This window comes from Pinus tabuliformis, chromosome 9, assembly GCF_031772625.1.
Source record: "Pinus tabuliformis cultivar Carrire ecotype Pingquan chromosome 9, CPIR1, whole genome shotgun sequence".
NCBI classification, from domain to species: domain Eukaryota; kingdom Viridiplantae; phylum Streptophyta; class Pinopsida; order Pinales; family Pinaceae; genus Pinus; species Pinus tabuliformis.
In genome coordinates, this window is record NC_142307.1 from 970,116,119 (window position 1) to 970,188,207 (window position 72,089).

Below are 72,089 nucleotides of genomic sequence, written 5' to 3' on the forward strand. Positions count from 1 at the left end.
CAATAATAATGTAAGGGCACAATAATAACAATAGTGGGCTTCTATGGGGCATAATAGTAACAATATGGGCACTACATGGGTACATCAATATAATAAGTGGGTTATACTAATAACAATAAGGGGTTACACTAGTAGTATAGGGGCCTAACACACGTCAAGCAATGGTGCACACATTGCCAATAACTTCCATCCATTCATTCGAACAACTCATCAGTAAGATTTGACAAGCGTTTCATAGGTACAATTTTCAAGATGTGTTTAGAAGGATAAATGAGCTTAGAGTGAAAGCTGAAGAATCTTTAGAGGATTTTGTTGTTGGATTTGTTCATCTTTGTTTTTAATTTCTTGAAATGGACGACGATTGGGTGTATCTAAGTGAAAAGTTTCAACGATTAGTTTTCATTTCTCCGGAACATCTTCAATTCGAATCCAATCCTGATTCTCATGAGTATCATGATGATTTGCAGATTATAAAGTGTCCAAATTTTACCCGTAACCTTGTTTTGCCTATCCCTCTGAATCATGAACAACCTCAAGCCTCCGAGGAGGAAATTACTACTTGCAAGTTTTCTCTTCCTCCTTCGTCTTTGTTACCAAACGAATTCTTGGTCACAAATAGTTTAGATGATGACAAATTATTGTAGGGAGATGAACCAACTTGTATCACCTCTGAATATCTCGTACATCTTGTTAAATCTGAGCCTGAAGGTCAAGTTGATATAACATCTTGGCCTATGGATGAAACCAAGATCAAGTCCATTTAACACATGTCTCCATCTATTCTCGGATTTCATTCACATGTCGGAAATGACTCGGGTCTTGTCTTAGGTAGAGTTGACTATCCTATCAGATCCATGATCTATGATACATATGCAAATCCTTTTGTGTAAGATGTGAATCTTCGTCTGATTGGTGCCCCTTCGTCTGACCCTTTTCATTGATGGCAATAATGTACATGGGGGCATTTCCTCATGGTCACAGTATGAGGATCTTGAATCGCTTGTTCCCGATCTCTTCCACACGCAGTACTTAGTAAATGAAAGAGAAGGCCTCACATCTTAGCCAACTCAAGATGGTTCTCTCATTAATAACTCTCCACTCTTAATCCAAGAAGAGTCTTATGTGCCAGATACCCATCCCGATTAAACTGGTGGTTTCAGTGATTGCCATTATGTCGAAGACATATTCGCCCCTACCTTTGATGATGGCATTTGTATCTGCCGACTGATCTTACGAAGCCACCGGAACTTGACGATCCACCTTTCGAATATTTGGGGACTCATTAGGAAGTTGAGGCACTTCAACTTCCGCTCATGGTTATGTTAGGTACTAATGTCCCTGATCCCCTGAACCAAGTTAAATTAGGGTTTCTGAAATTAGGGTTTCTACACATTACGCTCCTCTAAACATCATCTTGTCAGATGTGAGCTCATCTTGGAGATCCTCTGATTCGAGTGATGTCTCTCTGAGAAAATATTTCCATCACCTTTAGTTGATATGCATACCCCTCTATACCCTAATTTGTTTGCTAAGGGGAGTGCATCAACCATTGCCTCAAATATTTTTGACTGTCACCCAGCTGGCAAGGTTTGTGAACGTATACATTTAGATGATGTATTACAATCCCCTATATGGGAAGGTACCAATCGCCTAACCTCTCCTTTGCCTGAGACTCTTCCAGTTGATTCAATTCATTCTTGGGAATCTAAAGAATCTAATATGTTCAACTGCCCATCTATCAATATTCAAACATTTGATCTAATCGACAATATTTTCACTGATAGTCACCTTGTCACAGATAATGATGACCATATGCATTCATCTGTCAATCTCGCAAAACTACCAATATTTGGTGGCTTGCCGTTTGAAGGTTTAGAGACTTTTCAGGAGAGTGAGGCACTTCAACTTCTGCTGATGGTTATGTTAGGTCCTCACGCCTCGGACGAAGTCCATGGACAACTTCAAACTAGGGTTTCTGAAATTGGGGTTTCTGTGCTTGAATCCTTAGGTACCTCAATTACACCCGACAGAAGCCCCTCTTTTCAGAGTCATCAAGTTTATCATCCTATATATCATGATAGGGTTGCTGATTGGATTGAAGGGTCTTATTTGGCGGATTTCTCTGCTAGCAGGAAACATCTTGCCTCACTCACATTGAATTTAGGGTTCAGCATGAATGGATGTATGTTCTAGCTGGATGATTATAAAGTTCACGCTTTTGATTTGGTTTACCAGGATTTGGTTGTGGTTTTCCTTGAATGGTATTTTTTGGCATGGTTCCCTGTAAGTAGATGTGACTTTCTTCCTATTGTGCATGCTTCACAAGTAAGCATTTTATTTTTTGCACAACTCTTTTCAAAAATTCTAATTGCTGTCATGTTTGTTTTTGCAGGTCAAGAACTGTTGTGGTGGCTACATTAGAAGTTTGATTTCACATGAGCCGATCTCCTCTCTGGTTAAATTAGGGTTTAGGGTTTACACTAGTTAGATTTTAGTTTTTGCTAATTAATTTTCTGATTAGAATTTGATTTATGGTTTAAATTTGTTATGTTTCGTTTTCCTTACTGTAGGTAGTTTAGTTTCCTGCATTTTTATTTTGCATTCATGTCCTTGCATTTGTTTATTATTGCATGTCATTCACAAAATCTCTACATATGCATTGCATTGGTATTTTAATTGCAATTAGATGATCTCTTCTGCGCATAGGATTAAATTACATCATAAGCCATGTCTGCTACATTACATCATGCATCTCCTTTCTTGTCTGGCATGCACTCACCTTTGACCTAACCTGGCATATTCCTTTATGTTGCATGCCACTACGTGAGCCTTTATGAACCTAAAGTTTTCAAACCTTTGGTATTGTGAATATGTTTCTCACACCCTTTTGCACATTCTCAAACCTTAAAGTGATTACTTCGACCTCTTCGCACATTTTTAAACCCTAGAATTAAAACCCTAGCCCTAATGATTGTGTGAAGTTGTGATGGTTATGCCAATCAGTAGCTTCTCTTAGAACTAGTCATCAAAGTTGCATCTTGGATATCTCACCTACGAGTCTAATTCATTAACAAGGAAGATAATAATAGATCGCTCATGGGGAACCCTAATCAGTTTGAATGACCTATACCCATAACTTGAACCTTGTGCTCAACATGGTCTCGATCGTTTCAATGACTTGTGTTCTTTTTTCACTTGTAACTATAAATGAGATGTGGAAGATTGGCATGAAGGAAAACCTAAATCAAGATATTTATTAGTTTCTGTCAAACAATAAACAACCTCTCTTTCTCATAAAATTGTCGGGATACCTCATCCACCCTGGTGTAATGAACGCCCAGTAACAAGCGCAAATTCACACATAAAAGAAAATGAAGTTAAATAAAGGGTAAAGGATCAAGAAAGGCTTCCTATGTAGAGAGGTAATTCATCGAGTCCGCCGGGGTATTGACCAAGCTTGTTGGCAGTGGAGAAATGTTTGTGATTTCTCCTCGTGACCCTGTAAAGGTCAAGGTAACAGGTACCCATTGTAACTGTTCAATATTACCTTGCATCATTATCCGAGCTTAGACTACTACAGGGATGTTGACAGAGATACTTGATTCTATATGTGGTTCTCCAATTTTTGTAGCCTCTACAACAACATCGAAATTTTTGGGCATATCCAAAATTTTGGGTACCCCCCTTTTCTCTCCCCACACTACTCGGGTTTTGATAAGTCCTTTAGTTGGTCACTCTCCTTGCGACCCTTCCTACAAGTCTAATTTATTAACAAGGAAGATAAGAACAGATTGCTCGTGGGCAACCCTAATCAGTTTGAATGACCTATACCCATAACTTGAACCTTGTGCTTAGCGTGGTCTCGGTCATTTCAATGGCTTGTGTTCTTTGTTCAATTGTAACTATAAATGAGATGTGGAAGATTGGCATGAAGGCAAACGTAAATCAGGATATTTATTAGTTTCTATCAAACAAGAAACAACCTCTCTTGCTTGTAAAATTGTCGGGATACCTCATCCACCCTGGCACAATGAACACCCAGTAATAAGTGCAAATGCACACATAAAAGAAAATGAAGTTAAATAAAGGGTAAAGGATCGAGAAAGGCTTCCTACGCAGAGAGGTAATGCAACAAGTCTACCAGGGTATTGACCAAGCTCGCTGGCAGTGGAGAAACGTTTGTGATTTATTGGATTGACTCCATTGGGGTACTATCCATGCCTGCTAGTAGTGGAGCAACACCAGAAAATTATTTTTAAAATTTTTGAATATAATAAGCCCTCTACCTTGTTCTTTGCATTATCATTGATTACTGGCATGTGTGAACTTCTAATTGGATGTTTATTGGTTAGCAAGGCCTAGCTGAGACACAAAGGGAAGGAATATATGTAAAGGTCAAGGTAACAGGTACCCATAGTAACTATTCAATATTCCCTTGCATCATTATCCAGGCTTAGACTACTACAGGGATGTTGACAGAGATACTGGATTCTATCAGTGGTTTGCCAATTGTTGTAGCCTCTACAACACCACTGAAATTTTTGGGCATATCCAAAATTTTGGGTGCCCCCCTTTTCTTGCTCCACGCTACTTGGGTTTCGATAAGTCTTTCAGTTGGTCACTCTCCTCACGAACCAAGTATCAATTTCAAAACTTTCAAAAACGTTGGATGCCAACCTTACAGTGAAATACGCGGGACCGGTGGAAAGACTCTCCCAAAATGAGTGGTGGATGACTTCAAAACAAAATATTGGAAAACGTTGAGCCATTTTATTACTACAGGAACGCCAAGAATACCGTTTCATTGTTTTACGTCACATTTACCTGAACGCCCATGAAGAGGACAACACCAGCTACACCTATCTCGATTTCTCCACCATAAAGTAGGACCCATTATGAAACTGTGAACGTAGCATTAGGGTTGAGATAGTTATGTAAACACATCTTGCCATGTTAACACAATGTTTATTTGGAATATGGTGATTATAATACAACATACGAGGCCCTAAGTCAAAGTCAACTACACAACAGAGCGTTCCTTAATGTATATGCTGGAGGGTTACACGAAGAATGTGCATCACTGCAGTGGTAAGGTAACTAAAGGGGTACAATACCAATCGATAGATGTATTGTGAAAAACGCCCATATATCATGTTTCTGTGAAGAGTAAGCCAAGGATTTTCGCACAATAGAGATGTTAGTGCTATGCCATACCAAAGAAATTGCTCCACATGCATGCTGTTGCTGGATTGACTCCCAACACAAAAAATTGTCTAGTTGAACTATGACCCAGCCTCAAGTGAAATTATGCAATCTTCATAAGTCACAAAGTCACAACTTCCTCCACCAATCGCTAAGTTGCTGCAAGGAGATTCAACAACCAACCAGAAGACATGACCCAACCCTCAACACGACTATGCGATCTCTCCCAAGTCGCTGGGTCGCCACATCGCACCTCAAGTCAACCTTCGAGCAATGCGACCTCTCAGAGTTGTGACTTAGGCGAGCCACCAGAACGTGACCTCCATTATATTGCGACTATGCGACCTCCCTTTTGTTGGCGTTGGTGAAATGTGACCCAACCTTCTTTGCGACTATGTGACTCCTACAAGAGCCGCTAAGTCGCAAAATTGTTCTTTAGAAAAAAATGCAACCAGGCCTAGCCGTGATTGTGCGACTTCCATCCTAAACTCCTCTACAACCATGAAACGAAGAGTCACTCAGTCGTGAAATCACACTTGGGAGAATTAATCGCTAGTTAATTTGTCATCTTTTTGCAACTTGCAATCCCTGCGAATCACTCTCGTTGTTGAGGTTTCTAGAGGTCATGTTTCCCTTCCATAAACTTTCTGTCTCTCTTCCCACGACCTTCCTTGTGCCCATCATGCATTGTTTTCCAAAAAGTTACTTGTCTCACACTAAGGAATGGGGTTACATTTAGAAAGGTCCAAATCTCACATGAATGCGAGAAGGAAAGTTCATGGGAAGTGGAAAATCTTCTAAATTGGTTTAAATAAAAAGCTTCCCAAAATTGTTAAAACACATGGTACACACATGAGCCTTGTTTGAAAATACCACAAGCAACGAGGATGGATGAGAATGTTGGAGGTTTTACAAAATATGTGCACCTTTACACTAATATATAGAGAATATGCGAGTTTCCTTTCAGTGTTTGGACCCAACATTTCTTAGGCCCAAAAATGTAGGCCTTATCAAGTTGTCAAAATGAAGATGGAATGAATGCAAATCCTGGTGTCCGTAACAGGTGATCGTTGATGATAAACGAAGTAGGTGCCTGTTTTACGCATTGTTGCGAGCATGCACTAGCTATTATCCTCTAGGTATCAAACAATAATTCACACTTAAAGCAAGCCTCAAAAAGCTCAAGGATCTGCATTGAAAGAATGCTCTCAAAGCCTTATAAAGGATGTCTCCAAGACATTGAAAGGGGAAAGATAGTGCCTAATTCACTTAGGCCCTGCCAGTTTTCTTTACCTAACCCTAATATGGAGCTGAAATTGTAAATTTGATTTGTTGAAGCAAGGGAGAAGTTAGGGTTCAGGTTTTACATGATTGAACTCATGAATAATGACATGGGTGGTAGGATGCCATTGAAGGGATCATAACACAGAGAAGTGGGCTGCTCCTCTATGGATCCCCTAAAGAAAACTATATCAGTGCATCCCCTTGAATTCAAGATGTTTGTGCGAGTTAGAACAATGAAACCACATTCAACACTTATCTCATGAGAGAAAGCCCACAGATGGAAAGATATCTAAAGAATTCCAAGAGGACCCCCCAAGGGAAACATGCATTGATAATACTGTGGCACAACAATTGACCACACAGGGGTCTTAATTAATTATTTGTTAATGTCATTCTTTCAATTAGTTGGTTGTATTTCCAATATCATTCTTTGTTATAAATATGCCTGACCAATGTTATCTTCTTACATGCAGAAAAAGGGGACAAGAATGTTGATCTATGTGAAGAAGTCAAGACTTCTTATACATTATGTCAATGTCAATGACAGACAACAAAAAAAAGAAATAATGTTGGCCTAGAAAATGAAGCTAGGGTTTCAGCGGAAACCACACAACTAAGGTTTCAATGAAGAACACAACAACAAGAGGTGACTGGATGTAGACAACGCACAATGAAAGGAACTCCAACAATTCATGTCCCCATGGTTTCACAACAATGTCAGCAACGAGATCAACACTAGGGTTTCCTTTTAGCAAGCCATATTCTCCCTTCTAAGTGCCAAGAACCTTTCAATAAACTTGAAGGCACATCAACAGAATATTGATGAATGTGAGCGAAGCATAGTGGCAAGAAAACTGAGGACCAAGCATCCACATCATTGCGATATATGGGCGACAAGCATCGTAGGGTTTCTAATAACCCTCCACATCCTTCTCTCTCTCTTCTTCATCGTAATGTAGATATCGCCCACCATTACATCAACCACTATGTTAGGAATGATTTGGGCATGTAACAATCATTTTGGTTTGAGAAAGGAGTGGGCAATCCCAAGAGTCATGAGGGTAGCTAAAAGGGCATAAGAGAAGGTCAAGGGTCACGATAGGTGAACAATCACCTCATCTCTATAAATGTGCCCTCCTGCCTCATTTCTAAAAGGGGGGACTTTGGTGCTTGAGTAGAGGCTAGGACTAGATAGATGATTGATGCTTGAGAGCTAGAGCCACTCAACTATTGGCAGCTAGTAGAGTGGGTGTTACACAACATTTTGTCACTGTCCTTGTACTCCCCATTCCTTGATCCTGGAGGACCTCTACAGTGAACCTCGCATGCTTTTCCTTCATGAAGAAACTCCCATTGTGTCCCTCTTCATGAGCAGATCAATTCCCTTTTGCACCATTTCCCCTGAAACTCTTGTTTTTCCCAGTTTACAAGACTGGCGCTAATGACCTTTGTCTCCTTGCGCCGATGTGCAGAGATTAGCACTATCCCTTGTGCCAATCGGAGTGACTGAGCTGTGTTCCAGTCATGCCGGTCCTGTTATGGAAAGTTTTTTAAATTAGGAGCTGAAGCTTCCAGCTCTAGAAGCTTCGTAATGGAAGTCTGGTAAATGGTTTGGCCGGATGGGGTCAAGGATGTCAGTTTGGGCTCCTTTCCCCTGTAAGGATGGAACTACCTCAAGAGATAAGACCTTCTCCCATGAGAAGATGATCCATCTCCCATCCATTCATCCTATATAAACCTCCCTTTTTCCCAAGCACAAGCTAGTGTTAGTGTTGAAGTGTTGATATTGGTGTGCTAATGCTATTTTGGTTTGGAGTAGACAACAAGATATTACTAGTTGTAGCTATCTAGTTGTGTGAGGGAGAAGTGTGATTTGGTTTGGAGTGAAGCCTAAAGGGAAGAGCCTTAAAACTATTATTGATTAAGGCCATCATGGAATGCTAGCAGAAATGTGTGGGAACCTGGTCTTATCAGAGGAGGACTGCAACATCAAGAAAAATGGTTGTAATCTCTCTTTGATATTAATATATGCAACTATCGATTGATTTCTTACATGATTTGTCATCTTACATATTCATGGCTTAATGTTTCTTGAATTGTTAAGTAGGTTGAATTACAATTTGCCTATTATCACGTTTGTTGTCTGCTGTTGTTTACTTGTTTCAGGTGCTGAAGAAGGAAGCGAGGAATAGCTGGAGCGAGCAAGCAAGGACATCATCAAATAGGATAAGCGAACTAGGAGGGAATCTTCCATAGAATGTATCTGTTGTGGCTAGACCCATTATTTGGCTAGAGGAATTCATTTGCGTCTGCACTTATAATTTTACTTCACCACAAATTGGCGACTCCGCCGGGTAACCAATCCTTTTGTTTGTCTTAGATTTCATGATTTCGTGTGAACTTTTCTAGTTCCACTTTTTCCCTTTGGTTCTGTTTCTTTTCTCCTGCTTACTGGCTTGAGTTTGAAATTCATAGTTGCATATCTGGTCCCTGTTTCAATTTTTTTTTCTTAGCTCCCTCGATCAACGTGCTTAATCCACTGACAGTCGCATCGATCAATGCGAGTTGCTGAGAAATAGTTGCGCTGACCAGCCTCTGGCGCTTGTTGTCAGTTAGGCAGTGGCGCCGATGCTTGTAAGTGAAGAATAGGGCTTGACCCCAATCTTGGTTAGTGTGTTCTGCTCTTGTGATTTTGACCTCATAAGCCTTTTGGATCATCTTCTCCCTGACTAGAGAGCTTCATTTAGCTTGGTTTATGTGCTTGATTGGTTTAGCCCACCCTCTGATGTGTTAAGTCTGGCCCTGTGTGAAGTTCTTTTTTATTTTTTCTTTGAATCCCTCGATCGATGCTAATTGTCAGTTGGGTAGTCACGCTGATCAGGCCATCAGTGCTAGTTGTAGTACTGGTTAGTTTTGCCGGTTGTGCCGATCGGAGCTACTTTTGGCTCAAAAGTCACTCTGGTCTCAGGGGTAAGAAAAAATATGAATTTATTCTATTTGAGTGCCAGTGTGTCTTGACCCTCAGACTCTCTTCTTTCTCCCAGAAGTGACTAGGATGCTTTGTTTGCTTCATTTTAAATAGAATGAGTGAAAGAGTCTTGTTTGTTCTCTTATTCCGAGTGTCTCTTTTCTCTTTCCAAGCATAGATTACATTGCTTAGTTTTTCGATTGAAGCATTTATGTGTTTGGTTTGTTCGATTCAGGGAAGAAGTTTCTTTTAGTTTCATTTATCTTGCTTCGGGTTTTATCGATGGTTGTTTGTTCGGAATTGTGAAAATTTTCATTAAAGTGCTTTATGTGAAAGATTAGTTTTGCATTTTATGAAAAGAAGAACATCATTCTAGTTTACTTAAGCGAAATATTGCATTAGTAGCGTTATTGAGAAGCTAGAATTGCATCATCATAGGCATGGAAATTAAATGGAACTTATTTTTTTGTTAAGGGAAGATTAAGTGCATTTAGGACATGTATTAGTGAAAGCTTTCATTCTTTGATTGTTGCATTGATTGTGTGCTCTATATCCCTCAATTAGTGTTAACTTTCATCGAAGACAAAGATCTCTTTTCTCATATAGTTGCATGTAGGAGTTTTTTCAAATGACAGTGGTAGGGCCTTGTAATTGAAACCTAATTCAATATCAACCATTAAAATTTATTGAATTAACCTAAGGAAGCATTGAAAATTAATGCTCACAATTAGTGGTCTAGGTTAGAGATGTGTTTCGACATCTTTAAACCTAGCAGCTATCGTTAGCTTCGGCACTAGACAACGCTATTACGGATTTGTGCTCCCCGTACCATCGAGTATATAACGGGAGACCACACTAGGCTGCAATCCAGAGTAGTCATTATAATCTTTTTGACTCATTAAACTTAAAATATCATTCAAGCACTTATCCTTTTGGGCTCATTAAATATGAAAGCAACTAGAGTCACCTTTCGTCATTTTCTCGACTCTTAAAATATGAAAAGGCAAAGTTTTGTTTCAGTGTCTTAAAATTAACTTCCCATGAAATATTCCTGGTTAAAGTTATCTTCCTTAGTGAATCTTTAGGGTCGATTCCAATGGCAACATGCCCAGAGTCTACCAGTCAAGCGTGCCCCTCGAATGGGAATCCTAGTCCTTTTCCTTCTTTTGGAAATGTTGGTGCTCCTTATATGGCAACGTTGTCCCTCCCTGGGTTAACCATTGGTTTACCTGTTTGGTTATTTTCGACCTCGGTGGTCCTGAGTGTCCCAAATCTTGCCTCGTCATCTCCTTCATTTGAGTCACGTCACGATGATTCTAAGGTTGACCCCTTGCCTTCTTCCCCCATTTCTTCACCCTCCTCTTCTACTTCTCTTGGTGAAAGTTTGAAATCCAGTAACCAGGAGGCTAAGAAGAAGAAGAAGATGAAGAAGAAGAAGTCAAATAAGTGAGAGGCCAACCGTTCAGCTACTACTACAAATGCACCTCCCGTACACAAACCTTCTAATCCTCCTCGGAAGGTAAAATTCCCTTGCAAGCTATGTAAGGGTGACCATTTCCTTCGAGACTACCCTGGCATTCCCAAAGTCTTAGAGGTATGGTCTCAAAACCTGAATTGACCATCCCCGTCGACCTCTAGAGATCATGTCGATGTTACGCCTTCAGCTAATGATGGTAAGAAGAAGGGAAAGATTAGATTCCCCTGTAGGTTATGTGAAGGAGAGCATCTTCTTCACCTTTGTCCTCTTATGGATAAAGCTTCCAAAGTTTTGGAAAACCTTGCAGCTCCTCAACCCCAACTTCCTGTTGGTTATCAGAGGCTTTCTTCTGACCCTCTCCCGGTTGGTCAAGAGATTGACTTAGGTTCATCTCTTGCCCATCCTGCTCTTCCTGAGAAAGACTCTCTTGTGTCTGTTCCCAACCAACCATTGGTCGAAAAGAGTGTCGACTTGGTTCCGCCACCAGTTGCTCACTCTGTTCCGGAAGAGAGTGGTGATCATATTGCTCATGTTCTTCTCGTCTCCTCAGATTCTCATGAATCGAAGAGTGACCCTCCCATCCCAGTTGTTCAGGAGAGTCCTTCTCCTATTCCTATACAACATGGGGGCAATCATATGATACCCCCACCAAGTAGTTCTGTCGTCTCTTTCGATTGGGGTCCATTGACTACTTTCCGCCTCCCATCTTATGTGCCTTTCCAGATCACAGTACAAGCCTATAATATGGTAGTACCTGGCACTATATTAGATGAAGGTTCGTCTGTTAACATCATGTATTCTACTACTTGGCAAGCTTTGGGTTCCCCACAGCTTGTGCCTGTCACCCAGAATCTGTTGGCTTTCAACAGAGGAACCAGTTAGCCCTTAGGGGTCTTTCTGAAGTTCCCTATTACTTTGGAAGGGAAGACCGTCTATATAGACATGATGGTAGTCCAAGGTCTTTTAGATTTCAATCTTCTCCTTGGACGCGACTATGTTTATGTCATGGGAGCTCTTGTTTCTTCACTTTTCCGTGTGGTTTGTTTTCCACATGAAGGGAGAATTGTGATTATTGATCAACTGTCATTCATTGGTCACCAGGCGCCTCCTTTGCAACCATAATCCCCTATCGACTCTTATTTGCAAGTAGTACCCTCTCTGCCATAGGTTGATTATGTGGCTACCCGTTCCGCCTCCGCGTCTACTGATGATCACACAGATGGTATAGTACATTATGTACTGGGGGCATTGGAACTCGATTTGTCTATGGTACCAATTGACATGTATTCCTCCCAGAGCGTGGTTCTTCCATCTAGTGAAGACCTCTTGGGAGCCATGTTCTCGTATGGTTCATGAATAGGGTCGTGAGGATAGTTCTTGTTCTTGTGTCAACCTCATTAAATAATGAAACAAAGGGTATGAGCATAGTTCCTTGTCTTGTGTCAAGCTCGTTAAAAAATGAACCAAGGTGTCTGAGGATAATTTTTTTTTGTTTTGTTTTGTTTTTGTTTTTGTTTTTGTTTTGTTTTGTTTTGTTTTGTTTTTTGTATCAACCTCATTAAAAAATGAAACCAATTTCGAGGATAGTTCTTTTACTATGTCAACCTCGTTAAAAAATAAAACAACTCCCTTTTCCAAGTTGAGTCTTTGATTAAGATCTCATAAAATCCTAGTCGAGTCTTTCCAAGATCTCGAAGTGAATCTTCATTACATCCACCTAGTTGATTGAAATGAAGCTTAGGGGCATGTACCTCGATTGAGTCATTATGCTGGGGGCATGCAAACTTATAGCAAGCATAGTTTTTCGTTTCAAGCTTGTGTAAACATGAAACTGAATCCAAGCAAAGTTCTCCATGGTTCAAGCTTGTGTAAAAATGAACCCATGCCCGATTTACATCTCGTGATTTCCATTTTTATCAGCTAATTTCTTCTAGATGAGCCTTGGTTGTTTTATTCCATTGCCACCATCTTTTTGGCCGATCATATGCTTTCACTTGGTTGTTTTTCCTTTCCTGAGGAACCACAACGATGAGTGGTTTTATTAGCCAACGTCTTAACCGTTACATGTTTTGAGCAGTTCCACCATGCTAGAACCATTCACTACCATTTATACCACTCATTCGTCTAGGCCAAGTCATGTTTAAGCTCTTTTCTGACTCATAAAAAAAGAAAAGATTGCTGAGTACTTTTCCATTTTGACTCGTAAAAGAGAATAAAATGGGGTCCACTTTCAAGCTCTTTTCCGACCCTTTAAAAGCAAAAGATGGCTGAGCCCTTGTTGTTTTGAACTCGTTAACAGATGTGAAATTTTGTGCGCCCAGTACAAGTTTATCGCTTTTTCGGGCCGGGAGGCACTATTTACGAAAAAGGTACTCCTTGACTGAAATGGTCAAGTGGTTCTCTCAAGTATCGTTTTCTACCTTTTCGGGCTCGAGAGACACAAACGTATGAAAAGGGACCATGTGGAGTTTTCTTTTGCGTGTATTTTTCAAACTCTCTAAACTTGAAAAAGATATCGAGCTACACCTTTTTCGGACTCGTTAAAATATTAAATGACATCGGATTCATCACCATGACGAACATGAGCTTCTCCTAGGGCTCATTAAACTTACTAGGTCGGATTCGTCCGAAGGATGAACTTATAGGGAAAGCATATGCTATCCCCTTCAAGCTTGCGATTAAAAATAATTGGGGTACCTACCAAAAATGGCGGGGGAAATTTGGGAATCTATCAGTTGTGTCAGCAACTCACTCTTGAACATGACACTCTTTGCTTCGTGTCAGGTTGGGACATCCTCCTTTGTATCGTTGACATTCCTGGGTTTGGGTCGTTCATTTTTGCCTTCCATTTGATCTCTGCCACGTCATCATGACCACCGATCCCATGGATTCAAAAGCCGCCGAAATTCCAGTTGTGTCGCCGATATGTTCAAGAATTGTCCTTTTGCAGTTACAATTACCTCTGATTCTCTATATCATCCAAAACCATTTTGCATCATCTCGTTTCGCGTCGATGATGTGGGATTCATTAGGGCCCTCCTTCGACATGGTCACTTTCCGTCGACTTCAACTCATTATTCGGGAAGTGGATCGAGAGACTTCTTTCTGGTACCTTAGAGCTTGCATGCCCTAATGGCAAGTTCTTCACACTCGACGAAAAGTTCACATCATTGGATTTGGATCGAGTGATTTCACGGGTGCTCGACTTCAGTTCCTCTATTCACATTCCGTGGATTGTGCTGATAGTACCTTGAGGACCATTGTCATTATTGGTGGTTTCTCTCGCGCTTGTTAATAATTTACATCATTGACTGGTAATCAAGCAACTTTCTAGCGTGTTTGACGTCAACACATCTATTCACATGTTAGAATCTGTACTTTGATCGGGTCGTGTTGGAGCGCAAGACCATAAACTCAGATCACAAAAGTCAAGGTTGCAAAGTGGTGTGAGATGATTATGATGATATGCATGTCTCTTTCAAATGGCTAGCTGCAACCAGACCATGAGTTATCATATGTGATCCTTCTCATTATTGGATGGCTGTGACGATACCTTGGTTTCATTATGATCCTCTTTGACGGATGGCTGCACCCATACCTGGATCCATTTACGTGATCATTCTTTGGAAGGTTGCATCCATGCCATGATTCATGTATCATTTGACAAAGATCTCAGTTTATGTATATGTATCTGTACTTTCTTGCAGGTTTTCTGATGGAAGACTAGTTCCCCGCACTTGTTCATAAAGCATTTCATCCCTCACTCCAGCTCGGCCTTCGCGCTTTAGGGGGCATCTGTTACAAAACATTTTGTCACTGTCCTTGTACTCCCCATTCCTTGATCCTGGAGGACCTCTACAGTGAACCCCACATGATTTACCTTCATGAATAAACTCCCATTGTGTCCCTCTTCATGAGAAGATCAATTCCCTTTTGCACCATTTCCCCTGAAACTCTTGTTTTTCCCAGTTTACAAGACCGACGCCAATGAACTTTGTCTCCCCCACGCCGATGTGCAGAGATTAGCACTATCCTTCGCACCGACCAGAGTGATTGAGCTATGTTCCAGTCACGTCGGTCCTGTTATGGAAAGTTTTTTAATTTAGGAGCCGAAGATTCCAACTCTAGAAGCTTCGTAACAGAAGTTTGGTAAATGGTTTGGCCGGATGGGGTCGAGGATGTGAGTTTGGGCTCCTTTCCCCTATAAGGATGGAAATACCTCAAGAGATAAGACCTTCTCCCATGAGAAGAGGATCCATCTCCCATCCATTCATCCTATATAAACCTTCCCTTTTTCCAAGCTACTATCACTTAAGAATTCTAATGCCAAAATTTCTCATACTAGTTTGATGATAAAGGTCGGTGCTAGTCTAAGTTTGATTTTTGTTTTCCTTAGAGTCTGAGTCTTAGGAGTCTTGAGTCAAATATGCATTCTCATTCATCATTGGTCATTCTCATTCATCACCGGTCTCATAGCCATGTGTCAATTTTGTTTAAAAGTTACTATGTGCCACAAAGCCCTTTAGGTGATTTCGTAGCGCATGTAACCATTTTGAAGTGTTTTCGTAGCGCATAAATCCTTTTAGCAGTTTCGCAGTGCAACAAGTTTTAGGCAGTTTCACAGCGCGATATGTTTTAGGTGATTTCATAGCGCATAATTCAAAATTTACACTAACCGCGCTATGTAATCGGAGATTCGTGCATTCTGCAACGAATCTTTCCTAACTGTCAAACCTGTCAAGTTAAGTTATAGTTGCGTCATTCATTGTCAGTTTATGCACTCCACATATCATGTCCAACTGCTTATCTCCATCATTACAGCCGCTAGGTACATTAGCACACACGGATTGCAAGTTCCAAGAAAAGCCAGGTATTCACAGTCTTAATGATGATTGTATTAGTTGCATGAGGAATAAGTCTGCAAGTTTTCAATTTGAATACATTGTTATCAAGCGAGGCGGCCATTCAAACAAGGCAAAGATTGAAATTTGAGTAGCGACAGTGTTTCAAACCTTCATGGAGGGATCGGCAGAAAGGAAAGACCACAGATCAGGCAAATGTTTGAGAAATGAACCTGAAGGTTTAGACATAACCTTGAAGAACAGAGAAGTCGAGCATGCATTTAAACAAGCTGGATGTTGGAATTTTTGCAAGAAACTCCAGGGAGGTCATGCACAAGTTACTAAGGAATTTGCCCTGAATTTCACAGGACTAAACTCAAAGGTTGGTATGCTGGAATTGCAGGTCTCACCAGACATGATATCCACAGTTACGGAGATTCCAAGGGGGCAAGAAAGTTGGTTTAAGAATTTCAAATTTGATATGACCCCATGCAAAGAATTTCTAAAGCAGGAGTTCATTAACTCAGATTTAAACAAGTCTGTTCCTAGAAGTTATGTCAAAGAGTCATATGCCAATTTGCTTACTTGTATACAGAAGTACCTTACCTGTGAAGGGAGATATAATAAGGTGTATTCATACCATTTTAAACTTCTGTTGCATTTCACAGGAAAGACATCTATTGATCTACCTTTTTACTTATTCCGCAGCTTAAGCAAAATGTGTGACAAGGTGCAGCTAAGGAAAGAAGCCTGTGAGACTTCATTATTCCACCATGGCTTGGTTAAGTTGATTGTTCTGCATGAACTCCAGAGGGTTGGTAGGGACTGGCACACATTCATATTCATGTCTGGTTTCAAGAACAAGACCGGTCTCAGCCCTCAAGCTGCAAAAGATCTTTCAACAACAACTGGTCATCAGGCAGAAACAAGATCCAAGAGGTTTTCAAAGTTAAAGGCAAGGAAACAAGTAAGAGAATCCACCAGGCCACTGACTATCCAGGATACACCCCAGCAGTCCCTTAAAGAGAAAACTCAGGTCAAAGAAACTGCACATGAATCAAGCACAGGTGAAGGAGTTCAAAGAAGAAGGACTAGGAGCCAGGTGGCTAAAGAAAAAGGTAAGTCAGTGAGTATTGAAGAAAGCCCTGTTTCAAAGGGAGACTTAAATGACTTATTGCAAGCCATTGACATTGAAGAGTCTCCACTAGTTCAAGCAGATTTGATAGAGTCAGGAAAAGACAAGGCTAAGAGAGTCAAAGCCTCGAAAAAACTCAAGTTTGATGATCAGGTTGATCAATTCGTTTTTAAGCCCAGGAGACCCATAACGAGGAAGTTTAAACAAGTACAGGAGGTACTACCAAGAGCAGATGAAACAGGGGAGGTGACATGGCATCATGAAAGAAAGGATAAAGGCAAAGCAGTTGCCATTCAAGAAGAAGATAGTGTGGAAAACTTGAAAAGGAGATTGGAATCGACCAACTTTGAAATTGCTAGATTGAAGAAAGCTGCCAGGAAATTTGCAGTTAAGGAGGCTTATTTTAACCAAATGCAAGCTCAGTGGGAGGACCAAACATTTCAAATTCCTGAGGTGGTTGATTTTAGTGTTCAATTCCGTAGCTGGATTGTTCCTGCAATAAAGGAAGCTCAATTTATCATAAAGGTCAATACAAACCTCAGATCTGGGATCAAGGTCATGAAGAAACAAATTGAAGACTTAAAGATATAGTTAAGCCAGCTGAAAGAATCTCCTTAAAGAAATCTCACTTCAAGTAAGACTATGTTTCAAATTTTGATGGTTTTGCTTGGTATGATCTTTCTTGAAGAATCATACATTTCCATTCAGTTTTGAAAGGCCTTGGAGCAGTTGAAAGAATGTTTAAATAGCAAAAGGCTCAAAATGGAAAAATGTTGGTTAAAACTGTGCTTTTTGGAATAACACCGCAGTTTCGTAGCGCGCTATGAAACTGCTGAAGATGACGACTAACACTCAGTAGTTTCGTAGCGCGCTACGAAACTGCTGAAGCTACACAATCTAATCTCAGTCAACCGGTTTTGAAATACAAGCGGAAATTTTGAAAAGGGAATATCTTCAAGGGATCATCTGAAGCTATCAACTTTCAACAAGATCAAGACAGGTGGAGGAAACATGTATTCAAATCCAAATCTAAACTTTTTGTCATAAAGTGAGCACATTTACTACAGTCCAAGATATGTCAGACAGCTTGGAAGAGCTTTTGCCTTCACACATGAAAAAGGTTGACAGCACATCAAGGATGTGGCAATATGATATATTTTGGATAATCAAAGGTGAAGGGCATGGTTCTTTGGATTCAAATATTTTGAGGCAAACCAAAGACCGATAAACACGGGTAGTTCCCTATGTTTCAGGGGCAATGGAGAAGATGTGACATTGAAGACTAGCATGGAGCTTTGAACATCCACCACAACCAAACTAAAAAGGGACCAGATGTCAAAGAACGAGAATGATTGTAATCAAGGCTATTATTAGCATAATATGGAGTTAGACTCCTACTTGATTTAGATCTCTAGAAAGTCTAGTTGCAGTTTGTTACATTTAATAGGCAGTTAAAAGTTGAACAGGTGTCATTAGAAGTAGATTTCGAGTTCCCCTCATGTTTGAGGAGGAATCTCAGTCAGGTAGAAGAACTCTATATATAGGAGAAAGGGAAATGTAATAAGGGTTGGAAATTTATGTAAAAAAGCTCTGTTATTAAGCTTATGTAAAGACTCTGTTTCTTTTGGTAATACAGTACTGGCTTCTGCTGCTCAAGAATCATAGAGAGTTCAATGTATGAGTTCCTTTTGTTGTCTTTTCATGTTGTCTACAGTATTATGAGTATTTGATTACTTAGAAATCACTTGCAGTGTTCTAATTTCCTTCATATACTCGTAAACTGTCCTTTTTGTGTTTGGTGTACTCTACCTATATTGAAATCTGAATGCCTTGATTTTATTGCAAAGCCAATTCTACTGTTAATGCTAAATGACATATGACTCCATAAGCCCAATGGATGCTTGCTAATTTTGATTCCACCAGCTTCATTCCTATTTGTTTCACAAAGAGTTAGCCATCTTAATCATAATAAAAAAACTTTAATCCTTTGAGAGAGCCCTCTCAGGCTAAGGAGGCTAAGCCTTAGCTAAAATATTGGTTTGAAACAGTTACTTGAAGTCTTCCTGGTCTGTAGCATTCCAGGGCCTGATTTTGAGATAACACAAGCACAGGCTAGTGTTAGTGTTGAAGTGTTGATATTGGTGTGATAATACCATTTTGTTTGGAGTAGACACCAAGCTATTACTAGTTGTAGCTATCTAGTTGTGTGAGGGAGAAGTGTGATTTGGTTTGGAGTCAAGCCTAAAGGGAAGAGCCTTAAAACTATTGTTGATTGAGGCGATCATGGAATGCTAGCAGAAGTGTGTGGGAACCTGGTATTGTCAGAGGAGGATTGCAACAACAAGACAAATGGTTGTAATCTCTCTTTGATATTAATATATGCAACTATCGATTGATTTCCTACATGATTTTTCATCTTACATATTCATGGCTTAATGTTTCTTGACTTGTTAAGTAGGTTGAATTACAATTTGTTTATTATCACGTTTGTTGTCTGTTGTTGTTTACTTGTTTCAGGTGCTTGAAGAAGGAAACGAAGAATAGCTAGAGTGAGCAAGCAAGGACATCATCAAACAGGATAAGTGGACTAAGTGGTAGGCTCTCTTAATTGGTTCTAGCCCAAGGGAATCTTCCATAGAATGTACCTGTTGTGGCTAGACCCATTATTAGGATAGATGAATTCGTTTGTGTCCGCACTTATAATTTTACTTCACCACAGTGGGTTTGCAGTTGGGCTAGGGATTTGGCATTGGGCAATGATATGAGCAACCCATGTTCCACTATTGGGTTTTGACCAATTGCAATATATGTACTTGAAGTTGCAGTAACATTAATAATATGTTCTCTCTATTTGACATTGATTCCCATGCTTACTCATGGTGGTTGTATTAGCTGTCTGATACTTCACTATATTTGTATGTGCACTTTCATATACGCAATATGTTATGGACTGGTACATAGTGGTTGCATGTATGTTTTGCTTTCAAATATGTGTTTACTTGTTCCTTGCCATGTCGGTGACCTATTGTGAACTACTTTGCAATTAACTTCTAGCATGTTCCTATTTATTGTATGTATAATGGGGTTTTAGCTCACTAATCCCTCTCATGGCATATCTCTTATTATTGTTGTTGAGACTTGTTTGTACCTCTTTCTGCAATTTGTCAATCTTGGGCTGATTTTGTTTCACTGCCTGAGCATTTTATTCTTGTCCCAATATGACACCTTCTCTTTTGATAACCAAGAGCAAAAACATTCATGGTGGCGGCTGGGCCCACATAGAAGATGGGGATCCTATCCGAAATGGTGTGAGGTCTAATTGGGACTTCACACTGGGGAGACCCCCTTAGTTGTTGGCAGTACATTTGAGCCCATCAACAAGTGCTTATATCCATGAGGGAAATTTTTTATAGTGTATATGAACTTATTTGCCAATCGGTAAGAATAATTGTTCTAAATGATAGATACATCTAGATAGGGGTCATTCAGATCTAAATCAAACTTCATTAATCACAAAATTAATCATTTGGATGTCGTATGTTAATGCCATATTTATCTAGATAGGGGTCATCTATATCCAAATCAAGTTTCAAGATCAATCATTTAGATACCAAATGTTGATGCCATATATATGAATCCATAGGAAACCTATATTACCGTTATTTGCGTTTCCTACATGCCTGAATGTTGGATATCATTTTTCTTGGGACCCCTTTCATTATTTTTAAAATTTTTGTATTAATGTGCGGTAGTTGACAATCTTAAGATCGGGAGAACATCATTATTGATGTGGCTTCTAAGATGGATTAGTGACTTGTCTATTCATTTTGGGATTTTGTATTTAGATTCATAACCAAATTAACTTGTGTTTGTTATTTTTTCCTTTTTTGAAATTGGATGCCAGATAATTTAATCTCATGTGACACACACGCACACATACTTATTGTGTGCTTATTGCAACTCATTCAAATTCCATGGATATCTTATAACTAAACTTTAAGTAGCATATATCCGGATACAAGACACGACTTATAGTAACTCATTCAAATCTTCTAGATATTGAAAATTTTGTATTTCCAATCACATCTAGGCCGAGAAGGATTACTTATCAATGCTGTTACTACAACCCAATGCTCCATATTCCAAATATATTTCTTACAATTTATTTGTGTTCATACATCTTTATAACCAAATATCCAAATGTATGAGATCTAGATGACACTACAATTATCTTATATGTCAATGTTGAGATGTACATGCTGATGTGGAGGCCAAATTCAATGGTTTTTCGTATGTAGATTAGATGTATGGTTTAGGTCAAAATTATACTAGTTATTCTAGCAACTATATTGTATGCCATATTGCATATGAAATATATTATGTAAATAAATTATTTTAAACCTCTTGTTTTAATTTTTCCTGGTTAATGTGGCATAAACCTCCACAATTATGACAATAAAAAATGATAAGCAATATGTCGAGATTGACAACACTATTTTCTTGTAAAATGTTAAACATAGATCCTATTTCTCAGGAGACTAAACGTGACCAAAGTACAACCTTCAAATAATAAATCATGGAAACGAACTGATTTATAGTAGTTGTAATAGCTATAAATAAAATGACTTAAGTCATGTTTCAAAATGATTTTTTGATAAGTGCAATAACTAACTTGCTTTGTCTAATTTTTGTACATTTACATATAAGAGAAATAATCCTAAGGATCGTGAGTGCAGGAAGAGCGAAAGAATAAAGGAAAACTAGAAAAATGAAGATTAAGGCTTTTGCTCATGGACAAATAAAGGACAATGAACATTCAACATCACGAATCAAACTAAATCTTGTGTAATAAATTTCAACTTGTTATACAACAAGAAATGACTTTATTAGAAAGGCAAAAAAACTTGTATCGATTTTATTAATCAAAAGGAATAACCATATGATTTTAGATGATTCCCATTAAATTATTGTGAAATATGAGTTGAAAAATTAAAATTATTGTAATAAAAAATCTCAAGAATTTGAATGAATGTACTGAGTGATAGATGAGTTTAAAGAGACAAATCTTTCAATGGAAAAGGGATGAAAAACTTCGTATTGTATGTTGTGCATTACTGTTAGTTATAAATAATAAGATTGAAAGCCACATTTCTTTTGCGAAAATTAATTGTGGGGACTTGCAATTAATCATATTTCATTTCTGTAAGTTATTCAATTTTTGTTTTTCACTTTGATCCAAGAAATTATTTTTGTATTAATTTATATAATAGATATTATCATATACAAGAGTATGCATAGTATTATTTTTTGAATAACTATTTATTCAAAAAATACTAGAATACATACTTATGTTTTAATATTTATTGGATTTTGTGCATTATTTTCAATTATTCAGTAAATGATCTTTTGTTTGCGTATGAAATATATAAAACACACACACACACATTTGCCTTTGGATTGATATTAAATCATATCCAATTATTTTTGTTGGCAACTAGGCCTCCATATTGATGCATATTACCATACTGAATGACAATGAATTTGATTGAGATTCACCCTTGGGGGATACTCCATCATTATTATTAGAACAATTTTCTCAATCATCAAAAATAAGTTCTAGAAGGAGGGCCAATGATTTTGAATGGAAAGACGCGCTTGACATATAGATAAGACATCAAAATTATCCCATGCACCACCTCAAAGGGTTCCAATGACTAAATATTTGAAAAAAGATCCGTAATCTTCACAACCTTCTATATTAATCATATTAGAACCTTTTGTACATTTTCCTAACTCACAAGAACTTGAATCCAGAGTAATCCTACTATAACTTCTCAATCTAAAGTTATTGATACAAGTGTAACATCAAAATCATGGTTGCCCAATCTTACATTATCTAGGTAATAACTATCAAGAGTTATTACAACAATGCAGAGTAAAGAACTTGGCCAGTCTCCTATTGAATTCACTATTCCACAAAGAGGTATGCTTCCAAGTAATGGAAAATCAAAAAAGTCTCAAGAGTTTTTAGAAATTAAATTAGGTGCTTATTTATCTAAAAGTTTAAAAGGTAAAGCTGATTCTAGTGAACTAATTCTTGAATTGTCCAATGATGTAGGTAAATGACCATATCCACCTAAGAGTACACTAAGGTTTCTTGAGAAACTACTAGAAGGAATTCCACATCACATTCATAGAGTTTCACTACCACCTAGTCCAAGAAACATTGCTAATCAGTGAAGGGGACCATGGCTTACACCCATAGTAGTGAATTTAGTAGGACTATTACACGATTTTCCAAAACACATAAAGGAGTTTCCTCCTAAATATGATTACACATTAAAGGATATCTAAAGGATCATGTAAGTTCATGCTAGCAGTCAAATTACTGGGTGTTGAACATGAAGATGTTGTGTTTAGACTTTTTTTTCGCTCACATTTGAGGGAAAAGCCTATACATGGTACTTTGTACTTCCCTAGGGACAATTCTAGTTGGAACAAATTTGAAAATGCATTTCTTAAATTTTTTGGTGAGGATAAGACATCGACTACTCTAGTTATATATTTTTCCATAACCAAAATGAATTCCAAGGAAAATATTAAGGATTTCAATAAAAAATTCTTAAACTTTTTAAATAAAATACTCGAAGACTCAATGCCAATAGCTAACATATTGTTAGCATTTTATACTCCCGCTCCCACATCATTTATTGCGATATTTAAAAAAAGAAACTAATTTCGCTGATACTTTTGAACATAATCTAATAGTAGAAAATGAAATGCTTAGCATTTTTGGCAATTCTACAATAGACAACATAAAAAAAAAGATCTTATCCTAGTGTAAATAAAACCACAAAAACAACTAAAATTTCTTGTGAGAAAAAAGACACTATAAATATGGAAAATTTACAAAAAAATTGTAAAAAATATTTCTAATGATATAATTGATTTTAAAATTTTTTCAGGAGAAGGCACTTCTTATAGGGAACCTTGGATACCTCCTTTCAAAGGAATACTCCACCACTTCCAACTAAAAATCCTTCTAATAATGAAATTCACCTTAAGGATTTTGCTCAAAATAAGTTTTATGGATTCGATAATGCTAATCATTAAAAAAGGACTTGCCCATAATTTGTGAACATGTTTAAATTTTTCATTGAGATGGAGGAAGGAGAAGAAAATCAAGGTAATAACCAGGAACGAGAGAATGAATATATTTTTCAGACCATAAATTAACATTATCTAGGACATTTCTAGGGGAATAATTGATGAGGATGATGATGAAGTTGAGGAAATTTGCATCCCTGAGACAAGAAACAAAGGATCCCCATATAATTCAGGGTCTTCTTTAACTTCCTATCATATGAGGAAAATTTCTTCTAGCAATAAACCAAGTTTAAGTGTAGGTAAATCTATTGTATGTTATCTACTTGAAGACACGAAGAAGACTAGAGCGAACATTTCATTGTATAAATTATCCAAATTAACACAACTAGAAAAATATTTTTTTCTAGGCTCTAGTAAATAGCAATTCCAAAAATGAGTCACCAACCACTAGAGATAATGATAAGGGAAAAACAACTCTAAATTCTTTACAACAAAATAAATAAAATGTATATGCAATGCTGATATGAGAAAAATCTAGCTCAAACATAGCACTCATTTTATTGAAATTTGAAATTGTAACAAAAGAGTACATAACTGTTTAGTGGACTCAGGGGCATCTTCAATTGTTAAGCCATATTTTGTTTGCAAAAAAATAAATGTTGAACCTAAGAGAACCACTACCAAGATTGTACAATTGGATTGAACAAATTTCAAGGTATTAGGAGAATCAAAAGACATGTTGATTATAATTTCTTCTAATACTAAGGTTCATTAGATCATAGACATTGCAGTTGTAGACATTGCTAAATTTTATAGTCCGTTGTTTAGTAGGCACTGGTTTGATGTAACCACCCCTCCCACATTTACCTAGTTTCACTGGCCTGTCGGGGTAAACATGAGAGGAGGAGCTACTATGAAATGAACCAACCTCATAGATCCAATTAAGGAAGTGGGGCCGACTAATGATGAAAAGCTAACAACTCAACACATCCCACAGGGGCTACAAGTTACTCAAAGGATGAACGACCACCCTAGGTGGACAAACCTTGAGCTAGACCTCTCTTTCTCAACCCTGGGCCCACAAATGCACCCACAATAAGGCCTCCATGTGGTTGGGTGATGCAGCCTAAGCCGCACATACCCACAATATGCAAATAAAATTGCATGTCACACTATGTCCTAGGAATCCCAAAATTCCATACTTAGGGAAACCTTTCATAACCCAAGGTTTAACTCTCTTTAATTAAATGCTTAAGCGGAAGCTATTTAATCATATATTAATCAGATTACACCCATGGATTTCCTTACCGTCCGATCCAAAACAAACCTGACCAATCACTGTCAACCACGTGTCGCATAACTGACGTATTCATTTCAACGTTTGACTTTATGAACTCCAAATCTCCACCATCGATCTGTCTCACTTGATCCAATGACTATCGCATCATTCACTTGCCAACTAGCTTGGCCGATATCCACCATTGATCAATCCTGCTTGATCTAATGGATATCATGCAATCTCGCGTGAAATCATGCACGACTGATATTAGGTCGAGAGCGAGCGAGAAAATTAGTTTTCTCGTGCTACGTGTCGCCCGCTAAGGTTATCGCATGAAATTCTGAAATACCATTTCCAACCTTTAGGGCGCGCGAGATACTGCTTACCACCTATGAAGACTGCTCCATCATTCTGCACATTTTCCACCCTTCTGTCGACACATGCCTTGATGTGATCCATCCATCTATTAACTTAATCTCCTGCGATAAGATCTCTGCTGCTCATCTTCCATTAATCCTGTTCATTGATCCGACTGATCCAACGGTTCCTGTGCACTGTTGCTTCATTACTTCTTCCTTTCACTGATTTCGATCTTCGATTGCTCTTCCGCTTGACTCCTTCCTGAACTTTGTTCTGCGTATTATTTAAACGCTGCCACTCCTGAGCTTTGATTTGGTTATTCAATCAGACTCCAACACTATCCGATCATTGCAATACTCCTCTGAGCACTGTCCTCTCTCTCAGATTCTTTTTGAATTCCCTGCACACTTATGTTATGTAGAATTACTCTAATCCACACACAGTTTATAATTCAATTACTCAATACACACCACACAAACTCAGAAATTGCACTTCTGTATTAATAAATAAATATTTACACAATGAATTCCTTCTCGGCCTGATCTTCTATATCAGTGGCCTTTCCTTTCCTTCCCGTAGGCTTACAGTCAAACCCTATCTAATCTCTGAACTCTAATTCTCACTCTAACTAACTGACTCTCTCTATGCCTTTTAGGCTTACATTTATACAAAAGGTTATGTTAACCAATTCTGGTTCAGATCCTTAATCTGCTGAACTAATATCCTCTAAGTCCACTTTTGACTCCACTAATCCCTAAGAATCCTCTATAGTTCCACAAACCATGAAACCAATTTCTAATCTAAGATTTACAATTGATTCCCAAATCTCTCAATCCTCACTAATCACTCATCATCACTCATGTTCTCCTATATTCAAGAGCATTTAAAAATATCCTCACAATATCTAATTCATTCCTATTCCAATCACTCAAAACATTAATAATTACATTAATTTGATACATAGGAATCCAACTTCCTTGAAAACACAAGACCCCCTAAGTTAACTAGAATATAATGAAATTGCTGAGCTAGATGCTCCTGCATCAGACTTCCAAGGTTAAAATAATCATGATCTCTTGATCATGTGCTTCCGACCTTTGTCCTCCTGGATCCCATACTTTGTTCTGTAATTTGTCTTTGGTTGCTGCTATTGTTTGTTGCTGTTCTCCAGGTTTCCACACTTTATGTTGCTTTGCCCCACTAGCTATGCTTTCACAGTCTGCTGCTATCTTTCTCTTGCTGCTGCTTGGCCTTCTTACTGCTGCTTTCTTCTGAGGCACCTTCATCATCAATCTTATTATTCTTTCAATCTCTATGTCCAATTTATCTTTTGACTGATAATTACTTTGCCATTTGTTGTTGTACTCTGTCCACTCATCTTCAAACTGTTGTTTACTGTCTTCTCTTTGAAGTTGTTGGATTCTTACTACCACCCTTTCATCCTTACCCTCTTGTGACTTTCCAAACAACCTCTGTTCAATATCTGTATATTTACTTTCAAGAAATAAATTATCCTTCAATTCCCTTTGTACTTGATTCCTCTCAAATACATCACTATGATGTTCATCAATTCTAACATATTTTCCTTTCTCTTCCTTGACAACCCTCAATAATTGTCCTTCACTTCCTCTACTGATTCTGACAGTCAATTTAACTTCTCCAAGCACGATATCTTCATGCTTTCCATCTTCCTTATCAACATGTCTGTCCTGGCAACTTCCAATATTCTTCAGTTCTAAAACTGACTCTTCAACTTGAAACATGTCTGTCTCATTTTCATCAAATCCTATAATCATAAAACAATTATTAGAATTAAAAATATAAGGCCTCATTACCTTTTCCCTTTCTGGCAATGTCTCAGTATGTTGCTTTGAGGTTTCCTTCAATTCCTTTGTCAACACATCAGTATGTTGATTTAAGCTCTCCTTCATATCATCTGTTTCAATGATATCTCTCTGCTTTGGTTCACAATAATGAACTCCTTCTTCTGTAATGTCAATTTACTGAAATTTTATTACCATTCTCTTTTCCTTATGATTGTCTTTCATGACAATTTCTTTGTCTTCCTTTTTCAGCAATTTATCCTGAGTATATATCCTCTGCTTTTCCAACTTTCTTCTTCGAAATTCCAATTTTCTATATAACTCAATAATTTCAATTGGAAATTTTACACAATTTTCCATACCTTCCTTTGTTATTGACCAATCATCAGATGTCCTTTCTCCCTTTGCTAAATATTTTGCATAGACTTCTTCTTTCTTCAATTATGTGATTGTCATTTCTTTGCCTTGAGACAAATCTGCCTCCCCTTCTTCTTCAATACACTTTGCCTTGCTGTCTCTCTATAAACCTTCTTCAAGATCTATCCTTGCTCCATCATCTGCATTAATATTTTCCTACATTTGTTCTTCATTAATAACATTAATCAAATTCATTAGATTACCTTTCTAAGACAATATTCCTTCATTCTTCATCAGAATAAGATTCTTATCTTCCATCTCTATGGCATCTTTAAATGACTATCTTATCTCATTAAGTAACTCATACATAGACTCTTTCTGCTGTAACCAATCAATTTCTTCCTCTTCTAAGAAATTTCCTTTATCACATTTTACTTCAAGATCTTCATCCATCCTGAAGACATCTTCACAAAGTTGCTTTTATCCTGTAACACCTACAATCATACACAAATTATCAGTTTTAAAAACATGAGACCTTGTGGTCTCACTTGATGCTTCAGTCATCATATCTCCTTGTTGTCTTGAATTCTCATAATAATTCATAAGATCTTCCACAGATCTCCAGTCTTCATCTTCACCCAGAACTTCACCCTGTTCTGCTTCACAAATGGAAACTTCCATTTCCAACTCAGCTTCTCTGAGTTTTTCCACCAGCCACTTCACTTGCCTCTGTTGTAGCCTTTTCTATAACTTAGACCACTTCACTGCCTTTTTCCTCAAGACCCAACCTTGTCTTTGGTTTTCCTCTAGTAGCATCCTTAATACATTGAGTTGTTCTTTTAACTTTGCAATCTCCTTGTCAAGCTCCTCTTGACTCATTCTCTTGCCATTTGCCTTGGCATCCTCCTTCTTCACTTTTCTTCTACTATGGTCTTCCTTAGAACCTCTGTTATCTCTGTTATGACTATCAATAGTCATCTCCTTCTCTATCTTCATGAGTTCCTCACTCACTTACTATGAGCTGCATTAAAGCCTCTGCAACAGCAAGTCCTCCCTGCTGCCACTTACCTCACCAAGCTCTCCTCTGTACTTGGTCTTTTGGCAAGCACTTGGTTCTCTATTCTCTCGAACCTCTTTGAGCACTTCTCTCTGCTCCTTCTAGGCTTCAACTCATATGCACCTTTTAAGAACACAACTGTCCTCTTGTATTTCAATCACAATGAAATACTAGGTTCTGGCCACCTCTTCTTTCACTCAGAAATTCTTACCAGCTTTCTTCATCCCTTAGCAATTCTACCCACATCCTCTGTGGAATTGCCTTTATGATCTTTCTATGAGTTGCAACAAAACCTTTGCAGTAACAAGTCCCCCTTGCTACATGATACCTCACTAAGCTTCTCTCCTCTGAGCTCAGTCTTTTGGCATCTCTCTGGTTCTCTCCTCTGGAACCAATTGAGCACTCCTTGCTCTAGGTTGCTGCAATCTTCTCACCTTCTTATGCCGCTACCTTCAAGACCTCTGCATGATCTTGTTCTACCATTCACCTGCACTTTGAATGGATTTTTCTCTGTTTCCTTTGCATCTGCAAATTCTGCTACACTTTATCTCTATGTGCCTACTGTTTGTCAGATTTAAAATCTGATCTCCTCTTTCCTGTATACACACCTTCAAAACATAACTATGTTCTAAGTTTTCTCAAAGAATTCTTACACGCAGAATTTCCTTGTTCTGCTCTGATACCAAATTTGATGTAGCCTAAGCCGCACATACCCATAGTATGCAAATAAAATTGCATGTCACACTATGTCCCAGGAATTCCAAAATTCCATACTTAGGGAAACCTTCCATAACCCAAGGTTTAACTCTCTTTAATTAAATGCTTAAGAGAAAGCTACTTAATCATATATTAATTAGATTACACCCATGGATTTCCTTACCGTCCGATCCACAAAAAACCTGACCAATCACCGTCAACCGCGTGTCGCATAGCTGACGTATTCATTTCAACGTTTGACTTTATGCGCTCCAAATCTCCACCATCGAGATGTCTTACTTGATCCAATGACTATCACATCACCCTCTCACCAACTAGCTTGGCAGATCTCCACCGTTGATCAATCCCACTCGATCCAACGACTATCATGCAATCTCGCATGAAATCATGCATGATCGATATCAGGTCGAGAGCACGCACACAAGAAAAGAAGTTTTCTCATGCTACATGTCGCCCGCTAAGGTTAATCGCGTGAATTTGTGAAATACCATTTCCAACCTTTAGGGCGCGTGAGATATTGCTTACCACCTACGAAGACCGCTCCATCATTCTGCACGTTTTCCACCCTTTTGTCGACCCGTGCCTTGATGTGATCCATCCATATATTAAATTAATCTCCTGTGATAAGATCTTCGCTGCTCATCTTCCATTAATCCTGTTCGTTGATTTGACTAATCCAACAGTTCCTGTGCACTATTGCTTCATTACTTCTTCCTTTCACTGATTTCGATCTTCGATTGCTCTTCCACTTGACTCCTTCCTGAACTTTGTTCTGCGTATTATTTAAATGCTACCACTCCTGAGCTTTGATTTGGTTATTCAATCAGACTCCAACACTGTCTGATCATCACAATACTCCTCTAAGCACTATCCTCTCTCTCAGATTCTTTTTGAATTCCTTGCACACTTATGTTATGCAGAATTACTCTAATCCACACAATTTATAATTCAATTACTCAATACACACCACACAAACTCAGAAATTGCACTTCTGTATTAATAAATAAATATTTACACAATGAATTCCTTCTCGGCCTGATCTTCTATATCAATGGCCTTTCCTTTCCTGCCCGTAGGCTTACAGTCAAACCCTATCTAATCTCTGAACTCTAATTCTCACTCTAACTAACTGACTCTCTCTATGCCTTTTAGGCTTACATTTATACAAAAGGTTTTGTTAACCAATTCTGGTTCAGATCCTTAATCTGTTGAACTAAATCCCGAATATCCTCTAAGTCCACTTTTGACTCCACTAATCCCTAAGAATCCTCTCTAGTTCCACAAACCATGAAACCAATTTCTAATCTAAGATTTACAATTGATTTCCAAATCTCTCAATCCTCACTAATCACTCATCATCACTCATGTTCTCCTACATTTGAGAGCATTTACAAATATCCTCACAATATCTAATTAATTCCTATTCCAATCACTCAAAACATTAATAATTACATTAATTTGATACATAGGAATCCAACTTCCTTGAAAACACAAGACCCCCTAAGTTAACTAGAATATAATGAAATTGTTGAGCTGTATGCTCTTGCATCATTGGGACTCTCCAACTGTATGCACAACATTGTATCCATGTGGTTGTAACCTAATTTCTCTAGTTCAAAGGGTGCGGTCCCATATTCTGAGCCTAAATTCTAGGTCAGCCTCCAGCCCACTAGCCGGAACTCAATGAGACTTTCCAGAATGATAATTGACATCAAGACAAATCCATTCATACAAAACTTAATAAAATACTTGACCTATCCGTGCTTAACCAAGAAATTCATTTCATCAAACATATGATGAACATGGAAGCTACAAGTCATGAATGCATGTCTAATCATAATAGTTTGAGATTCACCTGATAATCACCAAGAAGGATTTATGCCCTCTCCACATAGCTGAAAAAACACTTATTGGTCGATGCATTCATTAACCATTCATATATTCATCAAACATGTCAAGAATCATATACAATATACATTATATAACCAACATATAAACATCAAATAACCAACATATAAACCATGGCAACTCAACCAAAATATCACCAACATAATCAATACATATGCTCATAGATCATAATAAGGAAATGTCTAATATTATCATAGGAAAATACCAACTAAGTTAGGGACTTCCACGTACCACCCGACCATAGATTGGGTTGAACTAAATCTCTCTTTTATCCAATTACCCTTGTGCCATATTCAATACTGAATGTGAGACCTCATGGAATAAACTAAAAAAACAAAACCAGGGCATCTAGAGGCTAAACCACCTCAACCCTCAACTAGCGATTCCACCTCATGGTCGAACATCACTAACACCAAACAGATCAGTCTCTACACAAGCTGTCTAGGGCTCCAGAGTGTTTTTTCCAACCACAGCTCCAGGAACTAATAACTCAACCCACAACCTTCCAGGGCTCCAAAACATTTTTCCAACTCAACTCGAAGGACTAATAACTCAACCCACTAAGGGCTCCAAAGTGTTTGTCCCAACCTAGGCTTCAGGACTAATAACTCAACCCAAGCTGTTCCATGGCCTCCACAGCATTTGTCCCAACCAACGGGTCTAGAAACTAGTAACTCAAAACACAACCATAAGGAACTTGAGCACCAATAAGAAAACAACAATTAGAAAAACACACAACACCATGGCTATCCAGGAAATGGAAAGGCAAGGATAAAATCATTGTCAATCCAGGAAAATCTCCATGACAATGATAACATGTACTAAGAAACCACATGTATGTACCATGTATGCCAAAACTAACAAGGAAATCATACATGCAACTCGATACTTGCAAAGCAATCCAGCTATAGCCACTGATCCACATGTTCCCTTGCACTTTCTTGCTTTCCTTTTCCTTCTTTCTCCAAATCCAATGTATGCCAAAGTGCTCAAAGAATACTCTAAGTGTGCAAGAGTATAAGAGAGTGAGTGAATAGAAGAGAGCTCCACCCAAGAACTGTCAAAAGGTTCACATATTGACAAAAGTCGTGAACTGACCGTCATAAGCTTTTTTTATCATTGAGGCCTCTATTTTCTTCATTTTCCTCTATTTTCTTTCAATTCCCCCCTCATGTAAACCTGTGACCTTTCATCTCCCTTTTCTCCTATTTCCCATTATTTCATAAAGAAAATGCCAACTAATGCCACTTTTCCTTTTCCAATGCCTTTTACAATTTCCTTAACCATAAATAAATTAAAAGTGATCCCTCCACTAGGATGTTTTTCACACCATTCAACTTGGTATACATGTCCCATGGCCTTGGTCTTATAATGTTTTACATGGAAACTTAATTTGGGGCTGTTACAAACCCCTCCCCCTTGGGGGAACACCGTCCTCGGTGTTCAATGACACCTATAACCAACAAAACATACTATCTATGTAGCTATAAAACAACTCATTGTAGTATTTACAACATATCAACTGCTAAAAACATAACCACCATACTACTTATGGAGCTTTATAACCCAACTTGATGTAGTATGTACAATGACAAACACATATACTCATGCACATTTGCTTCAAATAACAAATAATCATACTGTCTATGGGGCTTTATAAACACAACTTGTTACAATATTTACAATAATATACACATATATAGATTTGCACATTTTCTTCAACCAAAAAATAAAAGGATATGATGCTCACATCAGTGACAAGGGAATCTAGATGCTCACACATTCACCCTAAAAAGTAGTACCAAGATTCACCTCCTTTCCAATAAGTGAAAAATCCACTACCAAAATCAAGGTTCACATCCAATGTCCAATGCTACAATCCTTGCGCTACCTATTCTCTCAGTGAACAATTACTGACTCATTGTTCCAGGGCACACTCCCAATGTGTTTCTGATGCCATCTGGCAATGCTGATGACTAAAAAAAAATCATTCGCGGACCTTCCTTTCTCTACTACATAGTCCCTCGAGCAATCCATTCACCCCCTTCCGTGCAGTCACACACCTTCCAAGTTCCACTAGCATCCCCATCTTGGGCGATCCATCCCCTGGCAAGGTTTCCTCACATCAGAAGGTCGATAAACCAAGGCATATACCTGCCTCAAAACCATCATACCGGTCATAGCATGATCATGGAAATCAATGTACACTATTGGGTACCAGTGTCCTGCAATGGTCCTACTGCTGAAGTGATTTACCAACATACTGCTGCCTGTTCCAATTCCTTTTTGCTGCTGTTGCTAATTCTTACAGTCAGTTTCAACCACCCAAACTAGGAGTTTCCCACTTTCCTATACCAAGCACATAATTTCCATTAGACCCAAAATTAATTAAAATAAATTCAAATCATACCTCATTGGTGGCCTGTAAATAAGGTACACTTGCAATTATGTTTACTTCATGTTACAACAAGTCAAACTAACTCTTCGATCAAATCATCATGTATAAACATATCACATCTGATTAGCTCAAAACTCAATCTTCATAAATAAAAATCATAGATCACATGTAACCATCATAAATTGATTCATAGATCACATGCATAATAAAACTAAAATAAAATACTAATACTTATCCTTCAATCGATCCTTTCTCCTGACTGTGTTCTTTATCCTTTTTGTACACTCATTGAATCAGTTGCCACACCTGTAAGGAGCCCAATGCTTCTCTTCTCTTCAATCACATACACATACACACAACGTACAACACCGCACAATACATACACCTACACCTTGTGTACATTACAACACATACACCTATACCTCATGTACAACACAACACATATACGTACACACCATACAATACAACAAATACACGTCACGATACAATGACTACACAATACACATAACACCATTCCACATGTACACAACACAACATGTACGACGTGTACACAACACCACTTGCACAACATGTACACAACACCACCTGCACAACGTGTACACAACACCACTTGCACAATGTGTACACAAAACCACATGTACAAAACACCACCTTCACAATGTGTACACAACACCACGTGTACACAACAAAACTTGCACAATGTGTACACAACACTAGATGTACCACATGTAAACAACACTACATGAACACAACACCACATGTACAACATGCACATAACACCATAAGTACACGACACCGCATGTACAACATGTACAAAACACCACATGTACAACATGTACACAACACCCCATATGCAACATGCACACAACACTATATGTACACAGTACTGCATATACAACATGTAAACAACACCACATATGCAACATGCACACAACACTATATGTACACAGTACCACATATACAACATGTACACAGTACCACATATACAACATGTACACAACACCATATATACATCCATATACCACATTGTCTCTACCAGACAACCTTGCCTCTAGTGTCTTTCCACTATCCATGTTTGTCCCAACATGTCGTAGATTACACTACTTTCATTCTGCTGATGTGTCCCTCAACATTACCTATCATAGCATAAACATAGGCATAATATATGCACATAATATCAATACATATCCACATGGTACTAACCTCATAGATTTGTTAGGGATACTCTTCCACTTGATACCGGGAACCTCTTCATGCCATTCACCTGCATAAGCAATCATTCCTCCACAAGCATGATCCTCGACGACCTTGTCAGGAAATGACATACATACATACATATAAATACATAAATATTATCATAAAAAAATCATTATCCCTAACAAACTTGTTAGACAATGGCACACACACACACACACACACAGATATATATATATATATATATATATATATATATATATATATATATATAATCATTAGCATAAAACAATCATGATCCCTGATGACCCTGTCAGACAATGACATACATACATACATGTATACATATATAGACATCAACATAATCATGATCACAACATAATTACCATATATCATAAGTTCAAGGTTAAGAGAACTTCCTTTATTCATGCACAACATGCACAACATTGAGAACAACAATTCCCACAATAGCCAAGGAATATGACACCTTAAATCGATTTACTTTCCTTTCCTGTTATCTTTCTCATGATTGTCTTGCCATTGTTCATTTATCCCAATGGGCCCAACCAATCCAACTGGTTTTCATGTTCTTTCCTTCAGCTTCCCTTATGCATGCACTAGGCTTCATCTAGGTCTTACATTAACTGTTGGGTTTCGTTCAGCTCTCTCTGAGCTCCATTAACTTTCTTCTTTCCCCAACCAATCCCCAAGACCCTCAAAACGTAAAGGGAAATAACAAGAATCAAATAAGAAGAAAACCATGAAAAACCAATAGAAATATGACACCGCAAGCAGAGTGGCATGGCCATGCACCAAAAATAGCAACATACACCATGACTCAACACCATGGGTTCCCAATGCTTCCAAGGGAAAGCTCAACTTGAGCCTTCTTCAAGATTTCATGGTAGTTTCTTTTGCCATGCAATCCCCTGCATCATACTGCCATAAAAACACAATTGTCAGTGCATAAATAAATAAAACAACATACCAGTACCTTACCTTGTTGTGAAAAGAACGTTGCCTTGTAACTGAACACCTACACATATATCATATCTCAAAGGACTCCAATTCCTTGAAGAATCTAGCCATAACTAGAACCAATTGTTATAACTGTCAAATACATGTTCATGAATATAACACATATCCACGTAATATCAGACAAAATCAAGGTCAGTAAGACTTCATGTATGTAAGGCACTCATTCATTTGGAATTGCGGCTTCCAAACATAGCCAAAGGAATTCTCACCCAATTCCTTTCTTTTACCTTTTTTTCTTGCTGAAATTGAGTCTTATTATGTGCTATCACATCACCCAATAGTTAGTTATATAAACAAATCATTTGTTACCTTGTCACGCTCATGCCAAGCATGTTGCCCTATAATTGTTCACACATTTTAGTCACATGTCCCAAAGATCAAGACATTGTGTCTATTAATTTGAAATCAACCTTTACCAAGACTAACATCCATTTAATAATCAACTCACATTCATTAGTCATAATACTACAACTAGTACCCACTTGCACTCAAGTACATATTAGTTGTCTTTCCACATATTGTGTTAGTACAACCATGTTAAAACAAGATCATTCCTTCATGCAATCTTATAGACACATACTCATATCATTCAATTAATCAAACATTCAAAAAACCTGTAAACATACCATGTTAGATAAACCAAATAGACGACATAATCAAACTCATACCTCAATGTATCCGAGGGGAGGCTATCACATCTGCACAACTTAGTCGAGGTTAGCATGACACAATATTACAAGTATATCGACTCATACCTGAATATCATAACCAAAACCATTTGCACAAGCCAATCCAAATTAGCATGATATATATAACATCAAGCTCTTAGCTGCAATGACCATAATCATCGTGCATATGACAACAAGGCATATAACAACAAGTTACTACCATTTATGACTATCTGACACATGTGCATATGACTTTGTTGTTCAACTAGCATCTATCATGCATGTAATCACAACAATAATAGAATGATCGACATGTATATAACCATAATGCATATAACAACCATTAACCAACATACCTGCATGCCAAACATACAAACCTGTATGACGATATGCTCTTACCCCGTGCTGCAAAATCACTCTGATGATTTGCATATCTTGCTTCATATCAGAAAACATATGACCCTCATAATATAACAACAACATCATGATGACACACATTGCACACAATGACCTCATGCATGCCAAAGTTAACCATGACAATGCATAACAACATGCATTTAGCCCATCCAGTCCAAGTGTTTGAATCATGCTCTGATACCACCCTGTAACTACCCCTCACATATTTTCCTAGTTTCATCGGCCTATTGGGGTAAACATGAGAGGAGGAGCTACTATGAAATGACCTGACCTCCTAGATCCAATTAAGAAATTAGGGCTGACTAATGACTATAAAATGATAACTCAACACATCCCACAAGGACTACAGGTCACTCAGAGGTTGAAAAACCACCCCAGTGGCCAAACCCTGAGCTAGACCTATTTTTCTTAGCCCTGGGCCCACAAACACACCCACAATAAGGCCTCCATATAGTTGGGAGCCTCCAATCACATGCACAACACTGCATCCATGTAGTTGCAACCCAATTTCTCCAGTTCAGAGGGTGTAGACCCAGATTCTTAGCCTAAATTCCAGGTCAGCCTCTATACCACTGCTTAGAACTCAGTGAGACTTTCTAGAATGATAGCTGACATCAAGACAAAGCCATTCATACAAAACTTAATCAAATAATTGACCTATCCAGGCCTAACCATGACAATCATTTCGTCAAACATATGATGAACATGTAAGCTACAAGTCATGAATGCATATTTGATCATAATAGTCTGAGATTCACCTGAGAATCACCAAGAAGGCCCTATGCCATCTTTGCATAGCTGCAACAACACTTACTAGTCCATGCATTCATCAACCATCCATATATTCATCAAACATGTAAAGAACCATATACAATATACATCATATAACCAACAAATAACCAACATATAAACCAACACATAAACCAACATATAAACCATGGCAAATCAACCATAATATCACCAACATAATCAATACATATGCTCATAGATCATAATAAGAAAATGTCTCATATTATCATAGGAAAATACCAACCAAGTTAGGGACTTCCATGTACCACCCTACCATAGATTAGGCTGAACCAAATCTCTCTTTCAGCCACCCACCCCAGTGCCATATTCCAAGAATGAATTTGGGATCTCATGGAATAAACCAAACAAAACCAAACCAGGGAAACAAGAGGCCAAACCACCTCAATCCTCAACTAGTGATTCCACCCCACGATCAGGCATCACTAGCACCAACCAGATCAGTCTCTAACCAAGTTTTCCATGGTTCCAGTGTATTTGTTCCAATTGCGGCTCCAAGACTAATAACTCAACACACAACCTTCCAGGGCTCCAGAGTGTTTTTCCAACCCAGCTCTAGGGACTAGTAACTCAACTTACCAAGGGCTTCAGAGCATTTGTCCCAACCTAGACTCCAGGACTAGTAACTCAACCCAAGCTGTTCCAACCAACGACCCAAGGAACTAGTAACTCAACCCACAAGCATAAGGAACCTAAGCACCAATCAAAAAACAACAAGTGGAAAAACCTACAACACCATGGATGTCTAGGAGATGGCAAGGTAAGGCTAAAACCACAGTCAATCCAGGAAAATCTCTATGTCAATGATAAAACGTACTAATAAACCACATGCATGTACCATGCATGCCAAAATTAGCAAGGAAATCATACATGCAACTCGATACCTGCAAAACAATCCAGCTGTAGCCACTGATCCACTTGTTCCCTTGCACTTCCTTGCTTTCCTTTGCCTTCTTTCTCCAGATCCAAAATATGTCAATGTGCTCCAAGAATACTCTAAGTGTGCAAGAGTATGAAAGAGTGAGTGAATAGAAGAGAGCTCCACCTAAGAACTATCAAAAGGATCACACACTGAAAAAAGCCATGAACTGATCCTCATAAGCCTTTTTATCATTGAGGTCTCTATTTTCTTCATTTTCCTCTATTTTTCTTCAATTTCCCCCTCATGCAAATATGTGACCTTTCATCTCCCTTTTCTCCTATTTTCCATTATTTTATAAATGAAATGCTAATTAATGCCACTTTGCCTTTGCCAATGCCTTTGCCAATTTCCTTAGCCATAAATAAACCAAAAGTGATCCTCACTAGGATGTTTTTGCCACCATTTAGCTTGGAATACATGTCCCATGACCTTGGTATTATATTTTTTTTTAATATGGAAAATTAACTTAGGGCTGTTACATTTGAAAACTGAATGGTTATTTTTCAACAGATTGGTTACACTTATGGCTGCCATATCATGGCCAATCAAATAAAATTAAAGTAGAACGAGGAAGGCACATGAAACTTATTGTGACAAACTTTAATGATACTAATGAGCCTATTGTTCTCATATTGCACACTTGGAAGCTATTGTTTTGAGTAATTTTTTGGTAATTTTATTGTTGAATCATCTCCCATTGCAAATTCATATGAACAAATCTATGATCATTCACACCATCTAGGTTTCTGTAAATAATTGTATAAATTTAGATATTAGCTTTACAAATTTAATTTTAGATACTTTAAGTTTAGATGTAGATAAACATTTGTGGTTTTAATTTTTCGATTGCTCCAAATCAAGTGAGGGTGCAAGAGCTCAATGCATTCTTAATGACCCAAAAGGAAATAAATATGTGATAGATTGTAGGTTAGGGTTCTACTGTATGAATAATGTAGTTGAGTATGAGGCACTGATTCAAGGTCTCAAAAAAACTATTGATTTGAATGTAAAACAAGTGAAAGTTATCGTGATTCTAAAATTGTTGTTAAACAGGTAAAGAATTTAATACATTGCATTTCGAAACACCTAAAAAATGATCAAAATAGGGTATGGAACTTAATTTTTAATTTCAATGCATATGATATAATTCATGTACTTTGATCATAGAATTCAAAAGTTGATATGTTCTCTAACATTGCTTCTAAATTAATTCCTTCAAATAATTTCTTTGTTGAATTGATTTATAGGCCTTTAGTACCTGATAACAATACAAATGTTAGGAATAAAATATTAGAGCAATAAAATCAAAATGAATGCGGAAATAAAACACAAATTGAAATAGTGCAAAGGAGACACTAATATATGTGGTTCACCGATTTGGGTTACGTCCATGGATAAATGATGAAAATATAACTCAAAAAGAGGAATCAAAATAAAATACTTTAGTAACTATTTTGCACAAGGAAATGGTCCATCAAAGTCAATAAATAAAAATTGATTTGAATAATTAAAAAATATGTTGATGAAAAGGAGAGAATTTGACATAAGGCTCTTCATAGTGCTTTATGGGTAGACAAATTTAGCCCAAAAGTAGCAATCCAAAATTCACCTTGCTTCCATATATGTTAAAGGAAGCTATGTTTCCTCGTAATATTTTTTTTACCCTATTTATAGTTACCCCACATAGTCAAAGCGAACTTGTGCTCAACAATGCAAAAAAGAGTAAAAAACCTTTAAAACTAGAAGAAGAACGAGGAAAGGAAAAGGGAATTTAATTTACATCAAATAGGGTATTAAAAATGGTTAACAAAACTTCAGTGAATAATAAGAATTTTAATGTATGTGATTTAGATCTGAATGGGACAAAACCCAAGATGTAAAATGTAAACATACCAAATTTCAACACCTTTGGCTTGGCTCGTTTCAAATATATAAAATGGTTAGCCATTTAACATACTTTTTGAAATCATTGGAGGGGTAGTTAGAAGGCCTCCCCATGAATGACCAAATATTAAAGATTTTTTTCACACAAAGTTTTATTTTTACACGTTTATTTACCTATTTACATATACAATTGTTTGATCTTTTATCTGAATTCTTTTGAAATTTCTTTTGCTTCTGTTGATTTAATTGTTTGTAGATATTTCTTGTTTGCAAGTTTCTGTAGTAAAACTTATTTTGGTGCATAACTAATAGCAATACTCTAGCCATAAATCATTAAGGGTGACTTATTTGAAGTAATCCTTCAATTAAGATTGCATTTTACTACAATGAATCTTTATAACTTATCAATACTTATTTCTTGAAGTTCAATTCCATAAAAATTACTCATATGCTGCCTATTACAAGAGCTTTATTGATTGAAAACAATAAAATAAATATAAAGAATGACTAGAAATGAAAAGAGTTTTTAGACTAAGTTTTTATACCTTAGTTGTTTACTCATCAAAGTAACTCCCATATCACCCTAGTTCCTATCACCCATTCTTTCCATATAAATCAATAAGGTGAAATAAATTGTTTACTAAATAGGAAGTTGAAAGCGTTTAGAGTAGTGTGGGAAATGTGAGTAAACCCATCAGGGCTATGGATGCTCGCTAGCGAGGCCATGCACGTATGATATCGAATCAACTTTGTTAAGGTTGTGGATGCTTTCTAGTAGTGAAGCAATGCTAAGTCACAAGGAGATGAGGAATATCAGTGAGTAAACGTTGGTGGATAGAAAAGATTTGGGGGCATTTATTTGTTAGCGAAGTGCATCAATTTCATTTTCCTGGTGAGCCATGTTGAATTTAAGCTCTTGGATTTCTTCCATTAAGTTGATGATGATGCTCATCTGTTCTCGCAATTTCACTTAAGTTTCCATGATCTCCAAGGTCAAGGATTAATCTTGGTGGGAAAATTGCTGACATTTGGGCTGACTAGCAGAACCTGAATGGGACTCTCTATGCGTCTTCATTGATATTCAGGGAAGGGAACATGGATTGAAAAATTTGAATTCTCACAAATAAGAAGTCTATATTTTAGGGTCAATTGTATTCTAGGAGAGGTGTTGAACACTCAAAATATTGCCTACTTTAAGGAGGAATGGGAACATGATCAATATGCACAGAGGCAGGGTGCCAATAGAAACTTGTGTATTAGTAGTCGGATATAGAGACAAGGGCCCAAGAGACCCACCAGAGTTCAGAGAAATCTTGGGAGTGAGAGAGCCTAGAATAATAAAGGGCTGATGTCATAAACCAAATAAACCATATAGATTTCTAGAGGGACAAAGAGCCACAAAGAGGAGAGAGACTGACTTTTGATTGAAACCGAGCTCAAGGGTTGGAAAAATACTTGAAGAAATTGAAGACCAATTATGGAGTTTGGGAAAATAAGCCTGCATGCGTGACTGAAACAATCCAATTCTCGATGACAAATGCTAAAAGCCCAAAATCCAAGCCTGGTGTCAATGTCTCCACTATAACTTGTGTTGTCACATGAAAACCTAGACCATCAGGTGGATGAAGAAGTTGTTAGGTCCCTATAATACTAGTGTACCCCCTTATAGTTATTTTTAGTCTATCCCCCTATTGTTATTGTTGAGCCCATGTATTTTCCATATTGTTATTGTTGTTCCCCATATAAGCCCACTATTGTTATTGCTTTGCCCTTACATTATTATTGTTATGTAGGCTCTGATTATATTGTGACCCCTTAGACTCCTATATATACCAAGGAGGTATTATCATTTGTATCGGCCAAGAATTGTTCGTTTATGTAACGTAAAGAAGGTTTCCCCATCAAAGAGGCTATTTTTTAAGTCATTGATCTATATTTTTTTCTATTTTGTGAGTTGGTTACATAACATTTGACATCATCGCTTTGGATTCTAGGGTTTTTTCTTCTTCAAACAAGTCATCTTGGAATTTTCGCTATATAGGAGGCTTCAGAAGCTGAAATTTCAACCACATGGAGCTAAAATATTGGTGAACTTTGTGTATGAATTTCAGATCTTGGTTTGCTATCTTTTCAGAGATATGATCAGAGGAAGTTAGGGTTTTTACATGCTCTAGAATTCCATCTCAAACATGTGACCTAGGGAAAATCGTCATAACTTTCTCTCTGAGCATCAAATTTAAATTTCGTAAAAAGCAACTGAAAGTGCACAGAATGTAGTTTTTTGTATATCATTTTCAGAGGCAAAGGTCGAAACGGGTGCCACATGGAACTCCTTACAATTTCTCTCGACTAAACCAGTTTATAATAAGGTCATCATGGGATACTGGGCATAACTCTTTCTTGAAGAATCCAATATTGGTTTGACTTATGGGGTTGGAAAGAAGAATCAAAGGGATACCATAGGACAAAATTTCAGACAATATAGAGATCCTGAAAATCAAGAAAAATGTGTATATATATATATATATATATATATATATATATATTTTAATTTGCATAACTTTTGTTTGAAAAACCAGTTTAAGTGATTCAAAGGGCATAGTGAAGTATAAATATAGTTTTTTGATTCCAAAATTCCTCAAAGAAAAAAAATGGACACACCTAGTAAGCAACCATAAAGCTTTACTATGACGCATGAAGAAGAGGAAGAAATGCAACATGATATGAAAATTACGAGACCAAGTGCAACAAATTTCGATCTCACAAAGAGTAACAAAAAATGAAATGGAAGCTCTGAAGAATCGTTTAAAAGAAGACATGAAAGATTTGAAGGATGACATGAATCTTAAGATGGAAGGTCTGAAGGAGGATATGGAAGGTTTGACAAAGTTTCTACAAGAAATGCTTCCTAATGGCGACAAAGTATTCCATGAAAATCATGCCGAGAATAAAAGGAATGCTAATTATGACTTTAAAGACTCTAACTTTGGGTTGAATATCAACCACATTCCAAAGATCGATATGAGGAAGTTTGATGACAAGGATTTGGTAACATGGATACTACAAATGGAGTAATATTTTGACCTCCATGATGTGCAACATACACAAAAGGTACGCATTGCATCTTTATATTTAGAACCCAATAAGTTTGTATGGTATCGATGACTTTGTTCTTGTAAACCACTTGTCACTTGGTAAATTTTTACGGAGGAAATGATAGCACAGTATGAGGATACAAAGAGAAACACCTTTTTTAGCCAATTGATAAATCTCAAACAAAAGGGTTCAATGGCAGAGCACATTGAGGATTTCCAAAAATTGAATATCCGAGGAACTGATATTTCAGAGGAGCATAGGGTTGATGTCTTCATAGGGACTCTAAAGGATAAAATCCAACATGAGGTTCACTTTTGGGAACCTGATTCATTGGAGAAGGCATTCAAGGTGGCAAGGAAAGTTGAAATAAAAATTATGGCAATAAGGAAGTCTACTACTCACAACTATAAATATGGAAGTGTTGTTGCTCCTAGACTTCCACAACCTACAAGGTTGATGCCACAAAAATTGGAGGAAAAAAGAGAAAAATGGATTTGTTATAGTTGTGATCAAATACACTAAATGTCATAAGTGTGCTGAGAAGAAATGATTTTACATATATTGTGAAGAGGAGGAAGAAAAGGAACAAGAAACGTCAAAAGAGGAGGATATAAACCAGGAACTGAACCGAGAGAAAGAAGAAATGAATCCAACCATATATTGTAATGGATTGGTAGGAATTACCACTCCTAAAACTCTCAATATAGAAGGATACATCAAGAATAAAAAGGTAATAGTGCTGATTGATTAAGGAGTACCCCTAATTTGATTCATTGTAAGATAACCAAGGAATTGAATTGCTTCCTATATCCAACACCAAAGTGTCAAGTGATGGTTGCAAATGGAGGAACTATGAATTTCTCTGGAAAGTGTCATAATATCAAGCTAACCATGGAGGAATATGTATTGATTAGTCCAATACTTTCCATTCCAATGGGTGATGTTGATGTTGTACTATGAGTCCAATGGTTACAATATTTGGGGACATAGTTGTTAATTTTGAAGAACTTTTCTTGAATTTTTTTTGGGAAGCAAAGGAAGTTGAATTAAGGAGTATGGCAGGGAAACCAAGAGAGATAATCAACTCTAATGGCATGAGAAAGTTTCTGAAGATAGAACAACGAGATTTAATTGCATAATTATGCTCACTAGAGGTTCAAATATCGAAATCATGTGTTTCTCCAGATCTATGAAAAAACAGACAACCATTCCAAGGTATTTGAGACTCCCAAATGCCTCCCACCTATTCGTGGTTATGATCATGCTATTCATTTGATTCCAGGAAGTGTTCCTCCAAACATTAGGCCTTACATATATCCCTATGCCAAAAAGAGTGAAATTAAACTTATGGTTGCAAAAATGCTAGAGCCGATATAATTCAACCTAGTCAAAGTTATTTCTCTGCTCTAGTAGTATTGGTGCACAAAAAGGATGGATCATGGCATATGTGTTCAAATTATAGGGAGCTCAACATGCTCACTATTAAAGATACATTTCTTATTCCTGTCATAAGTGAATTGTTGGAGGAATTACATGGAGCAATTTACTTCACCAAGTTGGATCTTCATTTGGGATATCATCAAATTGGAATGAAGAGTAAAGACATTCTAAAAGCAACATTCAAAACTCATGAGGGTCATTATGAATTTTTTGTTGTGCCTTTTGGCCTTACTAATGCACTTTCCACATTTCAAGGTTTGATGAATCCCATTTTCAAACCCTTCCTTCGAAAATTTGTGTTAGTATTTTTTGATGATATACTAATCTACAACAAGTCTTGGAAGGATCATGTTCAACATGTTGACAGGGTGCTCAAACTATTGGACGAGAAACAATTATACACAAAAACCTCCAAATGTTTCTTTGGAGTACATGAGGTGGAATAATTGGGTTATATTATATCTCCCGAAGGTGTTAAGGTAGACAATAACAAAATTAAAGCCATTAAGGAATGGGAAATCCCCACAACCATAGAGCATCTTCGAGGATTTCTTGGGTTGAAAGGGTATTATTGCAAGTTTCTTAAGAATTATGGGAGAATGGCAACACCTATAACAACATTACTAAATGAAGATGCATTTTCTTAGACTCCAAAGGCAACTAAGGCCTTTGAACATCTTAAAGAGGAAGTGTGTCAAGCACTGGTCTTAGCTACTCTAGACTTCACAAAAACCTTTATTGTGGGATGTGAGGCCTCATGAAATGGAATTGGTGCCATTTTAATGCAAGAAGGAAGAGCCATTGCTTTTGAAATCGTCCAATCAAAGGAAAGATTTACACAAACATATTTATGAGAAGGAAATGTTGGCAATTATATATGTACTAAAGAAATGATGACCTTACCTAATGGGAAGACAGTTCAAGGTAAAAACAATCATGATAGGCTTAGATACTTTTTGTAAAAAAAATTATCTTCATAAGAGAAAAAAAATGGATCACAAATAAGTTGGGTTATGACTTTGAAATCATTTACAAAAAAGGGAAGAAAAATGTTGTTGCAGATGCACTCTCAAGAAAGGATGAGGATGTGGAAGCATTTCTTTGTGCCATTTCTATTATCCAACCTGATTGGATAACCGAAGCAAGGGATGAATGGAAGAATGACGAATAGGTGTGGACACTCATTCAAAAGTTGTAGCAAGATGCCAATACATCTTATATATTTAGCTGTAAAAATGATTCATTACGGTACAAAGATCACTTATATATTTGTAAGAATTCCCAACTCAAACAAAAGATTCTTTTAGAATTGCACACCTCCCACTTAGGAGGGAACTCATGATTTTTAAAAACTTACCACATGGTCAAGAAGGAATTTTTTTGGGATGGCCTTAAATTTGATATTCAGAAGTTTGTGGTAGAATGTTTGGTTTTCCAACAAAATAAAGTTGAGACAATTAAGATCCCAGGCCTGTTACAACCTTTAGCCATTCCAAGTCAGCGTTAGGAAGAGGTCTCAATGGATTTTATCACAAGTTTACCCAAGTTTGAAGGAAATAGTGTCATCATGGTTTTAGTTGATAAAATTAACAAGTATGCACACTTTTGTGCATTATCTTATCCTTTTAAAGCCAGTACAATTGCTACTACATTTATGGAAACAATTCAAAATCTACATGGAAGCCAAAATATTATTGTAAGTAAGAAATATCCCATTTCATTGGAATTTTTTGGATGGAATTATTTTCTTATCTTGGTACTCAATTAGCTCATAGCTCATCTTATCATTCTCATTTTGATGGGAAAACTGAGACAGTGAACAAATGTTTGGAAGGATATCTTCGTTTCTTTGTATATGATAAACAAACATAATGGGTTAGGTGGTTGCCTCTAGCTGAATGGTGGTATAACACTTACTTCCATACTGCAGCAAAAATGACCCCATTTATGGCACTTTATGGATATCATCCACCATCCATCACATCATCATTAAGAGAAAATTCTAAGGTTCAAGCAGTGGAATATCACATCGAGCATCAACAACTCTTGAAAGATAAACTCACTATGCTGCAAAATCGAATGAAACAACAGGCATATCAACATCGTAGTGAAATAAGTTTTGATGAAGGAGACTGGTTATTTTTATGACTACAAACAAATGTCCCTCAAGAAAGCTAAGAAGGATAATAAATTATCATCCAAGTACTATGGTCCTTACAAGGTGTTGCAAAATATTGGTACCATGCCAAACGAATTGGAGCTGCCTGCATCTTCCTGAGTACACCCAGTTTTCCATGTTTCATGCTTAAAGAAGGTTATCAGTGACAAGCTCCTAGTTCAGAAAGTGTTGCCAAAAATCGACGAAGAAGAAAAAATCATATTTGAGCCTGATGCAATCACGAAGAAAAAACCCGACAACTACAAAATCGATTAATTTTAGAGTATCTCATTAAGTGGAAGAACTTACCCGTTGAATATTCCACATAGGAGGATGAGAATTTTATACAAAAGCATCCGAAACTACTCAAGATTTAAAGACAACACTTTTTGAAGGAGAGGGGCATGTTAGGTCCTAGTAATACTAGTGTACCCCCTTATTATTATTGTTAGTGTAGCCCCCTATTGTTATTGTTATGCCCATGTATTTCCCATATTATTATTGTTGTGCCCTGTTGATGGTGCTGGACCCACTAACATATCAAGGGGATCTCCCCGGTAAGAAGTCCCAATTAGACCTCAGACCGTTTAGTGTAGGAGTCCCAGCAGTGGAACGTTACAACCACATCTGCCTGCTCCTCCAAAGAGATGTACTAGCTCCATGCAGTGGAGAAGCCAAGGCGCATTACAATACTGTCCAAGCCTTCTTCAAAATAGTCTTAGTAGAAGCTTGGCTGACCAAAAGCCTATACAATGAGTTATGAGGGACTATTTATAGCAAAGGGTGGGTTGACCCTTAACATTCCCCATTTGTGACAGTTCAACTACCCTCATGACTCTTCACCTACTCTATGAATGTTACATCCAACTATTGACACTCAACTTACACTTAACATGACTCAACATTACAATACACATGTACTCATGTGAGATAACATGGCTTGAGAAAGCCTTGCAAGACATCACTGGCACTTGGTCCGCTGTGATGGGACCAACTCTTTGACATGCTTGTGATGGTGAAGGTGGTGAGATGATGCCAAGATTGGTCATTCGTGATGGTGTGCATGCACCTCATGGTGACATCTTACTGAAGCGAACTCTTGCCTCCATTGCAACCAGTTCGTTTGTTTGGCCCCTTCATCCAACTCATCTGCTAACATGAGCATGGTCTTCTTAGGTACGGTTGAACCAAAAACACATTGATGCATAGTGTCTGTGCTGATCTTCAAGCATGTGATGGTGGTCATGCACATCAACTTGCCGAAGTACATGTTTAGCCCCAGTTGGACTTGCTTCTTGTCTTCGCCTTAGTGAGTGTGTTGAATGGGTTGGATTACATGTGTGCGCTCAATGACATGCACACTGCTGAATCTATTTCATGTGATTAGCAACACTGCTCACCATGTCTGCTCTGTGTCAGCTACTGGGATGGATCCTTAACTTGTGCAGGCACAGTTTCATCCGTGAGTGCATTTTGCGCCCACTACTATTCCTGTTCCTGTTGTAACTCATTCGTTTGTCTATGCAGCTTCATGTTCTTCTTGAGTTGCTGCTTCAGCACATTGTTGGCTTGAGGGGGCCTGACCCAGGTTCAATGTTATTTAGCCAAACAAATCCCCACACTACTGGCCCTTTTGGCATCATCTCGCAGAGTGCGGACCGAAGTCTCACCCAAAGCAGTATGGGGGGATGCTGGAACCAAGTTTCTGCACCCTGAGATGATTGTGATTTCGTTTGATCTCTTCTATTCTTGCCTTCACGCAGGTGTTCTCGCTCTAGGGCTTGTAAGACAAACCCCCTATTCTGCTTTCAATACCTTTGCGAAAGTATACGATCAACTTTTGGGTAGCCCTAACCCGGGGCTCAGGTACTTTTGCACTACTATAGCAGTGCGCCATGTAGATTCCTCAATTACCCTAAGTGATTTGCTTAGTTTTCTGAATACTTAAGCTTATCATCGCGTAATTAGATATTCGTAATTGCGTTTAATTAGTCAATGTAACTGTATTCATTTGCGCAACATAGAAGCATAACAAAGGAAATTCATTCACAAAATATCCAAACCCATCAACAGAGCAAATACACAGAAATGTAGAATAAATCCTTTTATTAATATCTTCCAAGTGTTACAGACTCTGTTCACCCTGCGTACACAGCTGCAAGGGTCCGCGCACTCAGCTGTGGACTTCTACCCTAGGCCTCTGCGCACTCAGCTGCAGAGCCTCTACTTACGCTACAACCCAAGACTTAGACTTCTTGCTCTAAAGCTATGAATTTCTAACTTCTTCAATTTATCGATGCCTCTAACTACTTAGCGCTTAGCTCTTTTTATACAATCCCATGGTCCGCAGACCATGGGTAGATCTCTTACAACCAACTTTACTTTACAAAACTAAGGGCGGACTACCCTTTGTGACACATAATACCTTCGCGCTTCGCGACCACAAAATGCAGAGTCTTTACAATAATATTACAAAAACATGGGATTTTAGCCCCAAAACTGTCCTTGGGGGATCTCGCTCCCAAAAGGCCCCCAACACAAACATCGTGACTCGCCCTTGATCACTCAGTAGGCGTGGATATTTTTGCGCGAAGCTCGTTCAGCTTGACCTTGATGACCGCAACTTCGGCTATGAACTGAGCTGCTGGCTGCTTCACATCTTCGACTGTCTTCTCAGTTACTGCCCTTGTGCTGTCAGCCTGAAGCTGTTGTTGCGTCTCTTGCAGAGTCGCAAGGTTGCCTTCAATGTTTCTTGTCACTACATAAGCTTCCTCCAGCCAGGGCTTTAGTGATGCCTTTAGCACTGCTTCTTTGTGTAGCGCTGCGTCCACTTGTTCCTTCAGCTGCTTGGCTTCCTGCATCTTGGCTAACCTCTATGTTAGCGCGATGGTTCGCGTTGTGCCCTTAACTTCATCACAACACTGTTGGAGTTCGCGCACTTCTGTCTCGAGCCTCTGGATTTTTGGGTCCTCCTACAAATCGGTAAGGACCTCAAATGATTGTTCAAACAATTGGGTGCAGTCGACTACTGCACTCTCCACTACCGCGACTACTTCCGTAACAATGGCCACTCACTGTTCCTTTATCTCTGGTGGTGTTGAAGGCTGAGCCCTCAACTAGAGCTCTGTAATCTGCAAGTTCAGCTCCAACTGAACCTGTGCCATCTCTATTCGAGTGTGGCACACCCCTGTGGCCAATTTACAGATGTGGACCTCAACTGGCTCCTCCTCTGGAATGGCCAATTCCAGGATCATTCTGCAGGCCTCCTGATGAGCCCCAATTTTTGGTATAATTTGGGCTCAATTGGCCTACTTGCTTTGCTCAAACCATTCACTTTTTATTGCTTATGCATGCATTTCTTAGTTTATTCGTGTTGTTTGTAGGAAGAAGGGTAGACATTTTATCTACGTGACTAATGCATTATGATTTCAGGTTTTTGGCATTAAAAGGGAGAAAAAGACAACGAAAAAGGAGACAAGGAGACAATGAGGTGGCACTGTTGGTTTTTAGAGAGGATGTCCACGGTCTTGGGGACCTTCCTCGTGATTCCCACCAAGAACTTCGAGCTCCAATCCATCTCCCCACCGAGCTTAGAAGCAGCCAGCTGTTCTACAGGAACAACAGTTATAACTGTTCTACAGGAACAGTAGTTATGACTGTCCTACAGGATCAGCAGTTAAACTTCAGTTGGACAGCCGAGCTCCTAAAATCAAGGACACCTGTTGGATGATCGTTTTTGCATAAGTATGGAGGCCGTAGCCTTTGATAGGTTGTTGAAACTTTCGCATTACTATTGTAATTTTTGAGCACAGCTCGGTGTAGTTCTTTTTGTAAGCCAATTTGGCATGACATCAGATTATGAATAAAGAAGGCAGATTTTGATCTAGTTCTGAGTTTTCTCAAGGAGCTATAGCTCTCAGGTTAGGGCCCAACCTGAGAGCAATAGATCTCCTCAGTGTTGTAATGTGTTTGCATTTCGTTCCAGCACTTTGAGTTTGTTTATTTTCACATGCAATTTGAATTCACAGTTTGGTAATTTAGTCGTTTTTCATGAGCATAGATAGGACTAGTTTATGGTGATTTGCTTTCAGTTGCTTAAGTTTGATAGGAGGATAGATATAATCTCTTGGAGCTCTAGCAAAAAAAGGTTGAGAAAGTCTCCACTGCCATCTCTGCTTGGAGATTGGAGTGCAGCCTATACCAGCCACAAAAATACGCAGTTCTTCACTTTATACATGCTGCAACATAGTCTCGGTTATGATAGATCTTCCCATGCACTTCGCTCTTGCACCATACACCTTCATCACCGCTTCATGCACATTCCTCTACACGCTTTATATTGCTGTTCATTGAGTTGTAGCTAGGTTAATGAATTTTCGTCTTGGTGACAGTCATAAGCCATTTGTTTCATTTACACTGCTTTTCACCGTTCTATTACCTTCTTCTTCGTCTTGATCACGCATTCAAACACACCCTTGACCTCTGCTCCGCTCTGTTATCTCCCAAACTCCTCCACTCCTCACGTAACTTCATTCTTTAGACATTTCGTTGTTATAACCTCCCATCCATCAACCCACTTCATACACTCGTTCTCCATCCTACTTCTCCACTCCTGAGCCATCACCAGCTTTATTCCTACCTTGCACATCTCCCCCTACCATTCCATCACTCCACCATCACTTCAAACACCCACGGTAGGTCATCCTGTAGCCATTTGTAGACTTCCTGTAGAAACCCCTGCGTTTCCTGTAGAATCCCCTGCAGACATCCTGTAGGAGGCCACTCACTCGGTTGCTGAGCCTCTGAACGTGAGGAACCTCTGCGGACTGATGCTAAGGATCTCTGGGGACCTCTCCTAGCCTCTCCAACCTTTCCCAATCTCTCCTTCCTTCCGCATCACATCTACACAACCAAACCCTAATAAGCACAACATCACAATCACTCCATCCACTTAAAGAAGAAATACAAAAACATGTCTTTTAAGATGCAAGCAGATTAGATTCATGCATTTTCACTTATTAGAAGTAATGGCACCATTGGTAGAAGTTTCCTTCACATTCTTTGCATCATAGAAGTTAGACTAGTTAAATTAGGGTTTCCTAGTGTTTCCATGTTTTGATTTGCTTTCAGTTCATTTTCGCCAAGTAGATTAGTCTTCTTTGAGCTAGCTTTCGTCCATCATTTACCAAGCTTCTTCTGAGAGCCTATAGAAGTTGGCTTGAGCCCTAGCGGACTTGTGCCAGCTGACCAAGTGACAGCTGCGACAAGAGCTAGTACTTGTGCATACAGCACCGTCGCTTCCAAGTTTGTACGAACTACCGGGTTGATAAAATTAAGAGACAGGAAGCCCCAGGAGTTGTAGCATTATTGCTACAATACTGGAGCTCACCATCTTTTTGGCGCCGTTGCCGGGGAAGCGTCAGAGTATTAGTAATTGTTGCTTTTCTTCTACTTTCTTACTCTTGCCTTCTGCTAGTAGTTTACTTCATTTCCATTCTGCAAAAGTAGCATAGACATTTCCTGCTTTCGTAGCTTAGCATTTCCTGCTTTCATAGACTAGCATTTCCTGCTTTCATAGCTTAGCATTTCCTGCTTTCATAGACTAGCATTTCCTTTCTGCAATTTCATTTGAGCAAAGTAGATTAGTTCTTTCCTGCTTTCAGTTAATTTTGCATCTTTCATAGTTAGTTGTAGATCAATCTGTCTCAGTTTTGCAGGTACCAAAAGAAAAGCAAAGCAAAAGCAAGCAAAAAGAAAAAGAAAGTCTTTTCCATTTCATGCCTCGTAGGAACCGAGATAGATCAGGCAAATTCCTACCAAACACCCCCACCACATCACTGAGTCACCCTTCTCTCTTCTTTGGTGACAGTGACCCAGAGGAACCTATAGGTGAACAACCTGAGATATCCAAAGACCCTATAGTAGAAGAAGAGGTAGAGACCAATCCATCTGAAGCTATGGCTGACAATAGAAGAGAAGATGAGAGAATAGAAGGTGCCTTCCCCATCCGAGAGACCAATGGAGAGATGAAAATGAAAAACATTAGCCCCTCCGCCTTACCTCACTTCCATGGGTTGACCACTGAAGATCCAGATACCTTCCTGTTTGAGTTTGCTGTCCTTTGTAGAACCTATGACTATACTGAAGATGAGCAAAAGTTGAAACTTTTCCCTTCCACCCTTAAGGATGCAGCACTACGCTGGTTCATGGGCTTACCTGGGAATAGTATCACCACTTGGGCTCAAATGCAGCAAGCTTTCAACACCAAGTACCGGGATTACTGTAGATCCAAGGAAACAAAGGGGGAAATCTTTCGGATGTCCATGGGAAATGATGAGTCCTTAGAGGATTATGAGGAGAGGTTCCAACTAAGCTATAAGCGGGCCAGGTGCACACTTGACCCTGAATCCCTCAAGTTGGTCCTACTCCGAGGAGTCCCTGAAGACCTCTTAGATACCCTTCACATGTTAGCTAGGGGGGACATTTACCAACTGCCTTATGAAGACATCAAGACTATATTTAGAAACCACTCCAGGGCAGCTCGGAAACGAGGTAGAGGAAACCACCTCTCAACTAGTGTCCCTTTCTCCAAACATGAGCTTGCAAACCAATTAGAAGATCTTAAGAGTGAGGTGAGACAAACCATTGCCATGCAGCTTGATACATTCAGGATTCAGCAAAAGAAAGAAGAGGCTGAGAGAGCCTTGGCTGTCTTCTGTCCTAGGTGCACAAGGAGGCACCCTAAGAACGAATGTCCATTGCATTCGGTTGAAGTGTGTTTCGTTTGTGAGGAGGACCATCCCACAAATCAGTGTCCAACCTTACCGGGGTTTAAAGCCATGTACCAAGGGACCGAAGCTCCCACAGAGCCTCTCTATTACCTCAACCAAAGGAGGCCACAAGGATCTAGACCTTATCAGCAGGGGATGCAAGGGGCATCTCAAGCTTATTACAACCCCAACCAGTCAACTCCTATGCCTTCCTGGGGTCCCCCTGCTCATCCTTCATGGTCCATGCCTCCTCCATGGTCTTATCCACCTCAGTACCCCACTCAACCTACTTCTCATCCATATCACTCACATACCCAGCCACAGCCTTAATGGAATGCACCTCAGTCGGGGTGGAGGCCCCAATACAACACTCCTCCTGCCATTTTGCCTCCACCACCAGTGCAACCTCAACCATTACCTCCTGCTCCTCCAAGGCAACCTCAAATGCCTGCTCAACCGAACCCGAACCCCAACAATAGACAGGCCCAGCAGGTATACACTGGGGAAACCTCATGCCCTACCTATGCTGTGGAGATCCAGGAGATCAATCTTAGATCTGGAAAGACTCTACCAGATCGCCAACCTCCTCCCCCAGAGGATGAGGAAGATAAACAGGAAAGTGAACCAAAGGCTATTCCACCCTTTCCTGAGAGACTAATAGCCACCACACAACCTAACCCAGAAGAAGATGAGCTTTTGGGTGAGCTCAAGCAGTTGTGTGTAAAAATCCCACTTCTCCAAGCCATCAAGGATGTGCCAATATATAACAAGCTGGTTAAGGAGAAGTGTTTCAAACACCCAGGCAGACAGAAGAAAGATGCCTCAACTATCAACGTCATAGGACAACTGTCTGACCTTATGCTAGGACAAGTCATCTGCCCAAAGTACCTAGATCCTGGAAGTCCTGTAGTAGATGTTCACATCAATGGCACCATTATCCCCCACACCTTGATTGATCTGGGGGCGGCCATCAATGTGATGACCAGGGATACCATGCTTAAACTCAATCTTCAGGGTTCCTTGAGGAAGACCTCGACAGTACTGCAATTAGCAGATCGCTCCACCGTGACTCCCGAAGGGATTGTGGAGGATGTCATGGTCTCCATTGATTCTTGGGAATACCCTGCAGACTTCCTGGTTCTGCAACCAAAGGCAAAGCTTACTGGATATCCCCTCATTTTGGGAAGGCCTTGGTTAGCTACTGCAGATGCTTACATAAGTTGTCGGGCAGGAAACATGACCATCAAAAATGGTCCCATGTCCAAGCAGCTAGTCCTATACCCTCCTGCCCAACCTTCTTTAGAGCACGATTTACCACTCTGGTTGGAAGAAGGAGAAGAAGATGAGGTGTACTCAGCACCTCTGTGTACCCTAGATACCACTAGAAGAAACCCCCCAACCGAGGATGACTTGATCGAGAACTTGATCCAAAACCCACCTACCAGTGCACTACCCTTAGAAAAATTGGTGGAGGATGCCCAAGCTAGCACCTTAGTGGATCTTTGTACAACCAACCCTGTCACTCCCAGAGTTAAGAATGTGGAGTTCGGCCCTGAGAGAGCATTGAAAATCAGCTCCTCCCTATCTCCTTCTCAGGAAAAGGAGCTGTGTAGCCTGTTGGCCAGCCACCTAGATGCTTTTGCTTGGAGCTATAAGGAGATGAAAGGAGTCCATCCTTCGGTCTGTACCCACCATATATACATCAAAGAGGATTGTAAACCGGTTAGGCAACCTCAGAGGAGAATGAATCCAGCCCTTAAAGACATTGTCAAGGAAGAATTGCAAAAACTGTTGGATGCCGGATTCATCTACCCCATCTCAGATAGTGGGTGTCCCCTCTAGTGTTGGTTCCCAAGAAGAATGGGAAGTGGAGAATCTGTGTGGATTACCGTGAGCTGAACAAAGCTACCAAGAAAGACCATTTCCCTCTACCTTTCATAGATCAAGTGTTGGATGGATTGGCAGGAAAGAAGTTCTTCTCTTTCCTGGATGGGTTTAGCGGGTACAATCAAATCCAAATCAGCCCGGAAGACCAAGATAAGACCACCTTCACTTGTCCTTGGGGTACCTTTGCCTACCGAGTCCTTCCCTTTGGGCTATGCAATGCTCCTGCTACTTTCCAGAGAGCTGTCTTAAGCATCTTCTCGGAGCTGGTCCATGATGCAGTGGAAATCTATATGGATGACTTTACTCCTTATGGGGCCAACTTCCAGGAAGCATTGTCCAATCTGGGAAAAGTCCTAGCCAAATGCATTGAGATGAACCTGTCCCTCAGTCCTGAAAAATGTGAATTCCTGATGACTGAAGGGACCGTGCTGGGCCATACCATTTCTTCCCAAGGATTGCAGGTGGATCCTAACAAAATTGCTCTCATCAAGAGGGTTCCACCTCCTCAAAAGGTAAGGGATGTCCGGAGTTTCTTGGGATTAGCAGGATACTACAGGAGATTCATTAAGGACTTCAGCAAGTTAGCCTCGCCATTGTTTGGTCTGTTGGCAAAAGATGTGGAGTTTAGATGGACTGACGATTGTCAGAGGGCTTTAAATGAGTTGAAGGACAAGTTGGTGTCAGCCCCAATCCTGAGAGGTCCAAACTGGGCCCTACCTTTCCACATCCACACTGATGCCTCGAACAAAGCCATAGGTGCAGCTTTAGGACAAGTTGAGCAGAAACTTCCATATGCCATTTACTTTGTTAGCAAAAACTTGTCCAAAGCTGAGCTGAATTACACTGTAACCGAGAAGGAATTCTTGGCTGTAGTCCATGCATTGAACAAGTTCCGACATTATATTACTGGTTACCAGACCTTTGTACATACTGACCATGCTGCTATTAGATATTTGATGAATAAACCAGATGTGAATGCTCGTATTATTAGATGGTTACTTTTATTGCAGCAGTTTGATCTAACCATTGTTGATAAACCAGGTAGAGAAAATGTTGTTGCTGACTTTTTATCTAGATTGGATTTGTCTGCAGATGAGGATGGAACAGTGGACGATCAGATGCCTGATGAACATCTGTTTGCTATTTCAGTACTCTCTCCATGGTTTGCTGATATAGCAAACTATCTTGTTTCAGCACAGTTCCCTCCACACCTATCTTCCAGAGAGAAGAGTAGAATCATCAGAAAAAGTGCCTCATTCACTTGGATCGGGGGCAATCTGTTCAAGCTTGGCCCCGATCAGATCTTAAGGCGTTGTGTAAGGGAGGAGGAAGTCTTTGATATCCTCCTCACTTGTCATGATGGGCCTTGTGGAGGGCATTTTGCAGCAAAGAGAACTGCCTTCAAGATCCTGCAGGCAGGCTACTATTGGCCCACACTTCATCAAGATGTCAGAAGATATGTCAGTCAGTGTGACCAATGCCAAAGAATGGGGAAACCGACCCAAAGGGATGAGATGCCTCTCCAACCTCAAGTGACTCTTGAGCCATTTGAGAAGTGGGGCATGGACTTTGTGGGCCCAATCAACCCCTCTTCGAGGCAAAGGACTTACATCATTGTGTGTACTAACTATTTGACAAAGTGGGCAGAGACCAAAGCAATCAAAGCAGCAACAGAAGAGAAGGTGGCCGAGTTCTTAAGAGAGAACATCTTCTATAAGTTTGGCTATCCAAGAGAGCTGGTCACCGATCAAGGGAGCCAGTTCACCTCCAACCTGGTTGAAGATCTCCTAGCTCATCACAAGATCAAGCACAGGACTTCCACCCCTTATCATCCTCAAGCAAATGGGCAGGTGGAAGTCACCAATAGAGCATTAGAAGGGATCTTGACCAAAGTGGTGAGCAGTAGCAGAAAAGATTGGGAAGATCGCCTGGTAGAAGCCACATGGGCCTACAACACCACTTGGAAGACCACCACCGGCTTCACACCTTATGAGCTGGTCTATGGGAAGAAAGCTTTGCTGTCCATTGAGTTTGAATACAACACCTTGAGGATGGCAGCTCAGCTGGACCTAGATCTCAGCCATGCACAACAAGAAAGGTTGCTGCAGCTGAATGGCCTGGACGAGCACCGCATGCAGGCCCTCCTTCACTCAGAAGTGGTTCAACTTCAGAGGAAGGTGTGGCATGACCAACATCTCCATGACAAGCAATTTCAGCTGGGAGATTGGGCTTTGTTGTATGATTCCAGATACAAAGATTTCAAGGGGAAGTTGAGAACCAGATGGCTAGGACCATACACAGTGGAGAAATGCCATGACAACGGATCTGTCCTCATTCGAACCATTGATGAGGAAGCCATTCCCATGCTTGTCAATGGGCATCGATTGAAGATCTACAGGAGACCTCTCTCAAGACAAGAGTTTATCAAAACTATGGAGAAATCTGTATTGGTCATAGAGAAGGGTTCTGCCTCTGCCTCTGGCACACCCTGAAAGAAGATCTGAAAAAAAAAAAAAAAAAAAAAAAAAAAAAAAAAAAAAAAAAAAGAAAAAAAGGAAAAAAGAAAAGAAAAAAGAAATAAAGATCCTTGGGTGAAAACCTCTCTGAGGCGCCCAAGGCAGGTAGTAGGGGTGAAAACCTCATTGAGGCGCTCCTATTGCTTTTTCAAAAAAAAAGAGAAAAGGTTGAAAAAGATCCTTGAGTGAAAACCTCTCTGAGGCGCTCAGGGCAGATGGCACGGGTGAAAACCTCCTTGAGGCGCCCCTGTTATCTTTTAAAAAAAAAAGAGAAAAAAAGAGAAAAAGAAAACACAATAAGCAAAATATGGTAAAAATTGCAGGTTGCAGATGCTCTATGGAGAAGAGGAAGCCCTTCAACTCACAGCCAAGGGTCCTTATCATGCTGTCAAGGAACCTCATCAGTACCTCCACCGAGAGCACCCATGTTTCTCAAGGTATGTGCAAGTTTATCATGGTTTGAATCTTCTACAGGAAGCTGCTGTCTTTCTACAGGAAGGCGCAGTCTTTCTACAGGAAGGCGCAGTCTTTCTACAGGAAGGCGCGGATTTTCTACAGGAAAGTGCAGACTTTCTACAGGAAGGCCGAACTTTCTACAGGAAGCTCTGTGTCTACAGGAAACTTCCTGTAGAAGTTTGGGACGGCCAAAAATTTGTTTCAAACGGAGATCTAGCGACTAAGGAATGGGTTGGATGCATGCATGCCACTGTTGGCACCCCTGAACATTGCTGTTACCTTGCTCCACCATCCTCGTCGCCATGCAACCAAGATCCCTGCACCAGTAAACCAGATCAATGAGTTCTCATGGTAAAGCCATTTGTCAAAGAAAAACACGCACCGAGAGCTCATACCACATCCATGTCGAGCATCAGAAGCTCCGGGAGCATGGTCAGAAGATTCTATCCATCGTCGTGCAGCATGCACCCAAGGAGGCGAGACTGTTACAAGGCACCCCGCGGGAATCCTGTAACAGTCAAACCTGCATGAGTGGATACCATTCACAGCACCGCCCTCTGCAAACAACACACGGGCGCAGGCAACCAGAGCATCCACTCCATCGCCAGCATCCTGTAACCATGAGCCTCCGGGACTGTGTAAGCCGCATGCAGCAGGTAGATCCGCTCCCCGTCGTCCAAAAACCGAAAAATCGTGTGCAGCCGCGCGCAGGTAAGTGTCTCAACCCTTCCTTCCACCAAATCGCATGAGTATTACTTTGATTTGTTTGCATGGCGTAGAAATGAATGGTTGAGCGGCCGTATGGCCAGTTGACTGGCCACGTCGGCTAGTTATGGTATAGTCGGATGCTTGGGTGGCAGCCACGACAAAGAAAATACGCAGCACGCACGTGAGGATAGTCCCGTCAACCGAGAAATGAGTTTAACCGAAAAGGGCGGCGGCAGATCTGTGGGAATGAATGCGGCAGCGAGTGAATATGCAGGCGAATGATGGGTGACGTCGCCCAACGGTCCGGCGGGGACAGCTCACCCCCCGCGCCACGAGCTGCGCCGATTCAAAATCTAATAGGCTAGATTATGCGCATGTATTCATCAACCTCCACTTCAAAACTCGAGTGGCTCTTCTGATTTCCTCTGCACGTTGATACGCCGAGCTTTCGGCTACCAGAACGCCGGTGAAGCACATCTCGACCACTGGCCAACTACAGTCCTCCCCGAAGTTTGCACACTGCTCCTACAGGAACAGTTTCTACAGGAACGCAGTCCTACATGAAGCAGTCTCTACAGGAACGCAGTTCTACAGGAAGGTGAATTCCTCACGTGAGAAAAGGTGGCAGAAAAAAGGTAACCCTGAAACTCCTTCCGAAATTGGTTTTCAAAGGTGGCAAGATCATTATTCACAGTCTGGTCATAAAAATATCGGATTGCTGTGCCTATACTATCGCTTCTACAGGATAGCAGTATAATTAGACTGTGTTTTGTGAATTGTATGCATGCTCTGCCCAAAATAGACCGAATCTCCTTTGCATTTGTCACCTTTAGTCAAAACCCCCGTGTTCATCATGCCGGGTGGGTTTATAAGACGAGAGCCCACTGATTCAATTAACTTAAGGAGAAACCCAGCAGTGGTAGAGCTCTTTACCAGAGCACAATGGATGCCTTTTTGTGATAAGCTGCAGGGCTACGATGATGAAGTAGCCGAGGAATTCTTGCAGGCTTTGAAGCCTAAATCCCAGACACTGGCTACAGTAAACTTCAGAGGTCTAAGCCTCAAACTCACCCCAGAACATATCAGTCGGATCACAGAACTTCCTATGGGTTTGCCGTGGGACAAAGAAGAACGAAAGCAGAGCCAGCAAGCAAAGAAAGAATTCTTTCCACCTGAGGAAGAATTCTCGGAGGATAAGAATGGAGTACGAAGGACCAGGTTGTTACCACCTTGGAACGAAGTCAGCCCCCAGATAATGAAATATATAACCTGTGAGGGCCGCTATAGCATCGTCTACGGGTATCATTTCCGGATGCTTACCGAATTGAGGCACCGGAGTGAGCTTCCTGTAGAAAAGAAATTAAGCATTCCTTATTTCCTGTTGCAATCCTTAATGGAGTGTGCTACAAAGCTGAAAGATGGCATCCCCGATCAGGTGGCACACCATGGGCTGATCAAATTGCTTGTGGAGGATGCACTGCACTCATATAAAGTTCCCCTCTCCTGGGAGTCATTTAGGAATCTAACACGAGATGGGGACATAAAAATGCTAGTCGAAGATAGTGGCTCCTCCAGCAGTGAAGACAAGGAAGCAGTGGCTGAGGAAAAGAAGGACAAAGAAAAGGGTGGCACACCTATCCTGTCAGCAAGGGAAAAGAGGATGAAAGGCAGAATGGACAAAGCTGAGGTAGTCCACGTCAGCCCAAGTACCTCAACAACACCTGCAACCAAAGCAAAAAGCAAAACTCAAGCAGGCAAGCAAGCGGAAGTGGAGACACCTGTGTCTACAGGAAAGCAAAAACAGGCTTCTACAGGAAGCCCGAAAACGAAGACCAAGGCTTCTACAGGAAGCCTAAAAATCGTTGGAGAACAAGCTTCTACAGGAAGCCCAAAAACGGAGACAAAGGCTTCTACAGGAAGCCCGAAAGTGCAACCACAAGCTTCTACAGGAAGCCCGAAGACAGAGACAAGGGCTTCTACAGGAAGCCCGAAATTGGAAAAAGGGGCTTCTACAAGAGGCTCGAAAGTCATTGAGAAACAGCCTCCTACAGAGAGTCTGAAGACAGAGAAAGAATCTTCTACAGGAGGCTCGGAAGTGGGCAAAGCAGGGTCTTCCACAGGAAGCCCGAAATCTGAAAAGGAGGGGCCCTCTACAAGGAGCTCTGAGAGAGCAAAACGCAAGAAAGAGAAGGCTGGCATTCTCGAAAAGGAGGCAGCAGCGGCATTGGCTGCCCTCAGTACACCTCTAAAACCGAAGGAGAAAAGGGAGAGGGAGATCCCTCTACCATCTGAAGCCAGGAGAAGCAAGAGGATGACCACGGGCAAGCCACAGCCTCCACCCAGCAGCCAAACCACTTCAGGGGACGTCCCTACTTCACCCAGTGCAAGAACCCCCTCTAAAACATCAGCCACCCCCGAAAAGGGGAGCCCAAAAATAACTTCCTGGACACGAAAAATAGGCCAGTCGCCCTCCGAAGCCCGACTCAAGGAAATAGGAAAGGGGAAGGAAGTATCACCTTCGTCACCACCAGGGGCAGCAAAGGCAGGGCCGCCAAAAACGGGAAAGGAAGAAGCGCCACCCTCGGCAGAAAAGGCAGAACCACCAAAATCAGGGGAGGAAAAGCATGCTCTGGGCTCTAGTTCTCGGCCAAAGACGAGGAGCCAGGGCAAAGTTGCTCAAGGATGAGCAAGTAGTTTAGCTGGGGGGTGATGATGAGCCCCAATTTTTGGTATAATTTGGGCTCAATTGGCCTACTTGCTTTGCTCAAACCATTCACTTTTTATTGCTTATGCATGCATTTCTTAGTTTATTCGTGTTGTTTGTAGGAAGAAGGGTAGACATTTTATCTACGTGACTAATGCATTATGATTTCAGGTTTTTGGCATTAAAAGGGAGAAAAAGACAATGAAAAAGGAGACAAGGAGACAATGAGGTGGCACTGCTGGTTTTTAGAGAGGATGTCCACGGTCTTGGGGACCTTCCTCGTGATTCCCACCAAGAACTCCGAGCTCCAATCCATCTCCCCACCGAGCTTAGAAGCAGCCAGCTATTCTATAGGAACAACAGTTATAACTGTTCTACAGGAACAGTAGTTATGACTGTCCTACAGGATCAACAGTTAAACTTCAGTTGGACAACCGAGCTCCTAAAATCAAGGACACCTGTTGGATGATCGTTTTTGCATAAGTATGGAGGCCGTAGCCTTTGATAGGTTGTTGAAACTTTCGCATTACTATTGTAATTTTTGAGCACAGCTCGGTGTAGTTCTTTTTGTAAGCCAATTTGGCATGACATCATATTATGAATAAAGAAGGCAGATTTTGATCTAGTTCTGAGTTTTCTCAAGGAGCTATAGCTCTCAAGTTAGGGCCCAACCTGAGAGCAATAGATCTCCTCAGTGTTGTAATGTGTTTGCATTTCGTTTCAGCACTTTGAGTTTGTTTATTTTCACATGCAATTCGAATTCACAGTTTGGTAATTTAGTCGTTTTTCATGAGCATAGATAGGACTAGTTTATGGTGATTTGCTTTCAGTTGCTTAAGTTTGATAGGAGGATAGATATAATCTCTTGGAGCTCCAGCAAAAAAAGGTTGAGAAAGTCTCCACTGCCATCTCTGCTTGGAGATTGGAGTGCAGCCTATACCAGCCACAAAAATACGCAGTTCTTCACTTTATACATGCTGCAACATAGTCTCGGTTATGATAGATCTTCCCATGCACTTCGCTCTTGCACCATACACCTTCATCACCGCTTCATGCACATTCCTCTACACGCTTTATATTGCTGTTCATTGAGTTCAGGTAGCTAGGTTAATGAATTTTCATCTTGGTGACAGTCATAAGCCATTTGTTTCATTTACACTGCTTTTCACCGTTCTATTACCTTCTTCTTCGTCTTGATCACGCATTCAAACACACCCTTGACCTCTGCTCCGCTCTGTTATCTCCCAAACTCCTCCACTCCTCACGTAACTTCATTCTTTAGACATTTCGTTGTTATAACCTTCCATCCATCAACCCACTTCATACACTCGTTCTCCATCCTACTTCTCCACTCCTGAGCCATCACCAGCTTTATTCCTACCTTGCACATCTCCCCCTACCATTCCATCACTCCACCATCACTTCAAACACCCACGGTAGGTCATCCTGTAGCAATTTGTAGACTTCCTGTAGAAACCCCTGCGTTTCCTGTAGAATCCCCTGCAGACATCCTGTAGGAGGCCACTCACTCGGTTGCTGAGCCTCTGAACGTGAGGAACCTCTGCAGACTGATGCTAAGGATCTCTGGGGACCTCTCCTAGCCTCTCCAACCTTTCCCAAGCTCTCCTTCCTTCCGCATCACATCTACACAACCAAACCCTAATAAGCACAACATCACAATCACTCCATCCACTTAAAGAAGAAATACAAAAACATGTCTTTTAAGATGCAAGCAGATTAGATTCATGCATTTTCACTTATTAGAAGTAATGGCACCATTGGTAGAAGTTTCCTCACATTCTTTGCATCATAGAAGTTAGACTAGTTAAATTAGGGTTTCCTAGGGTTTCCATGTTTTGATTTGCTTTCAGTTCATTTTCGCCAAGTAGATTAGTCTTCTTTGAGCTAGCTTTCGTCCATCATTTACCAAGCTTCTTCTGAGAGCCTATAGAAGTTGGCTTGAGCCCTAGCGGACTTGTGCCAGCTGACCAAGTGACAGCTGCGACAAGAGCTAGTACTTGTGCATACAGCACCGTCGCTTCCAAGTTTGTACGAACTACCGGGTTGATAAAATTGAGAGACAGGAAGCCCCAGGAGTTGTAGCATTATTGCTACAATACTGAAGCTCACCACCTCCTCCACAACCTGTATGATATTCTTACTCTGGCTGGTCGCCTCGGCCTCAGCAACGATGACAACATTCCTTTGTAAGGCCATTTGCTCATTGTTTATTTTCTGTTCACTGTTCACTGGGAGGGCGCGGTGCTCGCGGGCCCTTAGCTCTGCAATTACTCCATCCTGCAAGGAGTGGAGTGCTTCGCACAGGAGCGCTGCTAGGTTTAATCCCACTCCCTTCAAGGCACTGACAGTGGGCCTATTAGCCTCATTTTCTATTGTCAGTGATCCATTTGGCAACACTAGCACACTAGAAGCCTTCATGCACAACCTATCGGTAACCTTTGATGTGCTGATGGCCAAGCTGGTAGACATCATACCAACTTGCGATGCGTGGGTATGCAACTCATGCAGTCCCATCTGGATGGTCCCTAGGATGATCTGCTGCTGCTTTTGAAATTGCTGCAGGGCCTTCGTGGTGACATCTCTGACTGTGTCACCGATGTCGTATAAATCTCCCTCCATCAGTGTGATAGGGTCCAACGAGGTCTTGGTCACTTTTGATTTCTTTCTGGACCCTCCCTTTTCTAGCTCTCTCGGGTGCTTAATGCGGTTGGACATCTCCTGAGGGTCCACGTTGTGCTGCTCTGTGTCCTCTTCTTCAGTTTCAGGTGAAGGCGACCGCGCACCTTTGTCAGAGCCCCGCTCTGTGCCACTTGTCTGTTTTCCTACCTCCTTCCCTGTCTGTTCTGCCTTGGCCTTCTCAGCAACCTCCTTCTTCCTCTTTTCGACCAGCTGCACCATCTTCAGCTTCGCCTCGTCCTTCTTTTGTGCAACGGACTTGCTTCCACCCACCGCTAAGTCCATGGAGGTGCGCCACTTTGCTGGTCATTTATCCAACACTGCATCAATGGCATCATCTGTGGCTAGGTACGACAAGTCGTACCACTTCTACGCAGGGTCCTTCCACGTCCTGATTGAGATCCAATGGAAATCAGCTTTGAATTCAGCATAACTCTATAGGTTAGCATATACCTTGGGTGACAATCACGACTTTTGATTGATAGCCATCATAATATTCATTTCAATTAGGATCTAGAAGATTTTTCTATCTCGAACGCGCTCCGCGTCCTTGGTCATCCACAACGAAGCATACTTCGCTGCTTCAGGAAGGTCTGACGTGACCGAGGGGAATTGGCTCTCTTCTGGTAGCTCCCATGCTACGAGCACAATCGATAGCAAGAGCCACGCGTAGTGGAACATCTTTCTTAGATCCTCCGCTTCGCGGCAATTTGCTAGGAGCTCGCTGTGAAGGTAGTCTGACCAGTTAAACTGGATTTCTTCCACGTACTGCTGTGAGAGCGAGACGATGGGCACCAACACCTCATCAGCGCGACACTTTCGCATCACCTTCCCTGCAAGGATTTGGGTTGCCACCTTCACAGCAAGGTCACAGATGCTGGAGATTGCATACTCACGCAACTTCTTCACCAATTTGAAATTCTATTTCATTGATTCTGCGAGTGTCAGCTCACCACCCTTGCCACCGAAGATCATCGCTAGATTTTCGCCTATGTATGGCAGGCGTGTTATGTAGTGAATCAACATATTGGTGATGGGTATCGACTCCTCCAGCCACAGACACCCATCATGCAGCAATCACAATAGTTGCTTGATGACTAAAACCATCATGGCGGTGTGGTTATAGTGTGACACCCAGAGCAGGTTGAGTAATCCTACCTTCTCTACTCCTCTGAGCCACTTCCGTGGATCCAGTGCAGTCATCCCCATAGTTGTGTCTATGATGCGGCACATCAACTGTTCGGTTGCCAGGTGTAGGAACTTCTCATGATCTGCCAAGTCCCAATCTTTGAGCTTCAAAATCGGCACCTGTCCCAGTGATCTCATCTGGTAGCAATGGGGTTTGCAGGGGAGTCTTACTTTCATCAATGTCCTTGGGGACCTTGGACTTAGGCTTGCATGGGGGGACATACTCCGGCAATCGTGTAATAGGGTCCACACCTTGGGCTTCAACCTCCTCTATTTCTACTCCCACATCTTCATCGTCCATGGGGATGTCTTCGATATCCTCCTCTTCTGCCTCTAGGTTTATGGCCTTGCCTTTCTCCTGGGCAGTGGGCTTTGTTGGGTTTCGTCTCAGCGACGAACACACTAGGATGGTAGGCTGCTTTCCCTTCTTATCTATCATGGTCTCCTTGGTTGGGGTTGGCCTTGGTCTCGGCGTTCTCGGAGATTTAGGGACCTTCGCCAGTACTTTGGCTACTTCTGGGGCAACTTCTTCTGCCTATTTCTCCATCTCTTGTGCTGGCTCTTCTACCACTTGTTGTGTATTTATAACTTCTAGGGGTGATGACATAACACTCTCTATCAGTACTCGCGACGTCTCAGGCAAGTTAGTAAATGCATGAGTCTGTTTGATATCTTTGAAAAACTTTGGGTCCATAGGCGTCTGAGAGCTCAACAGCTGAATACTTAAAATGGCAAGTGTTTCTTTCTGGACAACCACTTGTAATTTAAAGGGAAATTTGAATTCAAATCCGACTATTTCCCCCAAAATTGGTCCATTAATGCTGGATTGGCTGCAGATTTTCAAGGATCTAAGCCATAAATTTCATCTTCAATGCCAGTCGCTCGCTCCATTTGGCCTCACTTCTGCCATCTTTTCATGAAAAGTGACTTTAATAGTCACTTTCCAGCTGACTTGCGCTATTTCTCCCTGGGTGGCGCAGCTCCCTCTGCGCTATCGCGGACCTAGTGACACCTTGATTTGCACCATCTTCCAATCGCACAACTCCCCAACTTGGGAGTGTAGTTTATAGTCCTGCGCCTCCTTTCAACTGCCTGGAGCGCTAAGGCTACGCTACTTTAATTTAGTCACATGGCAGGACCACTAGTGTATGGCTTCAAATGATTGCTTTTCACCTTTCCTGGGAAGGGTTCTCCATTTAACTTAACCAGCTGTACCGCTCCTCCATTGGTAATCTCCTTAATAACATAAGGCCCTAACCAGTGCATCTTGAATTTTCCAAGGAATTTATCAAACTTAATATCATACAACAAAACCATATCATTTACCTTAAATGTGCACAACTTGATGTGTCGATCATGCCATGCCTTTTCACGCTACTTTTGGACCTGCTGATGAAATATAGCCAAAAATATTTCTTCTTCGAGCTCATCTAGTTGTGTGAGCCTCTTTTCCAGGGCTTTGCGATCCATCATATCTGTGAGCGCTGCTATGCACAGACTAGGCACGACGTATTCCATAGGCATTACAACTTCCACACCATAGACAAGCCTAAAAGGGGTTTGTCCCGTCAAATTCTTGCGTGTCGTTCAATAAGCCCACAATACTGTAGGTATGCGTAGGTCCCAATCACTTCGCTGAGCATTGAAAACCTTGGTCAGCGCGTTTTCAAGCACTTTGTTGAACACCTCCACCATCTTTTTAGATTGTGGGTGATAAGGTATGCTCTTCTAGTGATATACCTGAAATTCCTCCATTAGTGCGCTGATCTTCTCATTTAGGAAGTGCGTACCACGATCACTCATCAAGATCCTTGGACATCCAAATCGCGTCAGTACATGCTCAAATAGGAACTTCGCGGCCATCGTGCTTGTGCAATCCTTCATGACTGCGCTTCTGCCCAACGAGTCAAGTACTCTGTCGCAGTGATAATGTACCTTGCTCCTGTCTTCCCTTGTGGCTGAATGGGTCTTACAAAATCTATTGCCCACTTCTCGAAGGGTTGCAATGTCATTTGTGGATTCAAAGGCATTTCATCCCTCCGCAATGCCCTACCCATTCTTTGACATACATCACACGCCTTGCAATATGCTTTTGAATCCTGATGAAGGGTTCCCCACCATAACCCTGTGCGTAGAATCTTTTGTGCTGTTGCCATCCCTGCATAATGTCCTCCCGTCGCACCCCCATGAGTGCCCGTGAGGATGCTACTTTGTTCAAACTTAGGTACATACCATCACAATATCTTATCAGTGCCCATCTTGTATAGATGCCCAACAATGACAGATACTGCGCGCACCACTAATTCCTTCTTTTGCTGGACAAAGTATCCTTCTAGTGCAGTTCTTGTTGTTAGGAAGTGTATTATATCCTCAAAATGACCATCCGCGATAAACATTGCAAATAGCTGCGCGTCAGGAAATCCTTCTTCCAAGTTAGTAGGTTCCTCCCTTGTTTCGATGTGCGGCAGATGGTCTAGTCCCGCGTTCAATCGTCCAAGCTTCACAACAACTTCAAAATCATACTCTTGGAACAATAAGAGTCGTCGGAAGATTCGCCCCCCCAACACAAGCTTATTGACCAGGTACTTCAGCGTGGAGTGATTCGTATACATCTTAAAATGGCCTCCTAGCAAGTAGTGCTGGTACTTCTGGAGCACATACACCATAGCTAGCCCCTCGCATTCAGTGGTAGAATAGTTCTTTTCTTCTTTGGATAATCTATGGCTTGCGAACGCAATAGGATGGTCCAAGCCTTCTCCACCATCCTGTGTTAGTACTGCCCCCAGCACTATACATGACGCGTCGACATGTACATGAAACTCTTTCTTCCAGTCCGGGAAGACTAGAATTAATGCGGTAACCATCTTTTCTTTCAATATATCTAAGATTTTATTAAAGTCATCGTTCCAGCAGAATGTGACATCCTTCTTCAATAATTTTTCCATAGGCACGGTGATCTGGGCATAGCCTTTGATAAACTTTTTGTAATATTCCGTATGTCCCAGAGTAGCGCGCAACTGTTTCACACTCTTTGGCACTTCCAAGTTCAGTATCACCACAATCTTCGCAGGGTCTACCATCAGTCCTTGTCTGCAAACCACATGCCCCAATAGGTTCCTAAAAGGAACGCAAAATAGACACTTCTTGAGATTGAGCGCGATTTGGTATTTTTGACAGGTATCCAGCATCAAGCGCAATATTGCTACATGGCGCTTAACTAGCCCAAATATAGTCCAGTCATCAAAATATAGCTCCAGGAACTTATGAATAAATTCCTTGAATGCCGCAACAACCACGCGCGAAAATATGGCAGGCGCATTCTTTAATCCAAATGGTATTAGAGTGTATTGAAAATGACCCCACTCAGTCGTGAAGGTTGTCTTGCTCCTATCCTCCGGTGTGATTTTGATTTGGTGGTATCCAGAGAACCCATCAGTGAAGGAATATGCTTCCTGGCCACCTACATCGTCCAACACTTCATCCGTGAACAGAGTCGGGAGAGGAGCATGCACACAAGCGTCATTCAGTTTTCTGAGATCCACGCATACCCTTATCTCATCGTTCTACTTCTTCTCTTGCACCACCATTGGGCTTACCCAATCGGACTCTTCCACAGGCTCAATGATGCTTGCCGCTAGCATCTTATCTAGCTCTAAGTGGACCTTCTCCTTGTATTTCGGATTGAGGCGGTAAGGCCTCTACTTAACTGGCTTCACATCGAGCTTTAACGTGATCTTCATCACTCCTAGGTCTCCGATTATTCCTTTCAGATCCGTAAACTTGGTAGGGAATAAGTCCTGGTATTCGTGGAGCAATTCAACGACCTTATCCACCGTCATGTCATCTTAGTAGTCTCCAATCTTCACGAATTTGGGTTTTGCCTCCATACTAACATTCACTTGTTTTGTTTTCACCGGCGCGGTTATATTAGGGTTCTCAAGCTGAGGTCCTTGAACCTCGTGGTGGCCTTTTGTTTCTGGAATAGGTGTACCCACTCCGGTTGGGGCTTTTCTCCATAAGCCTGCGTCCATTGGGCTAGATGCATGCGCGGATCATTCTGCCCATCGTACTTATCTGTCAGTTGCATCTTAGGCTTCCTAAATCATGTTCTCATCATCCTGCTACATTCGTGCCAATCATCAAAGCTTCCCTTGTGCGTACCCCACCATCTTGCAGGCGTAGCGTGCAGTGCCCAGTCCAAGGCCTAGAAGTGCTCCTTTTCTGGTACCTCCCTTTCAAATGCATTCAAAAATATATCTACCTCATTTAGACTATCATAAATAGGCAGATTTCTTACCTCTGGCGATACATAGCACAACGACCGGGTCATCATGTTGCAATTCAGTGTAGTTATTTCTTGTAATTGATTCTGCCAGCGTTTTATTTCTTCACCGGAGTTAGAAGTGCAGGAACTCTCGCGATCCCATGTAATTTGTCCATCTGTGGTGGGATTCATCTAATCTTGGTCTCACACTGTTATCTTATAGATATAGTCCTGGTTGTCATCACTCTCATAATCACAGACAAGTTCAGTGTAGTGCGATCCTTCAACAGGATCGAGGGGTATTATTACGCGCAACAATTTCTTCTCAAAGATCATCTTTTACTTCTTCAGATTGATTACCCCATTCATATCAATAGCCCAGTCAATTCCCAGGATCGCAGGGTAGGGATTGCTATCATCCACTATCTCTATTACTTCAAAATCTTCCAGCGCGCTCACTCCTTCAATATCCTTGGTCACCCCCTGCAGCCGCCCCATGGGGATGATTTTTTGCTAATTCGCCATCCTTATCTGAATCGGAGACCATTGCAACACATGTATCCCCATTCACTCGCAAGTCTACTTTGGTAGGACATTCGCATAAAGAACCGAGGTCCAAAATGACCTAATCCATTTCATACTCTCCTATTTGTGCGATCAGTCTCATCTCTCGTCCCATCCTTGGTTTATGCCTGCCAATCTTTAGTACTACGTGCGGCTCACCTGGCATGGTTCCAGTGCATTATTGATGTGTTCTTGTAACCCTTTCATAGCCTTACTGTCACGCAGTAACTTCATATAGGTTTCTAGCAAAGTTGTGAGCATAGAGGGGTCCATCTCTGGCTCAGGCTTATCCTTGCTTCCTGAGGTGGAGGGCTCAATGAAGCTCTTCTTAGCTTCAATGAAGGTTTCATGAGCGTGCTCCAAATCGAACTCAGCTTCTTTCGCCGAGGCTTTGCGAACCCATTTACTGTCTTCTGGATGTTTCCCCTTGTCATCTCCTGTCGTGATTCCATTCTTGAGCACTATATTTACGTTTGGATCTTCCTCATAGGCTCAGATCTCATCATCTGCAGGTTTTGAGTCGGCGAAGGTGGTAGTGCCCCTTTGTCACATATCCTAGCTATCAGTGTAGGACAATGTTCCATTTCATGATCAAACAGCGTGAAATGCTTGCACGACGAATGCATTGGATTAGTGCAATCACAGGCATAATGTCCTGGTCCTCCGCAATTGTAGAAAATCAACTGTCCTCGACCTTTACTTGGTCCTCCTCGGCCTTGGCCTCGTCCGCGCCCTTGATATCCCATCCGAGTCATCCCAGCATTCTGGTCAAGGGGCCGCGTTTCAGCCTGAACCTTA